Here is a 72,089-nt window from a genome sequence, read left to right as displayed (position 1 = left end):
CACACTCATCTCGGTTTTCAGCCCGACATGGCCGTCGTAAATTATGCACAACATCAGAATATAGCCTCTCTTCATCATCGATGTATTCAGGCTCCACTTCTCTTGGGACCCTACTGCCGGTGCCCATGTTTGATGAGCCACCACGTCGCCGTGCACTAACTGAAGCTCCCCTAACTGAACTGTTCTGGCTAGAGCTTCCATTACGACGACATGAATCTGTCCGAGAAGTTCCAACTGCCGGCACAACCACATCATTTTGCAGCCTCACATGAAATTGCTCTTTCTCCTTATGCTTAGCAAACAAGGTAGCGAGCTCTTCATCATTACTAACTTTCACCCAATCAATTCCCCCATCGTAGTATTTGAATTCCACTTCATCATGCATACCCCAAGGATATGGGCCGCAAATTACCTCGCCAAATTGTCTAAAACTCCAATTACAATCCATTGGCAACCGATAATCAAACCCTCCTTGGAATTTCTTTTGATCCTTTGCATCCACAATGAATCGCTCCCTTCTAATGTTCACCAAGAAAGCAAACCGCAATTCCATCCTAATCAACCAAAAACAGAGAGGCAATGAGCACACCAAAACCAAAATCAAACGCAATGAGCACTCTATGTCAAATCGACTATTGCACTACACAAGAAAGCTCAATAGGAACAAGGCTTACCCCTCGGGAACCCAGTCGTGGATGCGGCGGGTCTCCGGCCCCACGCCTGCCTCGCCAAGGTCGTCGCCGCCACTAGCCATTGCATCGAGCAGGTGGAGGGCGCAGTGGCGGAACGAGCGACTACGTCGCAAGGGGGTGGGGGCAGAGCAGGTGCTCCTGGAGGCGGTGGAGAAGGTGTCCACGCGGGACGGCCGCGCGGCGGCGCAGGTGGTGGCGTCGCAGGTCGTGGCGGCGCAGGTGGTGGCGTCGCAGGTCGTGGCGGCGCAGGTGGTGCCGGCAGGGGCGCGGATCGGTGTGTTGCTCTGTGGCGGGAGCAGGGGTAGTTCGGTCTTCACCTATTTGTCATTGCGCGGTCCTACCTGTAAGATCTGGCCCCACTTTCAGTAACGGCAAGAGACGGAAACGTTTGAAGCCTGGCCGTTTGGCCTCGACAGAGCAGCTGCGCCAGAAGCGGTGGCAAAACTGAGCACCATTCTGCTCTAGTGGCAAAACTGAGTCATGCGCGGGCTGTAGTGGCAAACCAATAATTAACCCTTAACCAAACTTCCTCATAGTTGAAATAGCCACACTCTCGAGAGACCTCTATCAAGATAATTGTTTTACCATACACATTAAAACTCTATGCCAATTTGAAAGATCCTATAGCAAACATGAACTCGTATATTAACTAATTAAGTAGCTATCAATTTCGCAGAAAAACTTAGTAATTATCTTACACTACAAAAAAAAATTGCCGTGGTTGTTGATGCCTCATCCCGACGATTTTTGCTCTTTCCGTGGTACATCGCAAAACCTTTTTTTCCTCGTATTAGGTACTGTCGAAGGGTAATGGAAGAATTTCCTTAGTCTTTCGCAAGTCCTCTCTTCTGCTCCCGCATGTTTCTGGTTCTCGTGTTTTAAATTTTTCATGTATGTTCTTGCGGCATATTTGTTTGGGATAAAATGTTATTCAGTGGTGCATGTGTGATAGTATGTATTTTATATCAAAATCATACAAATCAATAACATGCATGAGTATTAAAGAACCTGCACAACTAAATAATTAATATGAATTAGGGTAGTCATTCACCCCAATAACATCCGTCGTCATTCACCCCAATAACATCCGTCGTCATTCACTCCCCCACCTATCTCACTTAGTTTAGGAGTGGATGCGGATATGAATTAGGGTAGTCATTATTAAGAAAAAACAGTATCTATTTTAACACTACTACCAACTTGGCATCTCTCTCCACAGTAATTTGGTAATTCCAATGCTATTACCCAAGAGCCTTCATAGAGAAAAAAAATAAGATAGGATTTAAATCCTCCCAAATTAGTATGACAATCATCCAAAGGACATGAACCCAATAGACATCCAAATTATTGCGAATTATCAGCACATGATCACATTATTTAGCTCTATAAGCTACACCGTGAATCATGTTTTCATTTCTTGCAGGAATATAAAAAGAATAATTACCAAATCACAATACATGTCTACTCATCGGCGTCTATCAACCACTTAAAAATGAGAATACCAACGAATTACTGGTTTCGACATGTTAATACCACGAGCACAAAGGTATAATATATACACACAACACGGTTTGCAATTCTGATTTGAACAGGAATCAAACAACAACTGAAACTTCCCAACTGCCTGGAGCACATAAAACTTTCAGCTCAAATAGAGAAACGCGAGAATCTGTTCCATTTTCAAGACATTTTTCCATGTCGGTAGTTTTCATTCAAAGTTCTTCATAATGCATGAAATATAATGAAGAAACCAAAAACAAACACTACGAACCCAACACACCAAATTCTGAATTGCAAGTACTCCATACTTTCAATCGAACACGACTAGCTTCTCGTACTCTGGCCCAGAGATTGCCTTCTCCATGACGTCCCTCGGCGTTGGGATGTTTGGTATAGCCTCCTCTTCGCACGGGATGTCTGGGATGGCCTCCTCCTCGCCGCCGAGGAATATCTTCAGCATATTCTTGGAGAAGCCACTGACCAGCGCCACCTCCTTCTGTTCCGTTGTCACTAGCGTGGAGCGCGAGCACCGCATATTCCATAAGACAATCTGCGGCGCGTCTCGGTACCTGGCCTCGGAATACTTCCTTGTGATTGCCTCATAGTCGGTCTCCCACGGCCTTGACGAAGCCTGGTCGAATTCCATGTCGCTGAAAACGAACACCTTCTTCACCATGCACTCCAGAAGCAGGTTGACGATCCCGTTAAGCTCAAGATGATGGCGGACTTGCTGAGGTGCGGCGGTCATGAAGCGTGTGCCGTAGTTGTCGCCGAAGTGGGGCTAAAGTGGGAAGAAAACAAGGAGAGGAGTCGCTGCTTGGATCGATAGGGTGGGTCATTGGAGAACCGATTGGCACAATTCCTCGGTTGATTTGCGGTGGGGGAGTGCAGTCGCCAAGGAAGAGAAGGAGTGGGGTGAATGACGACGGATGAGATTTGTTCGACGATGGAACACCTTCCTAGTTTTTTAATAGTATAGAGATAAAGATATTTTGAAAGTGGGAGTGGAAGTTTGAAACTCACTAAAGAACCTGCACAACTAAATAATTCTACCCAAAAATAGAAACACGGTAGTTGATTCATCTAGTAACTAGCCATGAAAACAAAAAAATCGTAAGTTCTTAAAAGCCACAAAAATTTCAACAAATATAATCATAACACCAAACCAATCTAAAATTCATCTTGATTCACAGCAGCTGAGTTGCAAAGATGTCATTATAATCCCAAGTATGGACTCCCATTACACGAGACCCCAGCCTCCCTAAACTATATCCTCTTACGACAAGGATTTTGGTTTGCGGGCAGAGACTAAGAATAGTGGAAATATGTAGGAATATGACAGAAACACATATGCAAAATGATTATTTTTTAACACATGGATTCGTTCTTCGTGCATAGGAGTTTTACATGATTTCAAAGCACATGTATGTTAGAAGAAGTGTTTTGGATTGTTGGTCACACAGAGAAACACATGTTGAATGATGCACGGAAAATGTACATATGAAATTTACAGGATTAGGGACAAAAACTAGACAAAAATCTCGTGACTGCACTGGAGTTCTTAAAGGAAAAAAAGTGGGGAAATAGGTTTTGAGCTAATGATGAAATTAATTCCTACAGACTGTAATGCCGCGCATAGGAAACCATAGTAATTTGGTAATTCCCATCCTATGACCCAAGATTCCAAGAACCTTCATAGGAAAAACAATGATATGATTTAAATCGTCCAAATTAGCATGAAACCCCCAATATCCAAAGGAGATGAACAGAAGAGACACCTAAATTATTGCAAATTACCAGCGCATATGATCAAGCTACACCATGAATCGTGTTTTTATTTCTTGCAGGCATATCCAAAAAAAATGTGACCAAATCACAATACATGTCTACACGATCTGCGTCTATCAATCAATCAATTAAAAATGAGAATACCAACGAATTAGTAATGGTTTCCACATGTTAATACCACGAGCACAAAGGTACACAACACGATTTGAACAGGAACCAAGCAACAACTGAAACTTGCTATCTGCATAGAGCACATAAAAGAATTAAGCTCAAATATAGAAACACGAGAATCTGTTCCATTTTCATAACATTCGTCCATGACGATAGGATTCATTCGATAGCTGTAAGTTCTTCAGAAGGCAGGAATTATAATGAAGAGAAATAAAAAGCGAACACTACGACCCGACTGACCTAAATTCTTTCAGTCGAACACGACGAGCTTCTGGTACTCTGGCCCGGAGATTGCCTTCTCCATGACGTCCCTGGGCGTTAGGATGCTTGGTATGGCCGCCTTCTTGCCTTGGATAGCCTCCTCCTCGCCTGGGATGGCCTCCTGCTCCTCCTCCTCTGGGATGGCCTCCTCCTCGCCACCGAGGAATATCTTGAGCATGTTCTTGGAGAAGCCGCTGACCAGCGCCACCCCCTTCTGCTCCGCTGTCACCGGCACGGAACGCGAGTCCCGGAGGTTCCAGAAGACAATCTGCGGCACGGCTTCTCCGTACCCGGCCTCGGTGTACTTCCTCATGATCGCCTCGTAGTCTGTCTCCCACGGCCTCGAGGACGCCTGGTCGAACTCCATGTCGCTGAACACAAACACCTTCTTCACCATGCGGTCCGGAGGCAGGTTGCCGGCGACCGCTACTTGTAGGAGCTTGTCGAACACGGCCTGGAAGTCGGTATTCATGTTCCAGTCCATACGTTGGATAAACAGGCACTTGTCCCGGAGGGTCTCTCCCTGGATGTGGTGCAGCTGTGGCCGGTTGCTGAAGGTGATGACGCGGTGGCGCCACGGTTCGTCGCAGAGCTCCGAGAGCAGGAGGCCGAGCGCGACGCAGACGTCCATGGGCTCCCCCCACATGCTGCCCGACACGTCGCACACGGCGAGGCAGTTTTTCAGATCTCCCAAGGCCAGCAGATCATCCACCGTGCGCTGCCACTGCAGCTCTGCTACTTCGTTGTCAAACTGGGCAGAGGCCAGGATCTCGTGCGGCAGCAGGCCGCCCGCCGCAATCTTCACCTTGCCGGACTTGACGTCGGTAAGGTATTGGTAGAAGCGAGCGTGGTCGTGCTTGACGAAGAGGTCCTGGTAGTTCTTCATGGCGATGGAGGCCACGCGCGTGTACACCACTTTCCCCCATTCGCGCGCCGAGATGAAGACCTCGGGGAGCCTGAGGGCGTGGCGCAGCGGCACGTAAGCCTCCTTGCGGAGAAGTTCGCGCGCGCGGTAGGTGTAGTGCTCGTCTGGCAAGTCCTCCGGGAGCTGGGCCATCGAGCCCTTGGGGAAGAGGCGGCGCGCAATGGCCTCGCAGAGCAGCGTGGAGTAGTCGTAGCAGGTGTCGACCGACGGGCACCACTTGGAGGCGAGCGAGAGATCGAGGTTGCCTTCCGAGAGCTTCTTCATGTCCTCAGCGAGGAGGTCGGCGAAAACATCCGCCGTCATGTCGTGCAGGAGGCGGTAGTTGGGGTCCCGGGCGTACCTCTCGACGGCTCTGGCCGCGGCGTCCGCGCGCTTCTTGTGGCGCTCGACGGCGGCCTGGGCGGACATCTCCTGGTCGCGCTTATTGCTCGCGGCGACGCGCGCCTCCATCGTGCTCGCGGGGTGGATCGACTTCTTCCAGCGGTGCGGTGTAGGTGGTGGTGGGTTGCGGTTGCGGTTGCGGTTGCGGAAGCGGAAGCCAGCGACCATCCCACCTTTCTGGGCGACCTTTTTGGCTCTGGTCCTGGTGGAGACGCCGCCGTGAATAATGCGGTGGAGGAGCTCGGGGAGGTCCTTGAGGTATCCAAATTCGGCGACGGGGCGCGCGTTGAGGGCGAGCGTGGCCGGATGGCAGTTGTGCATCCAGAGCGCGGCGGCGTAGAATCCCTCCTTGTCGGACTTGCCGGTGCCTCCGACGCCGCGGAGGTTGCAGGCGAGGCGGAGCGCCGTGGTCGGCTCTTTGGCCCAGGCGTCAGCGAGGAGAGACGACACGGAATCGGCCGGGGTGCCGGGGACGACTTGAAAGAAGAAGTCCAGGCAGGGGTCGCCCGAGGTGGCGAACGTCGGGGAGCTGTTCTCCGTGCGCGTCTTCGCCGGGGGAGCCGGCGGCGGCTTGTTGAAGTTGGCGTCCAGCAGGTCCAAGAACTGGTCGCCGGTGCTTGCGGGCGCAGCCACCTTCACCGCCGCCGCAGCCGCGCGGAGGCTCTCGGCCGGCGGGCCGAGGAGGGTGTAAGAGACGGCCCTGCGGCACGCCGCTCCTGCTGTTGCCGCCGCCATGACTGATCGGCTTGGGTGAGGGTTTTGGCCCTGGGTTGGGTTTTAATCGTGAAACCGAATGATTTGAGCAGTTAATTAAGACGGATTTTGCGGGCAGGTAGTATAATGCGGGCGATGGCGTGAAGCGCAAGCCGAGGCGGTGAACTGAATTATGGTTCGTGCCATTTCTTATGGAAGGTTTTGCTACTGTAACAAAATCCTTATCTTCGGAAGGTTTAGTACCAGCTAATTTATCGAGGGTTCCGTTTTTTATGCAGCGATGCATTTCTTATTCAACATGAAGCCAATACATTTTTTTTTCTCTCAAGTGAGTCTTTTTAGACTTTGAGAGTAATATTACAAAGGCTCCACTTACATCTAAGTCTATCTCTTTTGTTCAATCAATATGATGATTTCATTTTAATTGCTTGGATTTATTTGGATTACAGCATTGGAAGTACTCCATACATGATATTTTCCACAAAAAATGCTAATAATTGTTCCAAAAATTAAAAGTACAAGTTTCACAACTTTCTTCAAGTATGATTCGAATCATTGAAATATCACAAGTTCATCGAAATATGAGTAAAATTACTGAAATTCATATTTGTTGACTTTTTAAAATTCATGGAAATATGAATGAAAAACAAAAAAAATATATGATTGCAATTACTGAAATATGACCGGAGCGATTGTATTTATTTGAAATTTAGTTGACTGCTTCCGAAATTTATTTTAATATGAATTAAATTTCTGAAACCCGTGTGAAATGTCTAGTGAATATTTCTTAAATTAACTATTTGAATTTTTGAACATGCTTTTGCAAACTATTTGTACTTTCTAAAACTTCCAATTATTTTGGATTTTTTGGAAAATATTTGTAAATCAACGAGATATTATTTTCGGTAGTTATCGGGTGTGGTCTAGTCTTTGAATTCTTTTGGATTTGGCTTCTTGTCTTCTAGATTTCTAGTCTTTGAATTCTTTTGGATTTGGCTTCTAGACTTCTTCTTGACTTCTATTTAGATCATAGTTTAAAATAGCCGTCTATACAATTTGTATTCGTTTCAACAGACCTCTAAACAAAATATTTTTGACGAAAAGGCAGCCTGGCCTGCTTTTCATTGATTAGAAGGAGAGTATAAGATGTACAAAGTCGAAGAAAAAACGAACAAGAAAGGAAGGAAAAGAAAAGCTAGTGAAAGCTCGAGTAGCTAGCAACCAGGACGCTCAAAGTTTCAGAAGACAGTGCTTCTAGGTGCTGTGAATCGCTGAGGCAAGAATTTCGTCAGAAGATTGAATAACAAGAGCAAGCAGTCACATTCAGGCACGAGTGCCTACTCTTCAGTCGAACACGACGAGCTTCTCGTACTCCCGCCCTGAAATGGCCTTCTCCATGACGGCCCTCGGCGTCATGGCGTCGGCGCCGTCGAGGAACAGCTTCAACATGTTCTTCGAGAAGCCGCTGACCAGCGCCACCCCGTTCTGCTCCGCCATGACCGGCACGGACCTCGAATCCCGCAGGTTCCAGAAGACAATCTGCGGCACCGCGCCGCCGTACCCGGCATCCCAGTACTTCCTCGTGATCGCCTCGTAGTCGGTCTCCCACGGCCTCGAAGACGCCTCGTCGAACTCCATGTCGCTGAACACAAACACCTTCTTCACCATGCGCTCCGGCGGGACGTTGCCGTCGACCGCCACACGCAGGAGCTGGTCGAACACCGCCTGGAAGTCGGTGTTCATGTCCCAATGCATGTCGCGGATGAACTGGGTCTTCTCCCACAGAGTCGCCCCCTTGACATGGTGCAGCTGCGGCCACTGGCTGAAGGTGATGACGCGGTGGCGCCACGGCTCGTCGCAGAGCTCGGAGAGGAGGAGGCCGAGCGCGACGCAGACGTCCATGGGGAGCCCGGTCATGCTGCCGGACACGTCGCACACGGCGAGGCAGTTGTTGAGCTTGCCGAGCGCCAGCAGGTCGTCCACCGTGCGCTGCCACTGCAGGTCCGCGACGTCCTCGCCGTCGGTGCCGACGGACGCCAGGATCTCGTGCGGGAGCAGCGCGCCCGCCGCGATCTTGGCCTTGCCGGCCCTGACGCTCTCGAGGTACTGGCAGAAGCGCTCGGCGTCGTGCTCGAGGAAGAGGTCCCTGTAGTTCCTCATGGCGACGGAGGCGACGCGCGGGTACACCACCTCCCCCCACGCGCGCGCCGCGACGAAGACCTCCGGCAGCTCGAGCGCGCGGCGGAGCGGCACGAGCGCCGCCTTGCGGAGGCACGCGCGCGCCCGGCTCGCGTAGTTCGACTCCGGCAGGTCCTCGGAGAGCTCGGGCGCGGAGCCCTTGGGGAAGAGGCGGCGCGCGATGGCCTCGCAGAGCAGCGTCGAGCGGTCGTACCGGCTCTTCAGCGAGGGGCACCATTTCCCGGCGAGCGAGATCTCGGGCAGCTTGCCGTCCGCGAGCCTCCGCATGTCCTCGGCGAGCATGCCAGCGAAGAGGTCGGCCGTGCAGTCGTGCAGGAAGCGGTACCTCGGGTCCCCGTGGTACCTCTCCACGGCCCTCATGGCGGCCACAATGCGGAGCCGCCTGAGCTCCAGGGCCTCGTCCGGTGACATCTCCCGGCGCGGCTTGCGCGCGTGGAACCGGCCGAGGCGGCGGTCGTCGTTGACGATGCGGTGGAGGATCTCGGGGAGGTCCTTGAGGTAGCCGACGTCGGCGATGGGGCCAGCGTTGAGGGCGAGCGTGGCCGGGTGGTGCTCGTGCATCCACAGCGCGGCCGCGTAGAAGCCTTCACGGTCGGCCTTGCCGGTGCCGCGCACGCCGCGGAGGTTGCAGGCGAGGCGGAGCGCGGTGAGCGGCTCGGCCGCCCAGGCCTTGGCGAGGAGGGAGGACACGGACGCGGCCGGGGTGCCCGGGACGACGTGGAAGAAGAAGTCCAGGCAGGGGTCCCCCGAGGTGCCGAAAGTCGGGGAGTTGTTCTCCGTGCGGGTCTTGGCCGGCGGCGGCTTCACGGCAGGCTTGTTGAAGTTGGCGTCGAGCTGGTTTACGAACGAATCGCCGGTGGATGCCGGCGGCACCTTCACTGCGGCCGCGCGGATGGGAGCTATCGGTGGGCCGAGGAGAGTGCGGACGACGGCTCTCCGGCACGCCGCCGTGGCCATTGATTCTCGCGGTACTAGGGTTTATGGTTTCCAATCAACAAAAGGGGGTTATGGTGCTAACTGCTAGGCGCAAATAACGGAAGAAATGGCGTGCAGCCCTGCAAAACTGACATGAATTGCGTGTGCCTGCAAGGAAAGTTTGTGGGATAGCCTTTTATGTTCAGGCCCGGTAAATACTCTCTCTCAAGCCTTCGGGCGCTGGTCGTTCAGCAAAATTAATAGTCCCACCTCGGAACATTACAAGCGTTACTACCGATTTATATAGCGAAATTTGGAAAGAGCGTTCGCCGAGTTCGGTGGCGCGAACTTGTAACCCAGATGTTGAGGGGGCAAACTGCTGGGCCCGGTCGTGTCGGCCCTTTACCCAATTACAAGAGGGGAGCAGTACAGCAGCTGGCGTCTGGGCTCGGTCGTGTCAGCCCTTCACCCAATTACAAGTGGGGAGATGCAGCTGTCTTGCTTTTTTTTCTCAACATCAAGGAAATGAAAGGTGAACATGTACATTTCTTTATCGACAACATATCTCTTCTTTATCATGTCAAAAACATCTATGGACCTCATATACACTTTTCCCGTTTCTGTTCGGCACCAGAATTCTACACATTATTGTTACAGGGTGATGGTGCACGCATACAACCATCGGCTACAAAAATCCTAAAAGAACAAAAGAAGTATAGACAATGAAATTTAAGTTCAAACTGTCAGTCTATATAATCAGCATATTCAGCAAGACTCAAGACTATGACTATTCTGCCGCTGATAAATTGGCATGCTACAATTTACCTTCTTGGAGTGTCATGGTAGCCGGTGCCTGGACTGAACTTCACATCTTGGTAAATCATGCATCAACCAAAACTCATCAGCATGAACTACTTGAGGCTTGTTCACGTCACAGGCTTCTTGCAACCATTTGTCATGGTTCTCAGCCTTAAGAGTCCAGCGAGCCGATTTGCTGATTCCCAAAAAACTTGTTTCTTCTGTTCCCAGTGAGTCACAAGGCTGAGCTGCAATGGCATGCTGCTGTAGTTGCTTATTATGCCAATGATCTTGTAACACCCAACTTCTGGGCCCAACAGCCCTCCTCTCTGCTGGACCAAGCTAAATGCCAAAGACCATGCTGTGAACAGTGATCTGGCAATTTAGCTATCCAACCACGCCAAGCTCATTGACATGTTAAGCATAACTCTCCCAGTAAGCTTAGTTGAAGAAATATGTCGACGTAAGAACTTCTCTCACATTGAAATTCCCTTGTGGCGGACAGGGAGGAAACTGTACTGTCGGGAATAGCGTCTGAAACTCTTCCAATAACTGGATTCAAGATGAGAATATAAAGAGCATTAGGGAATAAGTGATCATCAATGATACAGTTGAAGAACAAAGTATTGCTTAAAGACACTGGATAGAGGAGTTCTGGCAGCATACATTTTCAAGAATTGGCATGCTGTACAGCTCCACGAATTGCTCTCTCAAGATCTGATTCATTTTATCGACATCACATGCATGCACCCAAAATGAGTCGTGCACCCCTACAGCCAAAGCACATTGACGAAAGGCAACATAAATTGCCTATGGACAAGCATCATAATCAAAACAAGTAACGAAAGCACAAAACTTTTGAAGTCAACATCCAAAATGAACTTAATTTGAATTATGTATTTGTTGTTTGATACATCAAAGAGATCGTGATGACGTGATCAGATTCTTTCACGCTAGAAATATATCATATGTTCGTAGAAAGCTTAGATTCTAGATAACTTGTCATTTGTGGGCCCTAAGAGGACACTTATTCTTGTTCTGGCATAAATAATATAGGTAAAAAAGTGTGCATTAGGAATGTGGTCCCTTTGCAAATACTGAGTATTTAGCACTAATGACACAACACCTAAAGCGAATGACTAGCTAGTACTCTGTAAATCTTAGCACAATACCAAGAAACAGCACCTGCCATTCATGATTCACCAGAAACTTTGTTTTACATCGACCTTATTCTTATCTAATACTCTCTCCGTGCTAAAATAAATGTCTTTACTTTGTCTATTTTCGAACGGAGGGAGTATTTATGAATAGAACACATTGTCTCAACAGCGATGCACAGAATGGTAAAACAATGCAAAGAAGAAGGTGCTGCCTGAATGCACACCCACACCACAGTAGCAGGTATAACATTTTTATTCAGGGCTGGTAAAGGTCAACATGGACATGACATATATATATGAAGTTTAATTTCAGCAAAGTGTAGTAGATCATATGCATTAATGCAGATTGTTTTACTTCCATTGGAATGACAACAAGTTGGTCAGTACTAGGAGGAGGTTTGCCTAAATATTTATGCTAGCAATGGAATCAGAAATGAGAACATACCTGCAAAATGAAGACCCGCCTCTTTACAAGCAATTGCCGTCATCATCATATGTGAACTATCAAGAGAGTGCACAAAATTTGGTGGAAACGCTGCTTTCTGCCGTTGGACTGCAATCTGAAATTTGACGACAGAAAAATTAACCATGATAATAGAATAGGCAAGGAACCAATGAATAAAGTATTACTCACTGCATCGCCTTCCTTTCGTAAAGCCAGGCATTGCAAGGAAGTTCGTATCTGCATGATAGTGAAACAGATAACACAAATGGAGTTTACAAAATCGTAATGAAGGCAAAATATAGTAGCAGTGTCTGGAAGCAACTAAATTTTTTAACTTGAATGTGTCTCAACCATTCCTATAAATGCCCCTTCCACAAGTTGGACATACTGTTGCGAAAGGATTATACAAAAATAGGAACATATATGATTTAGAACCAATTAAAATAACTGTACATAATAATTATGTTCAAGTGGCAGTCCAGTGATGTTTCAAAAGGTGCATAACCAACACGACATTTACACAGATGAGCAAGAATGTTCCCTCAAGAAAACAAAGTAAAATGCACAACGAACACATATCAAGAATCCAGGTATAGTGCTTGCTTAGTATAGATATACAAAAAAGAACAATCTGCACATATATTGCAACAGATAATAAGTAGCTCACCATATAGTTTTTATATTTCTTGTAGGGCTGAACAACTGGAAGACCAACAGCACTTGTCCATCTGACTGGTTGATTTTTTGAAGCAATCATCTATGAGGAATTGAAACACAGTCAAAAACTGTTGATATCTCAAGTCAGCTACCAAAGGAGAATGTATAGATGGAAGTGTAGTGCAACAATTTAAAACTGGATGCCTGTCAACTTTTATATCAGTGGAAAAATCATGTTTCAACACACAATATGATTGTATACCTTTGCACAGTCACCAAGCCATGCCATTATACCACGGGCAGATTGGAACATTTGTCCTAGTGCATCCAAAGTTACCTTCATCATAGATTCAACAGTCACAGCTTGTCCTTGTCTCCAACACAATCAATACGGAATCACAATAAACACCAGTCTGTCAGATGCAAGTAAAGCACTTACCCTGGTAGCATAGCACGACACATCATAGAGCAATTTGTCATCTGTAATGTGCCCTTTCTCTTGAAGTCTCTTCATAATCTGCTGGCGAGCACCGATAAATGTGACACCATAAACTGACGTCATCACAGTCTGCTTGACCAGCTTCCTATCCACCTGTAAGCTACCAATGTCCAGATCTTCAACTGTTTTGTAAAGAAAGTACATAACGAAGAATATATTTCTTTAGTTTAGGCAGAGGGGGGAGGGAGAAGGCTAACCTGGTCAACTAAAACCTTTGCTAATGGAACATTTGGGTCAGTAGCAGGATCCTTCATCGAGTCCTCTCGTACAACATCCAGTACCCTTCAGTCATGTTTAAGCCAAAGCATTATCAAACTATATCCTGAGTGCCACTCAGCACTAGAGAAATGCATTGCGAAATCAATAATCTAGGAACTGAGTTAACTGTCAGATGCCACACTGGCTAAGTATTATAATCTACTAAGGCGACACACAAACTAAATGCTACAATGTATTAACGTAATTTAATGATTGCACAAAAGGAGAACTGGGCATCGCTCAGTGGCTAGACTGTGGGGCACCTGGCAGCTATTTCTGAGTAGATATCTGCAGGTTTCGCTCCAGGAACCAAGTTAACAGCTGCCGCGCCCATCTGTACAAAACAAGTGCCAAGTGTTCATATATGGATAGTTCCAGTGCAGAATCTCATGCAAAAAGCATGCAAACAAACAAGGATGTTTTGTGACCTCGTCAGTTACTGATAAATTGCAGGCAGTAAGAAATTTATGTTGAGATAGAAAATATTGACTGTACACTTGACCACAGAATTACATATAAGCACCACCAGTTCTATTTTACCATAGAGAAAAACTTACGTAGTCTCTTCCAAGAGCGGCATAGTGCTGTAAGCCATTGCATGAACCATCCTGATAGATGAAAATGTGACCAACAATTAGTAATGCTGGTTGGGCACAGATATGTCAAATCAATTCCTTCCATAACTAAATACTAGAGCACCATACAATTACTATGTTGAGAAGTTCCCGTTGTTCCGTATAGTTAAACAATGTTCCATTCTCATCTAGGCTTAACATAATTACAACTTTTCTTATTAGATTCAGTGCTTATGGATTTACGGGGGAGGAATAGGACTCTATGCCCAATGCCCAAAACACAAGCTTCACAAGGACATATAACTTAGATTTGGAATATAGCCTTCCTAAAAAACGTAAGAAAAATAAACATTGCCAGCTGCATAAGGAGACAAAACTTAGATTAGAAACATGTCCTTCCTCTAAAACGTAAGAAAAATAAACATTGTCAGCTGTGCATGTGCATAGACTTTATACCAAAGCCAGCACAGCCAGATTAGAAGTTACAAAATACTTAAAAACTGCTCCCTCCATTCACTAATGTAATACCTTTTAGATATTTTAGTGGACTAGATACATACCAAAACGAGTGAACCTACACACCGAAGTGTGTCTAGATACATGCATTTACAAAAGAAGCTAAAAAGTCTTACATTAATGAACAAAGGGAGTAACAAGAATAAGTTGGTGTGCTCTCCAAACTAAAAGCAGTAATAGTGACAAAAGCTGCCTGTGGGAGCTATATCATTTGATCAAGAGGCAAATTTGACTTATAATAAGATAAAAGCAACAAAAATACTCCCATTTGATTAACTGAATTTTCAAAGTGAAATTTATTGTGTATATGTTGACACTTCCTCTAGCAAAAGCATGACTCATTGACTGATGCCCTTGACACACATAATATCAAGCTTTTACCTCGATTAATGAATGCACCTACAACTAGGATATAGAGCTTATATTTGTCTACATACGGGTGATGATTTAAGTAATGTTGAAACCTGCACAAGTGTGCGGTGTGCCTCATTCTCAACTAAGGCAATACCTGATGAATGGGTAGGTGAGAGACAGCACGATGAGGTGATGAACTTTTTAAGGCATCAGAAAGATCCATGCATGCAGCTAAACATTGAAAAGGATCCTCGGCATTAATCCACCAATGGTTCCCATCAACAGGATTTGCTGCTGAATCAAATATATCAGGCAATTGATTCTCCACAAACGCTAGTTTGCTCTCATGAGAAAGCTTTTCTATGCCTCCACCATATTTGTTAGCCAAATGTATCTTCAACCAGCGCAAACCAGATTTTCCGAGTGGCCGCCCTTCAGCATACTCTAGAACACCCCGGCATAGATCTGAACTTAGGTGACTCAGATGTGGATGCATAGGGTATGCACGACCACGAAAATCCAGATTATGAGGATAATAGAAGCCATCCTCCTCTCTCATTTTACGAGCAACCTAGTCAGGAAGGTGGAGAAATGTATAGCTTCAGTAATACCATAACATATTAGAAAATGTGATCACAGTATCGAAGTAAGAAGAACGCCTCTTTATAATACATACAGAGAGTTTTAGTTCTGTATCGCATCGCTCAGCATGCAGTTCGCGGTTAGTTTTATTTGTTTTCTTTAAACTCCACTTCCACTTCTGGATTTCATCTGGGTCCTCTGTTTCAGGTCGTTCAGGTAGAGGAATCTATAGAGCACAAACAAGTAGTTAAAAACACATGTGGCCACTAGCGCATATTATGAAAGACTGAAAGGAGCAAAGTATTCACGATGCCTAATTAACCATGTGCAGTTGACTCACATTTCCCTTATCAACGAGTCCTGCAATCCCCCCGCCACGACTCCAAATAGTCTCAACAACATCATGTACTCTTCTATTCACCCTCCATTTAGTACTCCCAAGGATATCTAAGGCCTGCCAACATGACAATACTATATAGTTCAGACTGCTTTCAGTCAATAAATAATAAGCAAGCACAGACAAATAAACATCAATGAAATAATCATAAAGAGAATGATGAATGTTTGAATCATGCTGTTACGAAACTAACACTCATTATAGCAAGAGAGAACTTGTAGAAATAGTTGATGATGTGGCCCTATCTCAACATAAACATGTTCAGAAATATAAACATAGACTGTGTCGAATATGGGTGGCCAGCACACCTCAAATACTTTTCGCAGCTGTTTTCTTGGAACTCTCTTAATGGCTTCCTTCTGGTCCTTCGCACCATGTGTCCGCATAACATATGAAGGCAGAAAAAGGTGTCCACCTTTATCATAGCTGAAACAATAATGGTTGGAAAATGATCACCAGATAAAAGATGCAATTACTTATGTCATCTACATAAAACATACTCCCTCCGTTCAGAAATAAGTGTTACAGATTTGTCTAGATTCACATGTATCTAAAGTTCTAAACGCGTCTAGATAAATGCGAATCTAGACAAATCTGAGACACTTATTTCCAAATGGAGGAAGTATATAGCTAATTTGATTCTTGATGAACTTGAATAATGAATACCCAACATAATAACTAACTGAAAAGGACAAATGCATGAACCACTAGCATTGTAGCATACCCCTTCCATTTTGTAGGAGGTACCAACATAGGAAGATAGGGTATCTCCACATGTCTAGCCTGCAAAAAAAATTGAACTTTCAAAAACTTGAGAAGCATTTCTATTGAACAGGTAAAAACAGTACCCCAAACAGAAATAAAAAAATCTGCAATGACGAGAGCATTGTAAGTAAATGTATGATAAAACCCAATCTTTTAACACTAGAGAAAATTTAGATAATAAGAAAAGGGAAAGGGAAAGAATTGTATAGTGTTTGTTTTTGGTAAGTCAAGCATCTATATCCAGCAAGAAAAGAACAGCATAGCAGTGCAAAACAAACTTACTGTGCTTTCAAACCCCTCATGCACAAGTGGATCACACTCTATCACGAAGTGCTTCTTCTTTAGTCTCCTGCGCTTTGAACAGAACTGTCAGAACATCGAACGAATATAAGCAAGCACATGATACGGACACAAGGTCATGTCAGTGCGAATACACAGCACACAACAAAAGAAAACAGTGGACAGAAGTGTGTGGCCCTACCCATTTTCTACAATAGGCTTCCGCAGTACATGCTTAAATGCAGGTCGAAAATCGGGAGAACTGTCTGGTGTTTGGTCAGCGGGTGACTGCACGAACGCTGAATCCAATAACAATTCGATCAGGCGAGTTCCTAACTGCAGTCACAAAAGGAGGATCATGTTCTCGAAACATGCGAGAGAAAAATATATAGTTTTAGGTACACCGTCCTAGTAACAAACCTTCACTTGGGCTTCTGTGCCCCATTCCTCCAATTCAATTTCCTGTTGCACAAGCTTCTGCGCTTCAGTCAATTTTCGCCTCCTCACCAAACTCTTAACAAGTTTCCGGCATTTGGCCTGCTCCTTGTCTAACGCTGGATCATTTTTGCTCCTGGACTTTTTCCTAGTCTTCTGAAAGAAAGCCTGGACTTTGAACTGCAGAACAAAAACTAGCATATTCAGCGCACGTAGAAATCAACTCCCCCTAGAGGAAACATTGCGCAATCAAAACTGAAGTGGAGAAGTGACGAATAGCATTGAGTTTATCCTAATGAACGTGATCAAACCACAGTCCTTCAAAACATATACAAATCTAGTGCACAAGAAGAATAGCTGAGGCTCAAGCTAAAGGAACGTGATCAAACCACAGTCCTTCAAAACATATACAAATCTAGTGCACAAGAAGAATAGCTAAGGCTCAAGCTAAAGGAAGATGAATGCGTAACCCAAGCTTTATCCATACATATTATACATCACAGACATGATTTCCAATCTGGCAATCCACCATCATATTCACTGCCAGAAACCTATCGCCAAACGGAGTAACATTGCGGTGTCATGTCCACTTGATGATCAACACACGCTATGACTACGGGATCTTAATAATAGATTAAGTAGGCCAAATAAGTTCATTCAGGTACCACATCACCACACAATTAGGAGATAAAAAATTCTAACTCGTAACACATTCACCAAATGCATAAGGTCCTCCGATTTGTTGAATTCATGCATTGCCAAACTTGTGATTTGACATGGCAATTTCAAGCCAAATTATTGCCATTGAGATGTACAGACTGGCATAAAACATCGCAGTCCATCTACCTTGATAATTACACTAAGATCACACATCACTAAGCCTACATTGTTGTCAACGAGATATATGTGAATTCAAAGGAAGTATCAAAGCAGTCTAGGTTGACCCTAAGCATAGGAAGTACCTCTCGCTCGACGGCCTCGCCGATGGAGTGCGCAGCCTGCACGACGCGGACGCTGCCGCATCCGTCCTTGCTGGACATGAGTAGCCCCATCATCCTGTGCATGACGATGACGGCGAGCTTGTCGGCGGGTAGCAGTAGCAGGTACTTGGCGTAGACGTGCTTGACCCGCTTGCGTCGCTGCAGGTCCTGGTCCCTGGCGACGGCGTCCCGCAGCGGCTCGAACCAGCCGAGGAAGAGCGACTTGACGTAGGGCAGCGAGGGCGCGAGGTTGCGGTCGAGCATCTCGCGCTCGAGCGCGCGGTACTCCTCGGCGGCGCGCGCCCAGGCCTCCGTCTCCGCCTTGACCTGCCGCTGCCGCAGCCGCCGGTGCTCCGCCAGACTCGCCCGCCCGCGCTCCACCACCCGCTCCAGTTCCTCCACCACCCGCGCCTCCAGCTCCGCCTCCGTCTCCGGGTGGGGGATCTGGTGGGGGGCGGCGGGGGAGCTGAGGAACGCGAAGAGGTCGAGCCAGTCGAGGGTGGCGGGGGGAGGGGCTGGGAGAGGCGGGGGGCCGATGGAGAGGAGCGTGGCGGGGCGAGGCGGGGGCGCCACGGCCACCATGGGCGGCGGCGGGGAGAGGCGGCGCAGGCGCGGCCGCGGCGGGGGCGCGCAGGTGGAGATGGGGGAGAGGAGGAGCGGCATGCGCGGGGTTGGGCTGCGCTCCGGCGGCCGGAGTTTGGTGGGAGCAGCTGAGGAGGGGGAGAAACCTCGGTAGAACCTTGGACTTGAGGGAGGGAGGAGACGATAAGGAAGGAAGGAAGAAGGGGAAATATCGCTGGCGGGGAGTGCTCGCGTGGCCGTTGGATCGCCTCGCGATTTTGTCCGACGGCGGCGATGCGTGCCAACTTCGCGACTCGAATTGTATAAACGTGGAGGAGTGTGGCTGGCCATGGATAAGGCTGTGTTGTTCTTGGTAAGTTTTCTGCCGGTTTAGGACAGCTCTATCCCAACTTAATTCTCTGATTCAGAGAGGGGAAGAAGGAGTACATGATCTTCTATCTGTCTACCCTAGTTCTCATTGTGCTTCATGTACTGCTATGCCAAATTGGGGATTCAATGTATCCCAGTTTATAAGACATAAATTTCGTAGACACCATGTTCTGCGCACATGCAGGGTATGGAATAGACTACATGGATAGCTTGTTTATAAAACTAGGCGTGTAATTAGAGCGTCTCAAGCACGACTCGTACCAAAAAAAAAAATCATTCCGCATTCTAGAGTTCTTACTAGTCCACCGGGAGAAATCATCAATCATCCTAGAAGTGAAAGAAACGCATTTTCGTCATTTTGGCTTTCACTGTGAAATTCATTAACTAAAAATATATGACGTAATTTAGTATATTGAAGAAAGTATATATATTTTATACTGTAATTTTTATTTGAGTTCGTTTTGAATAATGAATACTGTGAAAACTTTTGCTTTTTTTGTTATTTCTTTTATTTGCAAAATGTTATCAAACAAACAAAAAATATTGTCACATTGGTATCCAAACAAATAAATTGTTTCTACAAATAAATTTTTGTTGCTGCATTTTTCTTATAGAAAGATCCAATGGACCTGTTATAATCAGTATCTTTATTGAATGCTCCTTCTTTACAAAATTAATCAAGGAACTCTTAGCAATTGTTGATTTGCATGTCGAGCTTCGCTTGGTCATCAAATTCTCGCTGGGCCTATCCATTTATACTAAACAATTTTACTTCTTCTTAATTCTTTTGTCACTAAATATATATAGTTTGTCTTGATATACATTTATTGACATACTATCTTGAATAATAATTTTATTTTCATTAGGAATGCATACACGCTAATTATATAAGGTACATGTTAGTCATGCTAAGAAATTTGTCGAATCATTTTTGGCACTAAACATGAACTCTATAGTTGAAAAGAAACTTTTTCCTATTATCTTTGGGATGTATGTCGTTATAATGGATTCCACTATGAATATAAGGAAACTTGTATCATCATATTGCTTTATGTATCTTCTTGCAAAGTATTACTAAATATAATAAAAACTTGGGGAATGCTCTAGAGTGTGTGAATATTACATACAACTCGAGAAAGATTTCTCGGGTACAAGAATATCAAGTTTTATATGAAATCGGTAGATAATTCTAGGTTGTATAAAGTATCAACTAGTAGTTTGTCCTTGAACCTCGTCTTCTCTCTTGTTAAGAGAGACGGTCAATAGCTAGCATCAACATATATGTGCTTTATATTTAATATCAAGAGGGTTCATAATATCAAAGGGTAGTAAGAGTACATAATAGAGTTGTTCACCTGATTTTCCAATGATTTATCTCTAGAAAATAAGAAGTGTAAACCTGCTTAAATTGTTTATCTAATTCTGTGATCTCGGGTTCTCTCCAATTCATTTGAAACCAATCCAATCCTCCCAAACAAAACCAAAGTAATTTGCTAATATTTGTGTATTCATGTGATAGTTTTCAAAAGCATATGCTTCTATCGTACCCCTTGTTCATGTGCCCTTACATGTGTGTAGGCTGACCCCCTTGGATATAGGGGTTTGGGTAAGCACCACTATTGCTCTTGAGCATACACCTGACAGTCATTGCCATGTTATGTCTTCTTCTCATTGTTCGATTATAATGAAAGAATTCATATTGGTTATAACCGCATGAACAAGTGTTTTCCTTTCATCATTAAAGGTTGATGACTTTTTCCACTTTGATGGCATCCTGGAGGGGCTCGAACCAGCCGAGGAAGAGGGACTTGATGTAGGGCAGCGCGGGGGCGAGGTTCCATTCGAGCATCTCCCGCTCGAGCAGGCGGTACTCCTCGACGGCACGCGCCTAGGCCTCCATCTCGACCTTGACCTGCCACTGCAGCCGGTGCTCCGCCCTCCTCGCCCGCCCCCACTCCACAACTCTCTATAGCTCCTCCACCACCCGTGCTTCCAGCTCCTCCTCCACCCGCGCAGCATCTAGCTCCTCGCTCTAGGGGATCTGGTAGGAGTCCGCGGGGGAGCTGAGGAACGCGAAGAGGTTGAGCCAGTCGAGCCTTTGGTGGTGGGGGTGGGAGCGGCGGGGCTCCCCTGGAGAGGGAGGGGAGGAGCATGATAGGGCGAACCGGGGGCGCGATGGCAGGGATAGGCGGGGGAGGTGGGGGCGCGCATGTGGAGATGGCGGAGAGGAGGAGCGGCAAGCAGGATTGGGCTCAGGATTGCACTCCGGCGGTTAGCATTTGGTGGGATCGAGCAGCTGAGGAGGAGGAGGGGGGACCTCAATAGAACCTTGGAGGGAGGAGACGGCGGGGAGGTGATAAGAGCATCTCTAGCAGAGCCCGTAAACATGTTAACTGAAAATTCAGAGTTCAGTTCACCGAACTCGTGTTTACGGGTCGGAAAAACGTTGTCACAGAGCAGAACCCGTAAAACACAAACTGAAAAAGTACATTTGAAATATCGCGGAGAAATTGGTCAATGATCATATATATAGATGGATTTGATGCTCCGATTGAGCATCATAAGTTACATAATTTGATAAGATAACCTAAATTACTTAGTACACCGGCAGATGGTAACTAGTTTTGATCAAAATGCGGCCAAATTGGCCTCTGCGCGTCGGTGCCGGTGGTGGCGGAGCGTCGAGGCGGACGGCAGCATCGACGCTGTTGAGGAGCTTCACTCCTCGGCGTCAAGCTCGACTATCTCGAGCTTGACGCGGTGGACGCGCTCCTCCCGGCGCGCCGCCTCGTACTCGTGCACTTGGCGCACGGCGTCCACCTCGTCGTCCACCGAGAACATCGGCGAACGCGCGGGGATGAGCTCGTCGTCGTCGGAGCTGTCGTCAACGGGGGGTCGTGGTGCGTGACTCGAGCCGCCAGAAGATGACCCCTCGCCGCTGTTGGCGTACCTCGCCAGCTTCCTGGGGGCGTGAGCCCCCAGTTCGTCCACCGGCGGGCGTTGCGCTTGCGCGCGCCCTCCAACCGGTTCCACTTCCGGCGTTCCGCGTCGGTGCGGAACATGGGGGGACGTGGCGGCGAGTCCCCGTCGCCCAATCCCGCGCCTTGCTGAGCCACCACGGGAGGTCATCGCGCCGCGGAGGAGGGGGGAGGGGTGGCTGCTGCGAGCTGGATTGCTCGCCGGAATCCAAGCAGGCGGCGGCGGAGGGAGTGGAAGCGGCGGAGGGGAGTAGGGTTTGGAAACCGAACTCCCTCCGCGACCCCTTTTAATACGGGGCGGCCACCGAGTTTCTCGGGCCCCCGAACTCGTTATACGGGCCAGGCCGCGAGTTCGGGCTCCGTTCTGGCATAGTTTCGGCCTGAACCCGTATTTTCGCCGGAGTTTTTCGGTTTCGGCCAGTTTTACAGGGACTGCTAGAGATGCTCTGAGAAAGAAGGGGAAAAATCGCGGGGTAGGAGGAGAGTGTTGGCGTGGCCGTTGGATCGCCTCGTGCTTGTGTCCAACGGCGCCGATGCATGCCAACTTCGTGGCTCGAATTGTAAACGTGGAGGAGTGTGGCTAGCCATGCATAAGGCTCTTGCCTTGGTAAGTTTCTTCTCTTTTAGGGAAAGAAGGCTTGATCTTCGATCTATCTAAGCCAAGCTCTGATTGTTCCTCGGACACCATGTTCTGCACAAATGCCGGGGAACGGAATCGACCACATGTGACATGTATAGCTTGTTTTGCTCGTTGTTGCAAACAAAAAAAAAAGATGGCTTATCATGTGTGCCACGCAATCACATGTATGATGGATAACTTGTGTTATAAACTAGTGAAGCATCAACAGTCAATTTTCTTTCCTGCCTCGTGTCGATTAAAATCGAACGGATAGAGTAACTAGAACCAAAAACATGATTTCATCTACCAAGTTGGTGACAGGGTGTTTGTTCATTTGGCCTACGTGGTTCTAGAGTTTTATTAACTGTCCACGCAGGAGAGACCATTAACCATTATGGAAGTGAAAGAAGAACATTTTGCTCATTTTGGTCTTCACCGTGGAATTCATTAACTAGATAGGGTATGACTTCCTTGAGAAGATGAGATATTTTAAAAAAAAATATTTTTTTCTCCTTGAGTTAGCTTTGAATATTGGACATTCTCTACATTTTTGTTATTTACTTCATTTGCAATACACTGCTAAAAAATCGCTTAAAATGTTGTTCCACAACCATATCAGTAAAAAGTACATATATTAATAAAAAATAGTATTTTTCTTGCATGGTTGGTTACGAAAATATAATATGGACCGGTTTTAGCCAGTTGTTGTGGTGCTATTTCTCCCTAAGATTGGTCATCCAATCCAGGCCTACTGACATGACAATGCAGAGTTGCGTAGAGAGGTGAGATATATCGTTGCAATATCTACTTCAGCATGGCCTACTACTTTGAGCACACCCTAGAGCAGCACGACAGTACCGACGATGGACCATACGAATGTATGTCTTTCTAATCTATTATTCTAACTAGTACCAAATTAACTAACTAATGATTGCCTAATTTTGTTTCGTTGGATTGGTTCCTAGGCGCGGCAGTGAGCCTACGTTCTCTGCGCATCCCCACTTTGTGGGACTACTTTCCCGTATAGTACTATCGGTAGTAGACACTTGATTGACAATGCCCGATGATCATCCGGTAGAAATTGTTGATTTATATCACATGTTTGGGCTAGTCATCAATTAGGCCGAACCAATCCATTTATACTAAACAATTTTATTTCTTCATAGTTGTTTTTCATTAAAGATATACTATCTTGATATACATTATTTAACATAGTATCTTGAATAATACGTTTATTTTCCGATGCATACAAGCTAATTATATTAAGGTACATGTTTTTTTAGAGAAAGGTACATGTTAGTTGTGCCAAGAAATTCACCGTTAAGGAATCATTTTTACACTAAACTGGAAGTTTGTAGTTTGAAGGAAAAACTTTTTGGTATTTTCTTTGGGAAGTTTAAGAAAGTATGTTGTTATAATAGATTCCACTATGAATCTAAGAAATCGTATTGCTTTTTGTATCTTCTTACAAAGTATTATTAAATATAAGAAAAACTTGGGAACGTTCTAGAGTGTGTGAATATTAAGTTTTCTCGAGTACAAGAATACCAAGTTTATGTGAAATTGGTAGACAATTCTAAACTGTATGAAGTATCAACTAGTAGTTTGTCCTTTAATCTTGTCCTTGCTATTGTTAAGAGAGAGGGTCAAGAGTTAGCATCAGCATATGTGTGCTTTATAATTAATATATCAAAATCACACTATTTATAATATCAAAGGGTAGTTACAATACATAATAGGGTTATTCACTTGATTTCCCAATGATTAATCTCTAGAAAATAACAATTGTAACATGGTTAAATTGTGTATCTGATCTCGGGTTCTCTCCAATTCATTTGAAACCAATCCAATCCTTAAAACAAAGCCAACCCAATTTGGTAATATTTGTGTATTCGTGTTTTAGTTTCCAAAATCATATTCTTCTATGGTACCCCTTGTTCATGTGCCCTTGGATGTGTGTAGGTTGACCCCGTAGATAAAGGGGTTTGGGTAAGCATCGTTATTGATCTTGAGCATACACCTGCGAGCCATTGTCATGTTCTGCCTTCTTCTCACTGTTTTGTTATAATGGAAGAATTCATAATAATGGTTATAACCGCATGACCAAAAGTTGAATTCCTTTCATTCACTACAAAGGAAAACATTTTTTTTGACAAATCACTTTCGTCATGTTAAGGCCAATTTTCGTCAAGGATTACTTCGCGGTGACAAAATTTGATCGTCATGGGGTTCGTCAAGGAAGCTCCGTCATAAAATATCGGGGGTGACGGTATGCATTTTTTCGTCAACGTCAAATGTTTGATGGTGACGACCCGCAAATTCGTCAACATCAAAGGTTCATTGTTGACAGACAGGTTTGTCACGAAAAATTGCAACTTTCGTCAATATCTAAATCTTGGGAAGCTTCGATTGGTCCAAAAAAAGCATACGTGGCCTTACATGTGGGTCCATTTGGCTTCGACAACATGGGTCCGACTGCGTCGACATGGATATCTGGTGGGACCCACAAAATATTATGACAAGCTGGACCCACAATATTCGACCGGTGGGATCCACAAAATTCAGACAAGTGGGACCAGGTTGTTGCCGACATATGGGTCCCAATAATGCCGATCGGTGGGACCCACAAATTCCGACAAGTGGGACCAGAAATTGGTGTCACGTGGTTTCATTTAATAGTGACGTTGTGACATTTTCCGTCACCTTTTGAATTTGACAAAATTTGAGAGCATTTGAATTATTTGCGAAATTTGGGAAACAAAAAATCGGCGAAATATCAAAAAGTAGACAATAAATATCATACTTAAATGGTGGCACAAGAAGTATATATGTCTCTCACGAATCGAAAGATTCATAAGAAAATTACAATTGGAACACAAAGAAATTAAAAGACCTATGATTAATAATGTTGTAGGACGGTGGTGCAATAGATTAGTTGCCCCGGGATTGAGACATGGATGGTGGCTGGGATGTCCTCAAGAGCAAATTAAGCACGGCATCCATTTCGTCGACCTCTTTTCATAAGCCGAGTCTTTTCTTCTTGGGCTTTCTTCACGGCCTTCAAGTTCTTCCTCCTGCTTCTTCCTGATCTCTTCAAATTTTTCATCTTGTTCTTGCAGTCTTGCCTGCATGTCACTGTGGTACGTTTCAGCTACTCGTATGGAGTTCCGCTCTTGATCTCGCCGGTCTTTGTTGTAGCTCTCGGATGCGTGTAGCTGAGACGAGAAGACTTCCCGGAACTTGTTGCGACGCCCAATCTTGGTAGGAATGTCTTGTCGCAGGTGGTGGATGGGCTTTTCTCGCTCGTAACTAGCTGAACAATTTGCAAATCAGTCAAATCAGGTTCATCTTCATTGCGTGGCGCCGCTTTTTTGCCACCATTTGATCCTGCATAAAGATTACAATCATTGCATGGACAACATACAAAACTGGATTATATTATATTGTGCTAATAAGAAATATTTCTTACATATGCATTTTTGCTTCAGCACTCATAATGTTATCCTTGTTAGTGTGTGTGATTCTAAAAAATTCAATTGGAGAGGTTTCTTCTTCCTGCTGCTTAGCCTTCTGCTTGAAAAAATGTAGAATGCACATTACCATTGTACACTGTGTATGACTGTATTGGGAAATTCAGAACACTTACTAGATGTTCCCAGTGAGCAACATAGCTTCGAGATCCAGTGGTATGGAACCGTTTCACGACTTCTCTGTTCTTTCCATTTATTACACACAGTCCCTATGTTCAGTACATGCATTTTATTTATCCAGATCAGATAAATGTAAGAATTCAATAGCTGTTATTGAAAGGAATAACGTTTATGTACCTGGTACTTCTCATCAAACCATCTTTTCACCGAGTTCTTTCCAGCTTTTCTCTTCTACATGACCTGGCTTCTTGAGATATGCTTGCTCCAGAGTGTGAGATTTTTAATTTTCGGCCAATACTCCTTTTTAAGCCTATATCGGAACCGCGAATGCTAACTTGCAGCATATCGAGTGCACACATCTTGAGCCACCTCATCATTTTTGTCCATATTAAACTTTCCCTTCAAAATAGTGATGCATTAATCAGTAGATTCTTAGATAGTTGATCATGTAGCATACTAATTAGGTTAAACCAAGATTGTACAGGACTCACCGCTACTGTACTTATAGCATGAGGAATGACATGTTTGAGAGTGTCATCTTTCTTGTACTGTGTCCAGTGTGTTGCAAGCGGCATTTTTTCACGGATGTGAATACCAACCTCATTGCTCAGCTTTGCTGACTGGACATAATCCTTGGGTCTCCTGACACCAGCGAGTGAATTCAATTGGCATCTTATTGCCACCATTTCTTCTTGTGTACTCATGTAGTCCATGGCCCATGGTACGTCCGCGTCCACCTCTCTTTCTCTTACTACCGCCGGATGTTGTCAATGTCTCCGAAATAAGAGATATGAAATGATTCTCTTTTATATGAAAATATGCGGTACGGTGTTTAGTTTTTACAAACTTTCATACCTTGCCGCTCAAAGTTTACAATTTGATTGTCCTCGGGAGATGAGGTGCTGCCTCCGAGATGTCATGATCCGGTTAGGTGAGGGTGCTCCTTCGGTGTTCGGACCAAGCAGTGGCCGTCGGCTCATCGGATGACCCAGCTTCGAGTTCGGTTGTTGCCATTGATCTTGTTGCAATGTTGGATGGTGCAACTTCGGGTATGGATCGCTTCTTACGTGCAACTATTGCGGAAGAAGCAACTATCTGCAAGCAAAGTAGAGGCTACATTAGTAGGAAACATTTAGCATGTACGTATTTCCTATCATAGTTCGGACATAGTTCCACGGATCCGAGCTGAAGTTTTGCGCAGACGGTGCGCCGATCCTCATCCGAATGAAGATCATCATCGGCAGTAGCTATCTCTTCTGGATTCGGTTCATACGAAGGGTCCTCTTCGACCTCCATCTCTTCGCAGTCTGTGTCCTTTAGATTGTTACTAGTTCCTATTTGTACCCCACCATACACTAATGTACGTGCAAAACCAGAGAAATCTTTCTGAAATTTGTGGGCAGGTCCATATTTTTCAGCGAATTTTTTTTCCATGCGTACTACATTTTCTTGCATTTGTTTCTCCTTGGCAAGCTCATATGCCGGCTTGACGGGGTTTTGTGTCTCCGCTGAAATAATCGGAAGAGCGGAGCGTGAACAAAACATAAGAGGGGGCCAATTCCATAGAAAACGACAAATAATTGTCTTTGCAAAATATTGTACAGCGACAAATGATTTAAAACATAAGAGTCTACGTATGATGTCGGCGAACAAAACATAAGAGGGGGCATATGCCAGGCTAAGGGACATCATGTGCTTTTAGATATCTACTCGTAACAAATAATTGACACATAATGAGGTATCGGTAGTTCAGTCCTATACCGATAGAAGTTCAGATATGTGCTGATAGAAGTTCAGATATGTGCTGAAATTTGATTTTTGACTTTTGAAAGACATAGATAAACAAAAATTGTGGAAATAAATAGACTGATGAAACAAAGTACATGATTAAAAAACTTCATTACATTGTTAAGACGTGCATTGCACGTGCAAACTAACTAGTTCCATAGAAAACAGCCAAACAATTGTTCTAGATCAAACTCGCTTCCCTCCGAGACCGAGGAATAAAAGTACGAAGCAATGTCGTTGTTCACCGTAGCTCGTCGAGCTGTTTTCGGCAACGGCTGGAATTAGTTCGATTAAGTGTTTCGGCAAACAATTGTCTATGCAAAAGATTGTACGAGCAGCGAGATGGCAAAGATTGTATAGCACGGCATGATTGTCTCCGCAATAAAAACGATAAACCCTATACGTATGATGTCGGGATTGGATCTATCAAATATGCAAGATCTAGATATAGGTCAAACGGGCGTGGTAGACATGTAAAACCGATCTCTCGATCTAACCATCCGAAAAACACAACAACAAGCCGATCACCGACAGATTTACCTTGGCGTTTCTTCGAGCCGGGCGCCTTCTTCGGCGTGTGTGTGCGATTTTCCTTCACCCCGACGTTTCGACGACTGCCGGCCATGGCGACCACCAGCCGGGGAGATAGATGCGAGATGGATGAACGTCCGGCGAAGACACCGGATCGGGGTGAGCACGAGAGGATGAGGTCGGGTGGGTGGGTAGTTAAGATGCTCGTAAATCATGGGGTAGAGGCACGACGTATATAAGGGAGGGCGAAATATTTGATAGGTGGGGTGCGCGGGAGGAGTGGAGGGAACAAAAAATTTGGGTGTTTTGGCAGCCGGCGTACTACAATTTGGAGGGAACAAGTTTTTGCCGTGAAAGAAAAAATATTACTCTGAAAATGGAACTGTACATGTATATTTTAATTAAGAAATGACAGAAAACGAGTAAAACTCATAATAAATGCTAAATTCAAAGTAAAATCATCAGTAACTAGTGGGACTGAGTAAATGTTGTGACATTCATGTGCAAAATTCAAATTTAAATTTTTCATGAGGTTTGGTGTAGTTTGATGTGAATTTACACAAGTGAGGGCATTTTCGGCATAACGGTCGAATCGTCGACCCGGAAGTTGTAAAGCCTTTTGCATGTGAGGTATATGTGAGAACACATCCCACATATACATGTTATTGTTCACACATGTGAGATTTTGTCTGAAAACTCTTGTGGAACCTCATGTTGGTTGGGTCGATCCATGTGTGGACCCACATCGATCATGTCGGTGAAGGGCTCTTTTTCAAGCAAGTGCACTTCAAATACTCGGATTGAGCTGCAAATTTTTGTGAGTGGTCATGAAGGGTAGGTATGTGTGCCTAAGGAGTTTCAGATTTTTCTGACAATTTTAGGTGTTTGTTGATTTTTTTATTAAAAAATGACAAAAAAACGAGTAAAACTCATAATAAATGCTAAATTCAATGTAAAATCATCAGTAACTAGTGGGACTGAGTAAATGTTGTGACATTCATGTGGAAAATTCAAATTTAAATTTTTCATGAGGTTTGGTGTAGTTTGATGTGTTGAAGTGATGCCTACTTTGGTATAATTGTGCACTTCGTCCACAAATGAGCATTTGTTTTTTATGTATGTTGAAAAAATGACTAACATGCCATAATTGTTGACCTAACCTATAGTCCGAACAAAGGCATGTAGTCAACATTTTGTTGTACATTTGAAGTTGTAAATCATATGGTTTTAAATAATTTTGAAGTGCAACTTTATGATTCAATGTATTTTTGCATGAGATACTTTGTGTTTGACTTTTGAACTTACGGGATAGCAACCACCATCTACCCCACGGCCTCATTAAATAGCGGTTGTAGGCAGTTACTACTACTTATTGTATTTATAATGCCCCTGGTTGGTTTTGCCTTCTGCCCTCCCTTGTTCATGCGGTGAAGCAAGTCTCCTTCATCTTCTTTCTCTCTCTCTTTTGTGCTGAAAAACTCTTTTCTCTCTGAAGATTTTAGTTTGTTTTGAGAGGTAGGAAAATATGTTTTTACATGTCACTACTTCACCTCACCTCCTTTTTCTCTGTTTGTTGAAAATCCTTTTGTCCTCTCGAATAATCTTGTTTGTTCAGATCTATGGATATATGTGTGTATGGTTTCAGATCTATGGATAGATTTCTATGAATATGCCCTACCTACCTGTATTTTTTACTAGCTTTGGTAATTGCTAAATATACACAGGATGAACTGTGTTGTTTGTGGTTCGATGGGCAATCATTGTCGGCAGAGGCGGGAGACTCTCAGTTCATTTCGTTGTTATCTTGGAAGCAGATTTGATGACTTTATGGTATATATCCTTTTTTAGAATGTATCTTTTTTGTTGACGCATTCTAGACTATATCCTTATTTTCACGCATTTTTGTTCTACTCGTTTTTTCGTGATCGTTCCTTGTTTTGTGAGGAGGCAGTTCCACAACCTTGTTGGTAATATCTTCTTTGTCGTTACATCGGATGAAGTGAAGTACAAATTTCATGTTAAGAAAGGCGGTTCGAAGACACGTGTTTTTGGTACTTGGATACCAAAAATTTCTTCATGACTACGACATGAAAGTTGGTGACCGTATCATGTTTGGGTTTGATAGTGCTCCTCGAACTCGTTTGGGATTTTTGCGATAGGTCCCGATGGCACTGAAAAGCATCGTGTCGATGGTAATTCTGTTTTATCTTTTACCATGTGTTGCCCATTTTTTTAATATAAATGATGTTATATCTCCTCTTTTTTTATTCTTTTATTAATTTTAAATTTGTATGCAGAAATTCCAACTGTAGTTGTCCACACTAAAGGTGTTATGCTTACTACTGCTCAAACATTGAAGAAGGAACAACTTCTCCGTGAGCGTGGTCTTGGTCTTGGTGTTGTTTTTGTGCACACCTTGACGAATACCGATTTGAAGGGCAATGGACTGGTATAATTCTCGTTTTCTTTATGTAATCTTAGTTATCCTTTATATCCTTCCCATATATAATTTAATTTTTATTATTCAGAGTGTATACCGAAGGAAGTTGTTAGGTCCTTGAATATCTCTCGAAAGCGGGGAGGCATGTTTTTTTGTTGATGACTATGGCTACCACCCTCGTGGTGCATACTACACTACTACCGATGGAAGGATGAAGTTCGATTCCCGCTGGTCGGAGTTTACTAAGGAGTATAACTTTGAATCCGGGAATGTTGTTCTCATTCTTTTCAACCAGGGCGGCCGTGGTGGTATTGAAGTTTCAGCTTGATATCCTATGATATAATCTTTATCATATGATATAATTGTTTTTGTCTACAATTTGTGTGTGCCCATTGTGTGTTTATGTCATATCGCTACCCCGGCCGCTCTTGTGTGAAGGGATTGTATAGTGGGATTATGTAGGGGGTAAACTTTACGATTGACTATTTGGTCCTGCCTTTTTCTACTCGCCAGTTCAATTTTCACTCGATTTTAATTGTTCATTTTTTGCAAATTAATATGTACTTCCCCGGGCCTTGGGAAAACGAGAACAAGCCCACTAGGTCTGGAAGTTAAACAATCTGGGTATGATTGCCCGGGTTCCAAATAACAAAAGTAGAACATAGTCTTTGAAACATGACATAGTTTAACCATGAACCTCCGGGGGAACAACTAAACGAGAAACTAAATTTAGTGGAGAACATGAGGGCCAACAGCTGGACCGACGAGCGGGATGAGGCCGGTCCCGACGTAGTCCCGAGGAACTTGCCAAAGGCAGCGTGCTTCGCCTTGCTAGCAGGATTGTGCTTACGCTTGCTACCTTTTCCAACTCCCGTCGCGTGCTCGGATCGGACACACGAGATCGTTCGGGAAAACCCTGCCGCAGAATGGGCAATGTGGCTTTCCGTTACGACGGAAAGGGATCCGGCTCGATCTTCGCCTTCTTCGAACGAAGCGGCTCTTCCGGTCCCGGTCCTCCTTGTCGCTGTCAACGTCCTCGAGTCTTCCTGCGATTTTGAAAGTAAAGAAGAAGTGAGAGAAGGAAATTAACTCGAAATACAATTGAAGCATTAAATATTTTTGTATGAACATTATTAAGAATTAATCATGTAGAATCAACATTTATGATCCAGTATCCAACCATACATAATTACTTCACTAATATAAATAACCACCAATTTAAACTGTTGTCACAACTTGTTCATAGGTAGTCCAATCATTATTTCAGTATTATAAGTAAGCACCAATTTAAGAGAAAATGGTGATTATAAATTTCATGGATCAGGGATCAATGAATTGTTCCCTGAAGATGTACTGATTCATAAAACAATATGGATTCATGACGTCAATAAGCAGGAATTGAACAAAAATTATGGTCATAAATTACATGCAACTGATAATTCACTTGTTCCCCAAATTAAAATGATGTACACACTATGCTTTCATCGTATAAATAAGCACCAGTTTAAGACAAATGGTGATTATAAAATCCATGTATCAGATCAATTAATAGTACATATAATATAATTCTTGTAATCATAATCACTCTGGTATGATTCATATTCGGATGAATTTAAGTTTGAAATGCAAGTGAGCGTTACACTAAGCAGGTATCATTCATCACACAAAAGGAATCATTACAGCTTGAATCAAGATGTGCATCAAATATTATAGATCTAGTAACTACAAACCATAAATCGGATGAGCAAGAACCCCGGAATCATCAATTTGTACAAGAAGTCGCGACATGGCAAATCAATCTACCCTATGAGCAAACCCTATGGTGAACGAGTAAGATCAAGAAAAACAGGGGATCGATCGGAATAGTAGAGTACCTCGCCGCAGGTTGCTCGGAGGCCTCCTCTTCGAACTCGTCGCACTCTCTAGGGCCATATAGCTCGCGGTACCTGCCCGGAGTGGCGGTAGAACGGGTCATTCGGATCGAAGCCCTGGTCATCCGCTTGTGCCGCGGGAGCGAGGACGTCTCCCGTGGCCTCATCGGCCGACGGCGACCACGGCCGGTTGGGCGGAGCCCTCCACGGTCATGGCGCGGCGAAGAGCGGCTCCAGCTCCGGAAGAAGATCCCGCCTCCGCGACGTCGACTACTACCGGACCCTCGCCGTCGCCTCTGTCGACGTTGACGACCGCACTCGCCTCCGGCTCGTCTCCGCGAACACGCTTCATCTTCGGGATCTTCGGTGGAAGGGGAGGTCGGTGTTGCGCTGGTGGAGGTGCAAGCAGGGTTTTCGCCAGAGATTGGGGAATAGAAGTTTCGGGTGGGAGAGACGATGGGGCCGATGGATATACGATAGGTGCTGCCATTTGGGTTCCTCTCGTCCGACGCGTGGGTGTGAAAACGTGGATTGCCGCATGTAGTCAGTCCACTTTCCCATTACTTTGACATGGGTCCCACGCATGACGGATGGGCTGGCACAGAATTTTCAGTATGGGTATTAAAAACTCTAAAATATTTGAAATACAAATTAGTGATCACACATAGCCTCTTCTTGAGTTTAGGGGATGAATTTTTAAAAAATTTCAAACCAAACTGCCAAGATAGCATGCTAGCGTCATTACCCACATGTTGATGCACCCTTATGCCAAAAAAATTTCTAGTTTGTTATTTTCCATGGAAAGTGTTAGCCACACATTGGCCAATACACAAGGTTTGGAAAGATTTCAACAAATTTTCAATTTTATATGAAAGTTTGAGTGTTTGGTGAAACCTAGGTTGACCTAATTGCACTAAGAGGTTGTCAAACCTTTTTCCAAGTGAAACTTCTGTTGTAGGGTAATGTGGTGACGTTAAATGCCCCAAATCCAAGGTGGTTTGGTCAGGTTTTGGCGATTTCCCCCTCTTTTCGTCCGAAAACCCCTCGTTCGACACATGTCCACCATGGGGACACCAAGCCACCAACTCCAAAAAATCAAAACCCATAACAAGCAAGGTGTCATATCACAATGTGCACAAGTGTGCCAAATCATGCCCCAAATCCATGGTGGTTTGGTCAGCTTTTGGCGATTTCCCCCTCTTTTCGTCCGAAAACCCCTCGTTCGACACATGTCCACCATGGGGACACCATGCCACCAACTCCAAAAAATCAAAACCCATAGCAAGCAAGGTGTCATATCACAATGTGCACAAGGGTGCCAAATCATGCCCCAAAGCCATGGTGGTTTGGTCAGTTTTTGGCGATTTCCCCCTCTTTTCGTCCGAAAACCCCTCGTTCGACACATGTCCACCATGGGGACACCAAGCCACCAACTCCAAAAAATCAAAACCCATAGCAAGCAAGGTGTCATATCACAATGTGCACAAGTGTGCCAAATCATGCCCCAAATCCATGGTGGTTTGGTGAGTTTTTGGCGATTTCCCCCTCTTTTCATCCGAAAATCCCTCGTTCGACACATGTCCACCATGGGGACACCATATTATGTTATTGTTCACCACTTTGAGATTTTTTCGATGAAAAATTTCAGATAAATGAGTAAAAGTCATAAAGAAAATTTTAATCACAATTTTTGGTGATTTTTACGTCTGGTATGTTTTGATTTTTAAGAACTCTACTGCTCTGAACATTTAGTTTCAAAAGAACAATTGTTAACATAAAATTGAAACCTCCCAAGACAATTGTTAACATATCATGGCAAAATATTTACAGTTTCAAAAGAACGGACTACTAGCCAAAAAGCACCTCACGCGAGGAGGGAGACCAAACCAAAAGATCGTGGGGTCATGCGACGAGAAGAGATGATCAATCCACCATCGCCAGGGACTTCTGTCGACCACGATCTTGCGGTAGAGCTCGTACGAGACCCAAGCATCAATGGCTGCATACTCGATGTTCATATTTGGAAGTGGGAAGTCCCCCTACGGCACGTGCCGATGGTGGTGGAACTTCTTCTTCATATCACCGAACCATGAATCAATGAGTCTTGCTCGCCATGGTAGCCATGCCAAGCTCCTCGCATGACCAGGTGTACTTGAAGTACTCGTCCCGGAGATCGACGTAGTACTCGAAGGAATCTCCATGTGCCATGTCCTCACGATGAACTCTCTTGTCACCACGGATGTCAACACTCGCAAACGTAGCGCCTTCTCGAAAGAAATCGCAGATTGCCTGGAGACTCCCACCAGTTAGCACCGGCAATAAACAAAGTAATGTACTAGTCACGGATCGATTCATAAATATGCAAGAACCTACGGAGAGGAGACGAAGATGAAACAAATTAATAAATCGGGAATAATGTGTAGCAGATTTAGATCGGGAATGTAGCTCTTACGGAACAATGTGTAGCAGATTTAGATCGGGAATGTACTGATTTTCGGGAACAATGTCTAACGAAAATCAAAGAGAGACAGAACGGCGGCAAGTAAAAAACCCCAATCGAAAAGATTAAAAAAGAGGGGATTAGTTCTTACGCTGCGTAGTGGAACACCGGCACATGTCGACGCATGCGAGAGTTGAACCACGGCGATCTTCTTCTCGTCCTCGAGCTCGATGGTTGGTGTACTCGAAGTCGAGGCCGACGAACTTGTGCTCGTCCTCCATGAGCCACTCCGTGTACATGTCGAGGGCAGCGGCGCACTTCCCAGGGGTCGTTGGTGTAGACCACCTCCAGGTCCTCCTCGTCGTGGAGTGTGGACCGCAGCGCTTGCTGAGTCCAGCTTGTAGATTTGCTCGCTCATCCATGTCCATGGCGACGAGCGGCGGGAGACGAAGATGATGAGGGAGAGGAGACGACGAAGTGTGGAAAGTGGAAACCGGGATGCGGTGCGAATATTGAGACCGGTAGGGGAGGGGGAAGGGGATAAATATTGACACGGCGAGACGAAGAGAAAGCCGAGCGGGTCTAGTCCAAGCTGACGCGCATTCGACCGTGTTGTCACGTCTAAACCCAGCACACAGCCCATTTGCACTCCTATTGACCTACCGAAATTTACTCCACGATATAACTTGCCATCATATCATCGACCTCCTTCGGCCCGCCGCGAGATCTCGCCACGTCTCTCGCCGCGCGATCTCGCCCACGCCTCTCGCCGCCACAGCTTCGCCATGTCTCTCGCCGGCGAGACTTGTAAGACTCCCGCTCGCGTCGAGACCAAGGATGGCGCCTACTAGTGGAGTACGTAAATAACATGTACGTCTCTGCGATCGATCGTTGTTTCGATTTGTAATCTTTCTTCATATTTTTGCAAAGGTGTCCAGGTTGCTTTGACAAGAAGGGGATGTGCGGCGGAGGGGAGTCGCGTTAGGTTTTTTCGTGCAAACACTACAAGAGGGTTTTGAGGAGAAGACGGTACATGCACTTATAAGTTTAGAATTCATTCGAGATGTTTCATTAATTCGCCGCCACATCAAAGTTTAACACGTGATCCTAGTAGTTATTGCTAGTTTAGTACTATTATTCGGATGTGTGTAATAATTGTTGGTCACCATATGTATTAACACGCTTATTTATGGTTGAGTTTTACGATAGTTGTGATAACTTTTTACGTTCATACCGGCTTTACGATAGTTCTAGCCGTTAGAGATAGAGGTATCGGTAGTTCAGTCCTATACCGATAGAAGTTCAGATATGTGCTTGATAGAAGTTCAGATATGTGCTGATAGAAGTCCAAGATCTGAGACTCGGTGATTATCCGAGTAGACGCATATTTAACTTACTTTTGTATTAACTCCCTATTGAATTTAGGTCATCCCTTGCTACTATAGACACGTATTTCCTTAAGAAGTATGGTGTCCGAGACCTCCCACGGGACAATTTTTGAAGCTGCACTCAAAACCAAAGATGGCCATGCATTTGTTGTTAATGTTACCAACGGTAAGCCGTGGAACCTATATCAACGGAAGATTTTGGAACGAATTTGCTAGAGTGTACAATTTTAAGGTTGGCATGGAGTTAATTTTCAGAGTTAACTCTATACAGTCGGGATACTCTTGTAATAAGCCGGAGCTCGAACCACTAATCCATCCAGTGTAATTTTCCACCTTTGGACACAATGATTGATCATATTAATTATTCCATCTTATGTCGGTTATTTTAATTATGCGACTTACTACCAAGTTGTCCGTACTGAAGCGTGACATTGTTGACTCGCTCGGTAGATGCTGATGGAACAATGATAAATTGGAGGATGATGCATACAGTCATTCTTCGGGTGGACAACTTGGACTACCTTGTTGGAGTTACCACAATGCTTGGAGATTATGATCAAGGAGCACTACTTGTCCCAATGCTGCATACTACGAATTGGACAAGCGGCGAAAATTACAACAAACACGTGGTAAGCGATAGATCATATCATTTCATTAAGTTTGCGACCTACATTACGTACAAGTGTTAACTAAACTATGTCCCTACTTGTTGGAATAGAAAATCCCTAGCCGTTTGGTTCCTAAAGATATGGAACAATATGGTGCAATCGAGCATTGTGTGCCATCCCGAGTTACTTTGGTGCATGCGTCCTACGCAATTTCTTTAGGCGATGGTCGTCTCAGCGGTCGGTGGGTGGAAGGAGTTCATGGACAAGGAAAAGCACCTTCGGATGGGTGACAAGATGCTTGTTCTTGCTTTACACGGGAAATGCGAGGGTTTACTTGTTTGCTACCCATGTGCTGAAGTCGATCCGGAGTAGCTAGTCCGGTGATTCATGGTGCCCGTGTGTCCAACTATGCAGCCCCTTTAGGTTTAAATTAAGTTGTAAGACTCTTTATGCGATTGTCGATTTTGCTTGTGTTAAAACAATAGTTAGTCATATCGTGCTCTGCTTTGGTTGTAATCGTGTCAAGTGTCGATTAATTAAAACCATTGTCAAAGTTATGTTACCGACATGTTGGCTTTCTTATATTTGTCCATATTTTTGCTTATATTAATTTGCTCTTAAACCCATATCGGATAATTCAATGACAAGTTCGAGATCGTAAACATCTAAATAAGAACATTTCAAATGTTTGGAACAAAACATATAGTTGTATGCATTACATGTTTCTATCAATCTAAATCACTATCTTCTTCCCGAATTTTTTCCCTCGTCATCATGTATGTTCTCTTCCAAAATGAGACTATCTTCCTGATTCTCTAGTTTATCTTCGCTCATATCCATGTCAACATTGAGACTATCTTCCGCATTCTCTAGTTCACGGATTGTACGAGCATCATGAATACGTACAACTTCGACGACGACGATGATCATCCTCCTCTACTTCCACATCTCGCTTCCTCGTCTAGGTCGACAACATCATGAAATGTATGGTCGACCGAACCTTCATCCTCCCGGTATGCGTCTTCATTCCGTACAAATGCATCATCGTTACCATCTTCTAATTCCGGAACGTCGTACACATGTCTATGGCTGAACTTCTGCACCACTTTCCACGGATCACCAAACTTTGTATCCTCCAAATAGAAGCATGTTTCAGCTTGACTGGCCAATATGAATGGTGAATTCTTGAACCATAGGATAGAAGTGTTAACGCTTTTAAAAAAACCATCATCTTTTATCTTCGAACCCTTGCTCGCAAGGTCGAACCAACCGCAACGAAACAAGTACACGGACTCGTCACCGTGTTTGTTAGTCCCGCATCTTGCAGTTCAAGAACTTCTTGTAGAACACCATAGTAGTCGGTCTCATCTGCATCACCAAAAGATCCCTTAGTCGCTACGCCCGAATTTTGAGTCTTCAGGTCTTTATCCCGAGTAAGCGTGCGAAACCTCACACCCTTTACGTTGCAACCAGCGTATACACTACTACACGCCGGTCTAGCCCAGCAGCCAGAGACTTCAAATCTTCTGATGCATTGTCCAACTGTCTCACATGGTTTGCAAACCAACCTGCAAACTCTCTCTGAACCGTCTCCTCGATGTCACGCACACCCCTACCTCCCAATTCTTGTCGGAATTCACTGAAACATAGAAAAAACACATATGAAATACAGGACAATTATGTCTGCAACATTGAGAAGTAGTTATTAAAGTGAAGCTAACTACTTACTTGATATAATGTTCTACATCGTCACAGTTGTTCAGCACATACCAAACCATTTTGTCAAATTCCTTGTCAAAATGTTTCAAAATGGATTTCCCAAGACCTTTAGCTCCAACTGAAAATACTTCCATCTCGTCAGGATCAGGTTTTCTCCGAATGTCTTGGTTCCTACCATCTTTGTTAAATCTTGTTTTTGTGCCATCCTTGAAAAATCTAGAGCAAAAAATCAAACACTCATCAACAATGTAGCTCTCTGCGATAGAACCTTCTGGCCTTGCTTTGTTACGGGCCGTAGACTTTAGATAACCTAATCTTCTCTCAACTGGATACATCCAACCATAATGAACAGGACCCCTCAAAAGAGCCTCCTCGAGAAGATGAATAGCTAAGTGCACCATTACATCAAAAAGTCTGGGGGAAGAGCTTCTCAAGTTTGCATAGGATCACAACAATTTCAACCTTCAATCGATTCAGCACATCAACTTTCGTGGTTTTGGCACACAGCTCCCTAAAAAATCTTCCTAGCTCGCAATAGCCACATACATTTCCTTAGATGCAATTCCCTTGAGCCCAGCCCGGCAACACTCGCTGCGAAGTATGTGGCAATCATGCGTCTTCATACCGGTAACCTTACAACCATCAATATTCACACATCTTCCCCAGACTTGCGCAATAACCATCTCGGGAACCTAGTGTTTGCCAAATACCTACACAAATGTCTCTTCTGTTCATTCGAAAGCGTCCATGGTGCAGGGGGCTTCGCATAATTAGTTACTGCTGCATCATCATCATCCTTCACAATTTTCTCCAACCAATACTTCTTCCACATTTTGAATTTCCTCAAATCAATTCTAGCACTAACAGTGTCCTTATTCTTGCCCTCAAGTTCAAGTAGTGTACCAACAATATTGTCACATATGTTCTTCTCAATATGCATCACATCTAAGTTGTGAGCTATCTTAAGTTCCGGCGAGCACGGTAGATGATGTAAGCTGACTTTCGGGTGCCATGTTAGTTCACCGGGTACAGCTTGCACGCTTCCGCTTTCTACTTATTGGATTTTTCCCATGTTCAAAATCCTTAACCATTTCTACCTTCAGCAGCTACCTCTTTGGGTGTGTACTTCCTTGGTGGATCTCTAGTCTCGGCTTGTACCATTGAAAAGTCTCGCTTCTCCCGTATGGGTGATTTTTATCAAGAAATCGCCGATGCTCAATATATCCAATTTTGTTTTTCAAAGGTTCAGTCGCAAGGATTCTCATCGCAATGCACACACGCATGAAATCCTCTTGTGCTTCGGCTCGACATAGTGGCATATCCAGGATAATCATGAATAGACCAAAGAAACGCAGCATGCAATGGGAAATATTCCTCTGTGCATGCATCAAATGTCTTCACACCACTCCATAGCCGCATCATATCTTTTATCGCTGGCTGCATAAATACATGAAAATCTTTCCCCGGGGAATACTTTCCGGGATTAGCAATGCCATCATGTAATTCGATTGATCCATGCACATCCATGGTGGGAAGTTGTAAGGAATCACAAAAACAGGCCACATACCGTAAGGATTACTCATACTTCCAAAAGGACCGAAGCCGTCTCGTGGCAAAACCTAGTCTTATGTTACGAGGATCTTTAGCAAACCAATCAAACCTGCCATCAAAGTGCTTCCATGCCTCACCATCAGCAGGGTGCCTCAGCACATTGGGCTCAACAACCCTCTTCTCTTTGTGCCATCTAGTATGTGTCGACATTTCCTTTTTAACAAATAGTCTCCGCAACCTTTTAATTATAGGAAAGTACCTTAACACCTTGTGAGGGATTTTCTTTTTCCAGAGAGGGTCTCTATATCTTGATAATCCACAAACATGGCAGTTCGTATCGTCCTTGTGATCTCCCCAAAATAAAGAACAATCAAACTTGCATGCATGAATTGTCTCATAACCAAGCCCAACATCGTAAAGAACACTCTTAGCATCAGCATATGATTTGGGAAAGTCCACATCCGGCAAAGCCGTACGTAAAAGCTGAAGTAAGAGATCAAATCCTCTCGTTTGTTATCCTATCTGTATGATTTGACATGAAGGAGCTTAATGATGAACGACAACCTAGTGAAAGAGGTGCATCCCTCATAAAGTTCTTTTTTCGCTGACTCAATTAGATTAGCATACAGATTTGGCAGTGTCGGACCTTTATTTCCAGTACTTCGCAGCTCATCGATCATACTAGACGAATCATCAACATAACAATCACCATTGTCTTCCTCTTCATCGTTGTCACTATCATACGCACCATCATCGTTTCTATCCCGCCCTTCATCATCACTAAAATCTTCCCCATGTCTAGTCCATCTTGTATACGTCATGGACATACCTGAACAATTGCATTGATCCTCGACTGTTTTTATATCCTGACGTATCAGATTTAGGCAGTCCTTGCAAGGGCACAAGATTGGTTCATCTGTATTGTCCAAGTGTTCTCGCGCAAACTTGATGAAATCCCTAACACCCGCCATGTACTTTGTTGTGAACTTCTTGGTGCCATCGGTTATCCAACTTCGATCCATTGCCTACAGCTTCGCTTAAGAACATGCCAACGTTCTTCGAACAGATCTTGACAACCGATTAAAAAATCTAGACCTAACGAACAATCAGGAGAACTCACCGATGATGCGTCTCGCCGCCACCACAATGGAGCCTACACGGAATTCTTCTCACCTCGACGAGAACCCTAGTCGATTCGATCGTTAGCAAGAGCACCTATATAGGCCGTGTACCGCTAGCGGCGCGACTTAAACGAGGCACCCTCGTCCGACATAAATATTAATAAGGGAATTATTATGTCGTAACATCTAGATCACACCATTGAAATAAATATGTAGAATAGACTACTTACGGATCCGGATCAAAATTCCATATCTACCTTAGCGGTAAGACTCCGCGTCGGTCACGCTCGAAGCCCTTGTTCGATTCTTCCAAACCACAATTTTTACTTAATTAAATATGTTCCCGACAAGTGGGTCACGCATGATATATAAAACTAATAACATTTAATAAAGTAACTTAGTAATATTTCGTCACCTCGATCTTTGATTTCGTCACCTATTAACGGACACGATGGAAGCCCTTCCCGCTTGGGTAATGGGTGACGATTTTTTCTTGACGAGAAATCATACCGTCAAGCATTACCTTAAATGCTTGACGAAAGATGAATTCTTCACCTATAAGGACACATCCATGACGGTATGCATTTTTGTCACCAGGGTTTTCGTCAACAAATCCCCCATCTCTTGTAGTGATTATTAAATAAAGGTCAGTGATGTTTTTCACTTGGATGGGTCAGGCCAGCACAAATTCAAGTTAATTGTATGTATCTTTTTATAACTTGGACGAAGACTAACACTAATGGTTTGAATGTACTAAGAGGAGTGTTACAATGGTTTGTAATTTATTAGGGTAATAGTGATAGTTCCCATTTAACTTCACGTTTTTCCCGCTCGAAACTCTATCCAAAGCCGGAAAGCCTGCTCAAGCTCGAGTATGGATTCATGATGCCTCTAGGAGACGCTAGTGTCATAAGATGATATATTGCTTGTGATGTGGTTACAGACTTGACAAGGGCAACTATACTTGCAGTGGTGAAATTTTTGCCTTGACCAATTTATAACTTGCTTGCCATTTTGTCCACAATAAATTGGAATTCTACATTTACAAGATGATACACCAAAAGTGGTAGGCTCAAGAAGTTACACCCCACCCCCTTGCCAGTATGATTGCCGACATGAGGCATGATCGATGCCTGAATTCAGAGAACAGAGAAAGAGAGCAGCAGAGAGAGAGGTAGCAAGGAGAGTTGGTTATGTTCCTTTCTTCAGACTTCTTCGATACCCTCGCATCGCAGCCACAACTTGCTTCTTATCATCGTCACGCCACATGTCAAGCACATTGCAGTCAGCCCACAACCCATGTCCATTGGGCCTAGAGTATATCATATAATGGCGAGCATGATAGATAGGGAAGTCAATCTTAAAGCGGGGAGGCCATGAACAATGGTGTGATGATCTCTGTTGGAACATCTAGTTGGCACCACCTTGGTGACAAGACCAGTGACTTGGCCAAATCCATGAGGAATATGCGAAAGGGCGTTGATGCCTTCTTTAACGGGCTCAATAATTGGCACTACAATTCATAGATTCAACTCAACTCGGTAAAATAAAATGCTGCCTAGGTTGATTCGAGGTGCCAACACAAACCAAGGTGAAACTCACTCACTGCATTACTTATTTTTTCAGCAACTAGCTCGAGAGCCGGTAGCGGATTTACGTTCCAAAGAACCAACATCCGAACCAATTACGAGCCACGATGCAATTGCCATCCACCAATCCAATTGAGAACGAACAACACAAGTGCAACCACGGCTACACCAAGAATTTCCTCAAATCATTAGCTTTATGTATTGCTAGTTTATTTTCAATATTTTCTTTAAATTGATTTAAAATTGTATGATCTATGCATTTACTTACTTTTGTTACTGGTGTTATCATGTAATACTTTATTTACCAAAAAAATATCGAAGATTGTTCCACGCCAATCTATGTATAATTCATTTTATTTTACAAACTAATTATTTTTTATTTATCACGCAAATTGTTTTTGTTTTGTTTGGGATGCTTACCAAACTCTCTTAGTACAATGGATTACACATCATATCTAATCACACCAATACTATCACATATGTATTTTAAGTTGGATCACAAAGTATCATTTGTCTATCATACCACGCTTTGTCAATCTTTATCCTAACATCAAGAAAAAATACTTGAATGTTTGATCATATTTTTGTCTAACCAACCTATTTGTACGAAATATTTTTACTCTCTTGGAACCCATCTTTTCGATAACGATGTGTTGTTTTTCTTGATATATATTTTTCAACATACTATCTTGGATACCAATTTAGGTATGATTAGCATAATTAATTATGTATACACCCATATGTGTATTAAGGTACATACTAGTGGTATTCTTGTAATATTTATCACGCGGACCGTCTTCGTCTGGTTTGGGATGCTTACCAAACTCTTTTGCTACCATGAATACCACCGCATAACTAATCACACCAATACTATCACATCAAACATTTGTATGTATTAATTTTCATAGTATCCTTTAATATCAACAAAACTTTGGAAAAACAACTTGGCTGAGGTTTCTGGAGTACAAGACTATGAAGCTTAGGTGAAACTCTTAAAAAAATTATAGATTGCACCAGGTGTGAACTAATAATTTGCCCTTCACCACTTTCACTCTCGAGTCACCACTCTGCCAAGAATAAGCCATGTATTTCTGGAAGGGGTGGTCAATCTTTTCATCAAGAGTTGGAATGTACTCTCTGCAAAAAAGTACGTTTACTCGGTATTGGGTGTTGTCCGTGTTGCCTTTAAGTAGGGTCAAAATATTGGACTCTCGCTAGAGTTAACTGATTCAGTCACTATATTATTTCATTTCATTTTACCAACCCAGTCACTAGATTAACTTAATTCACGTCATCTCAGGCAAAACACAACAAATTTTCACACCCCATCCATTGCAAACTGTAGTAGCAGTTTCCAACATGGACAGCGCTAATCTGTGGCTCACGAGCCAGCAGCAACAAGATTCTTTCCTCAAAGAAGAACAGCCCAAACAGCAAGTTTATGGCATAGTTCTAATCCAAACAATCAAGAACAGAGGAGGTATAATAAGTGTCGCTAGGGATTACTATCTAGCCATATTTTGATTGTTATTGAAGTATGCATCCTTTGCAAGCTACTGGTGACACTACCAGCGCTCTACCACATCCATGTGACCATATGAGACGACTTTTTTTCTTCCAGAATACAAATGAGACGACTTTAGACCACAAATTTTAGGGGAGAAAAAAAACAGTCCATACACACGTCTCTGGAACCGGCAACGTAGCACAATTTCTAACACAGAAATTCCATCGGCACCATGCTCTGAACACACAAAATGCAGGGTGGTGGAATCGACCACATGGATAGCATTTTCTTATCTGATGTTATCTTTAACCGCGTATTTAGAAGCTTTGAGGCAGCACTCGCTTCAGGCAATAGAAGCATCCTATCCCACCTACGCAGTTCATTACAGTACTACTCACGGAGATAGTACGTACTACCTCCGGTCTGAATTAATTGACGCCAACACTAACAGGCTGCTGTGTTTTTGTGCGTGCGTCTGCGTCGATTAAAACAGAACGGAGGAGGTATTTGTTCAGTCTGAGGTCAACTGCGTGGTTCAGCCAGTGCAAACAAGCACTAGTTCAGACATGGATCTGAAGATTCACATAGATCTCTGTAACATCACTTCCTTGGTCACCTCCCTCCTTCCTGACAGTGCAACTGTAGGTTACAACCGTGAACTGTCCGAATGAAACTGCCCGGTGCAGCTGAATCTATTTCTGTATTTTTCTCAACTATGTCTAAACGTACTACTCTGCAGCACAAAAGGTCCACAACACTGCTTAGCCATTAATCCAAGCAGTAATAGTCAGTGATACAGTTAATCGCTGTTACTCAGCGTCGGATACGCAGTGCATCCATTGACATACACTACTTGTCCGGATCACCTTCACCTCTGGTCAGTATCCAGAACTGTCGTCAGAGTTCATCGATTCAACTCAACTCGGGAAAAGAAAATACGTCCCAGATTGATTGGAGAAGCGAGCACAGACCATGGTGGAGATCTGTCACTGCATTACTTATTTTTTCAACAGCTGGCTCGGGAGCGGGCAGCGGGTTTATATAAATCCTAGAGAACCGACAGCCTAACCAATTATGCACCAAGCACCATGCCATTGCCATGCCACCAATCCTGAGAATCGAGAACGAATAGCACAAGTACAACCACCGCTACGCCAAGAATCTCCTCAAACCACTAAGCTAGCTACGCACAACTTAATTAGAGGCCAAGAAAGGAGACTGACTACAGGTACAACCACCGGCCGCTACGCCAAGAATTGGGAGGAATTCCCTCAAAGCACTAGCTACGCACAGCTTACAAGTCATCCCCAACCAAACCAATGGCGACACATATAGTGGTATACAGAAAGCTACGCTACAGCAGTATGTACAAATATGGACGAAGGAGATCCTCAGGCGAGGATGTAGTAGGGCCGGTCGCCGTCGATGCCGGGCAGCTCCGGCGCCGTCTTGAGGATGACGTAGACGGAGTAGACTATGCCGGGGACGTAGCCGAGCATGGTCAGCAGCAGGGAGATGAAGAACTGCGACTGCGCACGCGCGCAGAGGCCGAGCCGTCAGAAGTCAGAACTCAGAAGATAGTTCAGCAAATCACTACTACGGCTAATGTAGAGCTGAATAAGGAAGGAGTAGTGGTCGGTTTGCTTACGCTGCAGCAGCCGTAGCGGAAGAAGACGCCGAGCGGCGGGAGCACGGCGGCGAAGATGATCTCCAGGCACGTCGAGCAGCCGCCGGAGCTCATCCTGCCCCCGGCTCTAACTAGCAGACAGAATGGTTGTCGGACGGGAGGCGGCTCAGGCTTTAAACCGGATGAGGAGTCAGCCGCCAGCAGGCAAAAGCTCGCTGGGATCGGAGGAATTATGCGGAATCGGGCGGCGGCTGCCGGGAGAAGATGCCGAACGCCCACGAGCCCTTTTGGTGTCGCTGACTCGACGCCGCTGTCAGATTATTAGTTGGATCATCATTTTGCGTTGCGGCGTAGGGTAGACAACTAACTATGCGAATTTCCGGCTCAGAATATTCCGCGTGTCCGGTACAGAACTACAGATGCGATCGATCCGCGAGATCCGTCCGGTCAGCCTCAACGAACGATCGCCCCTTAAATTAATCGCGCGCGCGGCTCTCGCACGCAAACAGTTTCTTTCACGTTTCGACCTAGCCTCGCTCCTCCTCTGACTCTGACACAAGAACTTAAACAGTGAAGTAGATACGGCGTCTCCCTCTCACGCGAGATCAGGGCGTGTTAGGCCACGATCACGAACTCCAGGGCATCAACCATGGTGGTAATTTAGAATTTCTCTGTACGACAGCTTCAGAGATGCAGAGATCTCGAGCTGGACATACGTCCTCCATGCGTGCTGCCTGCCATCCATGAGACCTTGATCCATGTGAAGTGTAAGTGTTGGTCCGTGTAGTGTAGGGGCCAGGAATAAACATGTGGGTTTGGCGAGCCGTTCAGTTTGCACTGTGATTAGTTCAGATCCCAAAGTGTTGATTCTGTCTTAGTACCCAAGTGTCAAGTTTCTTGCGCTCCTCGTGTATTTATAACTTTTTTTTGTGTGCTCCTCGTGTTATTCATTGTAATAGTCGTCTGGGCCTTCAAGGTTCATAGAACTCTGTTTTGTGGGGGCCTAGCACAAGCCCAGCACATGCATGATGCTGGCAGGTTGGGCTAGGCTGGCGTGCATGAATGGGTAGGAAACAAGATTAGAGGCATTGTGGGCCATGAGAATATTGAGGGATAAGGACGACAGAAACACGCATTGGGCTAGACCTAAATCAGATCATTAGTTTTTTTAGGGGAAAATCAGCTCATTAGTGAGATGGCTCTTGTATTTTTGGGCTATAGCTAGAAACATGACCATTCTATATGTGTGTTTGACCTAGCAACCACGGCCACACTACCACATCTTGAAAACATCGATAGTTGTTGCTAGAGCACATGCAAAACACCCCTATGTGACACAACTTTCTAATGACGGATCTAACAACTAGGGTAGGGTGCTCGCACCACGATTGAGGCACGTAGTGCGCAATAACTCACGACATATGCTCCTCCACCCGCGGCATACTACAGGATTTTAACAAGGCTAAATAACACACAGTTGAGTAGCCTCCCACTCCTTTAGATGCACGTGTGTTGTGAATATTGTGTCTTCCATCATGTTGTCTAGACGGTGGTGTCCCGCTCTTCTCAGGGTACCCAACCAATAAGAGAACATGACTAAACCATAGGCATGATAAATAGTGCAACCATTATAGGTCCTTTAGGTGCAAATGTATATATATGCCCAACCAAATCATACCTAGGTGATACTCGAATAGATTGATTTGACCTTCTACATACCACACTTTGCAAAAGGTACACATGAGCTCATATTTCATATCTATTCTTACTTCAGTTGAGGTGAGGGAAACAAGAGCTGTCATACTCACTCACTTATTTAACATCTTTTTACTTCTTTATAAACAAATATGATTACTATTCTAGAATAAAGATTTTATTTTATCAAACTAAGATGTCTACATAAACTACTATGCAGAGTTACAAAAGCGGGATCCGCTTTGTCCCGCAAAACACATGAACTTGTGCAAATTACATTATGTAAGGCTCTTCAAAACTTTGTAACCAAATCCATCTCGTAAACTTTAAGTCTACTATAGTTTGTGATAAAATAATTGGTGTTGGCAATGTTTCTACTCCTAGTGCAAAGCGTGCAAAACTGCCTGAAACTGCTGAAACTGTTTGTGATAAAAGTGCTGAAATTTTTCAGAATATTGGAAACAATGATCCCATTGCTTTAGATCATAATGGTTTAGATTTTGATAATTGTCATATCTCTGAAGTTATTAAGTTCTTACAAAAACTTGCTAGAAGTCCTAATGCTAGTGCTATAAATTTGGCCTTTACAAAACATATTACAAATGCTCTCATTAAAGCTAGAGAAGAGAAATTAAAACTTGAAACTTCTATTCCTAGGAAGTTGGAAGATGGTTGGGAGCCCATCATTAAAATGAGGGTCAATGATTTTGATTGTAATGCTTTATGTGATCTTGGTGCAAGTATTTCTGTTATGACTAAGAAACTCTATGATATGCTTGACTTGCCACCATTGAAAGATTGTTATTTGGATGTTAATCTTGCTGATAATTCTATAAAGAAACCTTTGGGGAGGATTGATAATGTTCACATTACGGTTAACAATAACCTTGTCCCCGTTGATTTTGTTGTCTTGGATATTGAATGCAATGCATCTTGTCCTATTATCTTGGGAAGACCCTTTTTCGAACTGTTGGTGCTATTATTGATATGAAAGAAGGAAATATTAAATATCAATTCCCGCTCAAGAAAGGTATGGAACACTTCCCTAGAAAGAGAATGAAGTTACCTTTTGATTCTATTATTAGAACAAATTATGATGTTAATGCTTCTTCTCTTGATAATACTTGAGTTACACTTTCTGCGCCTAGCTGAAAGGCGTTAAAGAAAAGCGCTTATGGGAGACAACCCATTGTTTTATTTCTGAAATTTTTGTTTTATATTTGTGTCTAGGAAGTTGTTACTACTGTAGCAACCTCTCCTTATCTTTATTTTATTGCATTGTTGTGCCAAGTAAAGTCTTTGGTAGTAAGGTTGATACTAGATTTGGATTTCTGCGCAGAAACAGATTTCTAGCTGTCACGAATTTGAGTAGAACTCTCTGTAGGAAACTCGGAAAAATCTGCGAAAATTCATGAGTGATCCTCAGATATGTACGCAACTTTCATTCAATTTGAGATTCTTCATCTGAGCATGTTAAGTGCCTCTAAAAAATTCGTCTTTACGGACTGTTCTGTTTTGACAGATTCTGCCTTTTATTTCACATTGCCTCTTTTACTGTGTTGAATGGATTTCTTTGTTCCATTAACTTTCAGTAACTTTGAGGAATGTCCAGAAGTGTTAAGAATGATTGTGTCCTCTCTGAACATGTGAATTTTTGATTATGCACTAACCCTCTAATGAGTTTGTTTTGAGTTTGGTGTGGAGGAAGTTTTCAAGGGTCAAGAGAGGAGGATGATATAATATGATCAAGAAGAGTGAAAAGTCTAAGCTTGGGGATGCCCCCGTGGTTCATCCCTGCATATTTCAAGAAGACTCAAGCATCTAAGCTTGGGGATGCCCAAGGCATCCCCTTCTTCATCGACAACTTATCAGGTCACCTCTAGTGAAACTATATTTTTATTCCGTCACATCTTATATGCTTTAGTTGGAGCGTCTGTATGTTTTTTTTTGTTTTTTTTTAATAAATTCGGATCCTAGCATTCCTTGTGTGGGAGAAAGACACGCTCCGCTGTTTCATATGAACACTGGTGTTCTTAGCTTTACTTTTAATGTTCATGGCGAAGGTTGAAAACCGCTTCGTTCATTGCTATTTGGTTGGAAACAGAAAATGCTCCATGTGGTAATTGGTATATGGTCTTGAATAATTTGATACTTGGCAATTGTTTTGAACTCTCAAATAGATCATGTTTAAGCTCTTGCATCATGTAGTTTAAACCTATTAGTGAAGAACTACCATAGAGCTTGTTGAAATTTGGTTTGCATGATTGGTCTCTCTAAAAGTCTAGATATTTTCTGGTAAAAGTGTTTGAACAACAAGGAGACGAGTGTAGAGTCTTATAATGCTTGCAATATGTTCTTATGTAAGTTTTGCTGTACCGGTTCATACTTGTGTTTGCTTCAAACAACCTTGCTAGCCAAAGCCTTGTACTGAGAGGGAATGCTTCTCGTGCATCCAAAACCTTGAGCCAAAACCCATGCCATTTGTGTCCACCATAACTACCTACTATGTGGTATTTTTCTACCATTCCAAGTAAATTGCTTGCGTGCTACCTTTAAAATTTCATTCTTTGTCTTTGCAATACATAGCTCATGGGAAAATAGCTTAAAAACTATTGTGGTATTGAATATGTACTTATGCACTTTATCTCTTATTAAGTTGCTTGTTGAGCGGTAACCATGTTTCGGGGACGCCATCAACTATTACACCTTTGTTGAATATCATGTGAGATGCTATGCATGTTCGTCTTGTCTGAAGTAAGGGTGATTTATCATGATTAAATGGGTTGAGTATGCATATTGTTAGAGAAGAACATTGGGCCGCCAACCAAAGCCATGTATCATGGTGGAAGTTTCAGTTTGGACATTAATCCTCAATCTCTTGTGAGAATATTATCTGTTGTTGAATGCTTAAGCATTAAAGAGGAGTCCATTATCTGTTTTCTATGTTGTCCCGGTACGGATGTCCTCAAGTTGAGATTTATCAAAAACGAGAAATCAAATGCGATCGATCTCCTTGGACCTTTGTACATGTGACATAGAGGTACCCCTTTATGACAATTGGTTGAAACATATGTAATGCAATGATAATCCATGTAAATCCGAGCTAATTAGGACAAGGTGCGAGCACTATTGGTACTCGATGCATGAGGCTTGCAACTTATAGGATGTTTTATGCATAACACATATGAATTATTACTACCGTTGACAAAATTATTTTCATGTTTTCAAAATAAAAAGCTCTAGCACAAGAGTAATCCCTGCTTCCCTCTGCGAAGGGCCTTTCTTTTAGTTTATGTTGAGTCAGTTTACCTACTTCTTTCTAATTTAGAAGCAAACACTTGTGTTAACTGAGTGCATTGATTCTCACATACTTGCTTATTTGCATTCATCATATTACTTTGTATTGACAATTATCCATGAGATATACATGTTGAAGTTGAAAGCAACTGCTGAAACTTATATCTTCCTTTGTGTTGCTTCAAAACCTTCTATTAAGAATCTATTGCTTTATGAGTTAACTCTTATGCAAGACTTATTGATGCTTGTCTTGAAAGTACTATTCATGAAAAGTCTTTGCTATATGATTCAGTTGTTTAGTCATGATTTTTACCATTGCTTTGAATCACTTGATTCATCTCATATGCTTTACAATAGTATTGATCAAGATTATGATAGCAGCACGTCACTTCAGAAATTATCCTTGTTATCGTTTACCTACTCGAGGGCGAGTAGGAACTAAGCTTGGGGATGCTTGATACGTCTCAAACTTATCTATAATTTCTTATGTTCCATGCTAGTTATATGACAATACTCACATGTTTTATATACACTTTATATCATTTTGATGCATTTTACGGCACTAACCTATTAACAAGATGCCGAAGCGCCAGTTCCTGTTTTCTGCTGTTTTTGGTTTCAGAAATCTTACATAGGAAATATTCTCGGAATTGGACGAAACAAAAGCCCACGGTCTTATTTTGCACAGAGCCTTCCAGAACACCGAAGGAGAGACGGAGAGGGGCCAAGGTGGCCCCACACCCTAGGGTCGCGCGGCCAGGAGGGGTCGCGCCGGCCTGTGGGGTGGGCCCCTCGGGCGCCCTCCGACTCTGCCCCTTCACCTATTTATTCTCTCCGTCGCGAAAGCCCTAGTACCGAGAGCCACGATACGAGAAAAGTTCCAGAGACGCCGCCGCCGCCAATCCCACCTCGGGGGATTCAGGAGATCGCCTCCGGCACCCTGTCGGAGAGGGGAATCATCACCGGAGGACTCCACATCTTCATGCCCGCCTCCGGATTGATGCGTGAGTAGTTCATCCTTGGACTATGGGTCCATAGCAGTAACTAGATGGTTGTCTTCTCCTCTTGTGCTATCATGTTTAGATCTTGTGAGCTGCCTATCATGATCAAGATCGTCTATTTGTAATGATACATGTTGTGTTTGTTGGGATCCGATGAATATGGAATACTATGTCAAGTTGATTAATTGATCTATCATATATGTGTTGTTTATGATCTTGCATGCTCTCCGTTGCTAGTAGAGGCTCGGGCCAAGTTGATACTTGTGACTCCAAGAGGGAGTATTTATGCTCGATAGTGGGTTCATGCCTCCATTGAATGCGGGACAGTGACAAAAAGTTCTAAGGTTATGGATGTGTTGTTGCCACTAGGGATAAAACATCAATGCTTTGTCTAAGGATATTTGTGTTGATTACATTACGCACCATACTTAATGCAATTGTCTGTTGTTTGCAACTTAATACTGGAAGGGGTGCGGATGCTAACCCGAAGGTGGACTTTTTAGGCATAGATGCATGTTGGATAGCGGTCTATGTACTTTGTCGTAATGCCCTAAGTAAATCTCATAGTAGTCATCATGATATGTATGTGCATTGTTATGCCCTCTCTATTTGTCAATTGCCCAACTGTAATTTGTTCACCCAACATGCTATTTATATTATTGGAGAGATACCACTAGTGAACTATGGACCCCCGGTCCATTCTTTTACATCTGAAATACAATCTACTGCAAACTCTATTCTCTGCTGTTCTTCGCAAACAAACATCATTCTCCACACCATACGTTTAATCTTTTGTTTACAGCAAGCCGGTGAGATTGACAACCTCACTGTTAAGTTGGGGCAAAGTATTTTGATTGTGTTGTGCAGGTTCCACGTTGGCGCCGGAATCCCTGGTGTTGCGCCGCACTACACTCCTTCACCAACAACCTTCACGTGGCCTTCATCTCCTACTGGTTCGATAACCTTGGTTTCTTACTGGGGAAAACTTGCTGCTGTACGCATCACACCTTTCTCTTGGGGTTCCCAACGGACGTGTGCTTCACGCGTTATCAGATATCTTTGACTTCTACCTCCCTGAGTTTGATAAACATTGGGTGATTCACTTAAGGGAAACTTGCTGCTGTTCTACGAACCTCTGCTCTTGGAGGCCCAACACTGTCTACAGGAATAGAAGCGCGAGTAGACATCACCCCTTCCAGTATTAAGTTGCAAGCAGCAGATTATCGCATTAAACAATATGTGTAAATTAAACAATAGAATTACCCTTGGATAAAACATTGTTGTTTTCTCCCTAGTAGCAATAACACATCTACAATCTTAGAAGTTATTGTCACTCTTCTAGAAAACCAGAGGCATGAACCCACCATCGAGCATAAATACTCCATCTTGGAGTCACAAGCATTTACTTGGCCAGAGTATCTACTAGCAACGGAAAGCATGCAAGATCACAAATAACATATGAATAGTATATATAATCGTTCTCAACATAGTATTCAATATTTATCATATCCCAGCAAACATTACCTGTAGCATTACATAATGATGATCTTGATCATGATAGGCAGCTCACAAGATGAACTACTAGCTACTGCTACGGACCCATAGTCCAGGGATGAACTACTCACGCATCACTTCGGAGGTGGGCATGGCGATGTAGAGGCCTTCGGTGACGATCTCCCCTCCGGCAGGGTGCCGGGAAGAGCTTCAGAACCCTCCCGAGCTATGATGTCTACGGGAGCTTCTATTCTTGTAGACAGTGTTGGGCCTCCAAGAGCAGAGGTTTGTAGAACAGCAGCAAGTTTCCCTTAAGTGGATCACCCAAGGTTTATCGATCTCAGGGAGGAAGAGGTCAAAGATATCCCTCTCATGCAACCACTGCAACCACAAAGCAAGAAGTCTCTTGTGTCCCCAACACACCTAATAGGTGCACTAGTTCGGCGAAGAGATAGTGAAATACAGGTGGTATGAATAAGTAGTAGCAACGGCACCGGAAAAGTGCTTTGCCCGGGACGATAAACAAGCGGTAGTAACGCAGCAGTAGTAACGCGATAAAACGATAAACAAGCGGCGATAGCGATATTTAGGAACAAGGCCTAGGGAATAGACTTTCACTAGTGGACACTCTCAACATTGATCACATAACAAAATAGATAAATGCATACTCTACACTCTTGTTGGATGATGAACACATTGCGTAGGATTACACGAACCCTCAATGCCGGAGTTAACAAGCTCCACAATAATGCTCATATTTTAGTAACCTTTAGTGTAAGATAGATCAAAAGACTAAACCAAGTACTAGCATAGCATGCACACTTGTCACCTTCATGCATATGTAGGAGGAATAGATCACATCAATATTATCATAGCAATAGTTAACTTCGCAATCTACAAGAGATCATGATCATAGCATAAACCAAGTACTAACACGGTGCACACACTTGTCACCTTTGCACACGTGCAGGAGGAATAAACTACTTTAATAACACATCACTAGAGTAGCACATAGATAAAGTGTGATACAAAACACATTGCAATCATAAAGAGATATAAATAAGCACCTCACTATGCCATTCAACAGTGAATAAGTATTCTGTGAAATATAGCCTAAGAGACCCACACGGTGCACACACTGTCACCTTTACACACGTGGGACAAGGAGTCTCCGGAGATCACATAAGTAAAACTCACTTGACTAGCATAATGACATCTAGATTACAAGCATCATCATATGAATCTCAATCATGTAAGGCAGCTCATGAGATTATTGTATTGAAGCACATAGGAGAGAGATGAACCACATAGCTACCGGTACAGCCCCGAGCCTCGATGGAGAACTACTCCCTCCTCATGGGAGCAGCAGCGGTGATGAAGATGGCGGTGGAGATGGCAGCGGTGTCGATGGAGAAGCCTTCGGGGGCACTTCCCCGCTCCGGCAGGGTGCCGGAACGGAGACTCTGTCCCCCGGATCTTGGCTTCGCGATGGCGGCGGCTCTGGAAGGTTTTCCGTATCGTAGTTTTTCGCCTCAGGGGTTTCGCGACGGAGGCTTTATATAGGCGAAGAGGCGGCGCAGGAGGGTCGAAGGGGGGGCAACACCATATGGCGGCGCGGCCAGGGCCTGGGCCGCGCCGGCCTATGGTCTGGGGGCCCAGTGCCCCCTCTCGGTCCTTCTCGGGTGTTCCGGATGCTTCCGGTGAAAATATGAACCTGGGTCTTCGTTTCGTCCAATTCGAGAATATTTCGTTACTAGGATTTACGAAACCAAAAACAGCGAGAAAACAGGAACTTGCACTTCGGCATCTTGTTAATAGGTTAGTTCCGGAAAATGCACGAATATGACATAAAGTGTGCATAAAACATGTAGGTATCATCAATAATATGGCATAGAACATAAGAAATTATCGATACGTCGGAGACGTATCAAGCATCCCCAAGCTTAGTTACGCTCGTCCCGAGCAGGTAAAACGATAACAAAGATAATTTCGAAGTGATATGCCATCATAACCTTGATCATACTATTTGTAAACATATGTAGTGGATGCAGCGATCAAAACAATGGTAATGACATGAGTAAACAAGTGAATCATAAAGCAAAGACTTTTCATGAATAGTACTTCAAGACAAGTATTAATAAGTCTTGCATAAGAGTTAACTCATAAAGCAATAAATCAAAGTAAAGGTATTGAAGCAACACAAAGGAAGATTAAGTTTCAGCGGTTGCTTTCAACTTATAACATGTATATCTCATGGATAATAGTCAACATAGAGTAATATAACAGGTACAATATGCAAGTATGTAGGAATCAATGCACTGATTCACACAAGTGTTTGCTTCTTGAGGTGGAGAGAGATAGGTGAGCTGACTCAACATAAAAGTAAAAAGAATGGTCCTTCAAAGAGGAAAGCATCGATTGCTATATTTGTGCTAGAGCTTTTATTTTGAAAACATGAAACAATTTTGTCAACGGTAGTAATAAAGCATATGAGTTATGTACATTATATCTTACAAGTTGCAAGTCTCATGCATAGTATACTAATAGTGCCCGCACCTTGTCCTAATTAACTTGGACTACCGGATCTTTGCAATGCACATGTTTTGACCAAGTGTCACAATGTGGTACCTCCATGCCGCCTGTACAAAGGTCTAAGGAGAAAGCTCGCATTTTGGATTTCTCGCTTTTGATTATTCTCAACTTAGACATCCATACCGGGACAACATGGACAACAGATAATGGACTCCTCTTTAATGCATAAGCATGTGGCAACAATTATTATTCTCATATGAGATTGAGGATATATGTCCAAAACTGAAACTTCCACCATGAATCATGGCTTAAGTTAGCGGCCCAATGCTCTTCTCTAACAATATGCATGCTCCAACCATTAAGGTGGTAGATCTCTCTTACTTCAGACAAGACGGACATGCATAGCAACTCACATGATATTCAACAAAGAATAGTTGATGGCGTCCCCAGAAGCATGATTATCGCACAACAAGCAACTTAATAAGAGATAAAGTGCATAAGTACATATTCAATACCACAATAGTTTTTAAGCTATTTGTCCCATCAGCTATATATTGCAAAGGTGAATGATGGAATTTTAAAGGTAGCACTCAAGCAATTTACTTTGGAATGGCGGATAAATACCATGTAGTAGGTAGGTATGGTGGACACAAATGGCATAGTGGTTGGCTCAAGTATTTTGGATGCATGAGAAGTATTCCCTCTCGATACAAGGTTTAGGCTAGCAAGGTTATTTGAAACAAACACAAAGATGAACGGTACAGCAAAACTCACATAAAAGACATATTGTAAACATTATAAGACTCCATACCGTCTTCCTTGTTGTTCAAAACTCAATACTAGATGTTATCTAGACTCTAGAGAAACCAAATATGCAAACCAAATTAGCAAGCTCTAAGTATTTCTTCATTAATGGGTGCAAAGTATATGATGCAAGAGCTTAAACATGAGCACAACAATTGCCAAGTATCAAATTGTCCAAGACATTTTAGAGTTACTACATGTAGCATTTTCCAATTCCAACCATATAACAATTTAACGAAGAAGAAACTTCGCCATGAATACTATGAGTAGAGCCTAAGGACATATTTGTCCATATGCTACAGCGGAGCGTGTCTCTCTCCCATAAAGTGAATGCTAGGATCCATTTTATTCAAACAAAACAAAAACAAAAACAAACCGACGCTCCAAGCAAAGTGCATAAGATGTGACGGAATAAAAATATAGTTTCGGGGGAGGAACCTGATAATGTTGTCGATGAAGAAGGGGATGCCTTGGGCATCCCCAAGCTTAGACGCTTGAGTCTTCTTAGAATATGCAGGGGTGAACCACCGGGGCATCCCCAAGCTTAGAGCTTTCACTCTCCTTGATCATATTGCATCATACTCCTCTCTTGATCCTTGAAAACTTCCTCCACACCAAACTCGAAACAACTCATTAGAGGGTTAGTGCATAATAAAAATTCACATGTTCAGAGGTGACACAATCATTCTTAACACTTCTGGACATTGCATAAAGCTACTGGACATTAATGGATCAAAGAAATACATCCAATATAGCAAAAGAGGCAATGCGAAATAAAAGACAGAATCTGTCAAAACAGAACAGTCCGTAAAGATTGATTTTATTAGGCCACCAGACTTGCTCAAACGAAAATGCTCAAATTGAATGAAAGTTGCGTACATATCTGAGGATCACTCACGTAAATTGGCTTAATTTTCTGAGTTACCTACAGAGAATTAGACCCAGATTCGTGACAGCAAAGAAATCTGGAACTGCGCAGTAATCCAAATCTAGTACTTACTTTACTATCAAAGACTTTACTTGGCACAACAAAACACAAAACTAAGATAAAGAGAGGTTGCTACAGTAGTAAACAACTTCCAAGACACAAATATAAAACAAAGTACTGTAGCAAAATAACACATGGGTTATCTCCCAAGAAGTTCTTTCTTTATAGCCATTAAGATGGGCTCAGCAGTTTTAATGACGCACTCGCAAGAAATAGTATTTGAGGCAAAAGAGAGCATCAAGAGGCAAATTCAAAACAAATTTAAGTCTAACATGCTTCCTATGCATAGGAGTCTTGTAAATAAACAAGTTCATGAAGAGCAAAGTAACAAGCATAGGAAGACAAAACAAGTATAGCTTCAAAAATTTCAGCACATAGAGAGGTGTTTTAGTAACATGAAAATTTATACAACCATATTTTCCTCTCTCATAATAACTTTCAGTAGTATCATGAGCAAACTCAACAATATAACTATCACATAAAGCATTCTTATCATGAGTCTCATGCATAAAATTATTACTCTCCACATAGGCATAATCAATTTTATTAGTTGTAGTGGGAGCAAATTCAACAAAGTAGCTATCATTATTATTCTCATCATCAAATATAGGAGGCATAATATCATCATAATAAACTTTATCCTCCATAGTAGGCGGCACCAAAAGACCACTATCATTATAATCATCATAAATGGGAGGCATATCATAGTCAACATAAACTTTCTCCTCAATACCCGGAGGGCTAAAGAGATCATTTTCATCAAAACCGACCTCCCCAAGCTTAGAATTTTCTATATCATTAGCAACAATGGTATTCAAAGCGTTCATACTAATATTACTACCGAGCATGCAAATAAGATTCCATAGGTTTTTTAATTTTCGCATCAAACAATCCATGTTTTAAATCAGGAAATAGAATAAGAAGCTCATTGTTGTCCATTATGCCAAACTAGTGTAAACAAGAAACAAAAAGATGCAATTGCAGGATCTAAAGGAAATAGCTTCGAGCACAAACACAATGGCGCCGAAAAAGTACTCGTTACCTGGAACCGGAGTATGAGTGCCTTTTTACCTTTCCTCCCCGGCAACGGCGCCGTAAAAGTGCTTGATGTCTACGGGAGCTTCTATTCTTGTAGACAGGTGTTGGGCCTCCAAGAGCGAGAGGTTTGTAGAACAGCAGCAAGTTTCCCTTAAGTGGATCACCCAAGGTTTATCGATCTCGGGGAGGAAGAGGTCAAAGATATCCCTCTCATGCAACCCTCGCAACCACAAAGCAAGAAGTCTCTTGTGTCCCCAACACACCTAATAGGTGCACTAGTTCGGCGAAGAGATAGTGAAATACGGGTGGTATGAATAAGTAGTAGCAACGGCACCGGAAAAGTGCTTTGCCCAGGACAGTAAACAAGCAGTAGTAACGCAGCAGTAGTAACGCAAAGAAACAGTAAACAAGCAGCGATAGCAGTATTTAGGAACAAGGCCTAGGGAATAGACTTTCACTAGTGGACACTCTCAATATTGATCACATAACAAAATAGATAAATGCATACTCTACACTCTTGTTGGATGATGAACACATTGCGTAGGATTACACGAACCCTCAATGCCGGAGTTAACAAGCTCCACAATAATGCTCATATTTTAGTAACCTTTAGTGTAAGATAGATCAAAAGACTAAACCAAGTACTAGCATAGCATGCACACTGTCACCTTCATGCATATGTAGGAGGAATAGATCACATCAATATTATCATAGCAATAGTTAACTTCGCAATCTACAAGAGATCATGATCATAGCATAAACCAAGTACTAACACGGTGCACACACTGTCACCTTTGCACACGTGCAGGAGGAATAAACTACTTTAATAACACATCACTAGAGTAGCACATAGATAAAGTGTGATACAAAACACATTGCAATCATAAAGAGATATAAATAAGCACCTCACTATGCCATTCAACGAGTGAATAAGTATTCTGTGAAATATAGCCTAAGAGACCCACACGGTGCACACACTCGTCACCTTTACACACGTGGGACAAGGAGTCTCCGGAGATCACATAAGTAAAACTCACTTGACTAGCATAATGACATCTAGATTACAAGCATCATCATATGAATCTCAATCATGTAAGGCAGCTCATGAGATTATTGTATTGAAGCACATAGGAGAGAGATGAACCACATAGCTACCGGTACAGCCCCGAGCCTCGATGGAGAACTACTCCCTCCTCATGGGAGCAGCAGCGGTGATGAAGATGGCGGTGGAGATGGCAGCGGTGTCGATGGAGAAGCCTTCCGGGGGCACTTCCCCGCTCCGGCAGGGTGCCGGAACAGAGACTCCTGTCCCCCAGATCTTGGCTTCGCGATGGCGGCGGCTCTGGAAGGTTTTCCGTATCGTAGTTTTTCGCCTCAGGGGTTTCGCGACGGAGGCTTTATATAGGCGAAGAGGCGGCGCAGGAGGGTCGAAGGGGGGGCCACACCATATGGCGGCGCGGCCAGGGCCCGGGCCGCGCCGGCCTATGGTCCGGGGGCCCGATGCCCCCCTCCGGTCCTTCCCGGGTGTTCTGGATGCTTCCGGTGAAAATAGGAACCTGGGTCTTCGTTTCGTCCAATTCCGAGAATATTTCGTTACTAGGATTTCTGAAACCAAAAACAGCAGAAAACAGGAACCGGCACTTCGGCATCTTGTTAATAGGTTAGTTCCAGAAAATGCACGAATATGACATAAAGTGTGCATAAAACATGTAGGTATCATCAATAATATGGCATAGAACATAAGAAATTATCGATACGTCGGAGACGTATCAAGCTACGGTCTACAATGGCGGCCACGACAGAACTTTTTATGGATGGAGGCTCAGGTATTTTGGTTTTTCCCGAGATCGTGAATAAATAGGCGGAAGGGTGAGGTCGGTGGCTACCTGGGGGGCACACCACCCCTAGGCACGGGCCCACCCTTGGCCGCGCCATGGGGTGGCCTGACCGCCCTGTGGCGCCTCCTCATCCCCCCTTCAGACTTCGTCTTCGTTACGGTAAAATATTGACTTCGCCTTTTGTTTCGTATAATTCCGAGAATATTTCCTGTACAACTTTTCTGAAATACAAAAACAGCAGAAAACAGGGAACTGGCACTGTGGCATCTTGTTAATAGGTTAGTGCTGAAAAATGTATAAAAGCGCAACGAAGTGTAAGCAAAATATAGATGAATTGGTGTAAAACAAGCATGACACATCAAAAATTATAGATATGTTTGCGACATATCAAGCATCCCCAAGCTTAACTCCTGCTCGTCCTCGCGTAGGTAAGTGATAAAAAAATATTTGAGCTGACATGAAGCCAACACAATCTTGATCAAGTTATTATAAAAGCATTGTGAGCTGGGATCAAAGTACTCTAAACATAGACATGATAAATATAATTCTAATAAATAGAACTTAGCAACTATGTTATAACATGAAAAGTTACTCAAAAGATCATGCGTATAACTAAAATATGTCTATATACCTATCAAGATAAAGTTGAGAAGATTTTTTAGAGATGAAAGGAGTAGTATAATGTACAAAATTACTAGCCCCGTTTCGATGAATAAGGTACACTTGTATTTAAGATGAACTTTGGCAGCAAACATTGAGCAACAAAATTTTGAATATATTACAATCGCTTTCTATTCTAAGGGAGTTTCAACCAGTACGGGCATGGATGAGTTACAAAGGCGATCGTGAGGCATCTTTGACACACATATAGTGTTTTGTCCCTCTCGCTGACGACGTTGCCGGTCCGTTCCGTCCTGGTGGCCTTGGGGCCTCGGAGGCGTGGCGGACCGCGACCTATCGCCGGTAGGAAAATTTCAGTTCTTCGTGTAGTTTGTTTTCAGTGTATTATTCAGGATGGTGAGGCGACGGCTATCCTGAAGTCAGAATAATATCCTCTCCGTCATATTCTCGCTCTGGTGGTGTGTCTAGCGCCAGCGGAGGGCAGGTGGAGTCGTGTGTCCAGCAGATTTTTGGGATCCGGTTGGTTTTCGTGTTCGATCGGTGTGGTTTCAGTCTAGTCTCTTCTAATCTACAGTTGTCATAATTGGTGATGGTTGCTGCTCTGGTACACTGGACTTTTGGGGCCTTAGCACGACGACATCCCGTTTTTCTAGTACAATAAATTCTAGTACGACAAGCATTGACCGGCTCCAGTGTTGGAGGGGCGAGGACGGCGGCACTCTTTCAGCTCGGCTAGTGTCTGTAGTCGTCGCTAGGTGGTCCAATAACCTATTTGTAATTATTTTTTTACTTTTTGACCTATTTGTACTGTTGTTGATGATTATTAATAGATTAGTGAAATTTTCGCAAACACAAATTGTATATATTATACGTAATTAGTATCATTGGATTTGTATTAAGAAACACTTTTTATTGATGCTAATTTTATAGCAACAATCTTCACGTATTTCAATTAATTTTTACTCAAAGAAAAAATACGAAAAATGAGATGGAGTATTGGCATAACAAGATAGGTTCTCGAAGCTGCATGTTAGGAGACAGAGCTTTAACGAGTGTCGCTCCGTATGTTACACGATAATTACACGGGACGACGACGAGTAACGTTGGATGAAACGCATCGTGGTTAAATTAAAGCCCCACCATCAACTAGTTGCTCTGTACGTTTCGCCACAAGATTAAACCTGGAGTTACCAATTAGTACCAGCAACGGGTGACAGACACAGTTCCACTATGAATTTAACTCGGCAGCACGTTACTTCGCGTTGGATGTTTCGCACTGCATATCAATGCATTCCTTGGAGTATAAATAAACGACCTTCACCGCGTGATTCACAGTGTGCACTGCAGCTCGATCATTCTCATCGACCAAACTGCTACCGATCAACTCCCAAGCATCGACCGATCCAATGGCGCCATCCACTAGCACCGCCACGATGCTCCTCCTGCTCTCCTTCATCGTCGCCACCACGACCTCGCCGTCCCGGCAAACCGCGCACGCAGCTCGCGTCGTCCTTCAGGAGGCAGAAGCGCCAGCACCAGGCGTTCCTGGTCGTGAAGATGGAGCCCCGGGGGCCGCTCCGGCTGAGGCTGAGACACCATTCACTAGTAGAAAATCTCTCATGCGTACCGGTTCCAGAGGGGCATTCGTACCGGTTTTGCAACCGGTACAAATTATTCGGCACTAAAGCCCCCCCCCCTTTCGTACCGGTTGCTTACGAACCGGTATAAAACGGGCCTCCACGTGGGACACCAGGAGAGCTCAGGGCTAAGGATCTTTGGTACCGGTTGGTAATACGAACCGGTACCAAAGGTTCCCCCCGCGGCAGGGAATTTGCCCAAATCTCTGCCACGGCAGAGAATTGGCTTTTTAGGGTTTTGGAGAGGTTTAGGGATATCGGTTTGTTTCATATCGCGTCGATGCACCAGTAAACGCGTTTGGGTTTAGGTAGTACATGAAGATCAAGATGATGCATAGCAAGTTGGTGCATATAATATAACACACATGTTATTGCATAAGATCGCAAATTAAGTAGCTATGCATGAAGATCGATCTTCATGCATAGTGGTGCTCTCCGAGGCGTACTCTATATATGTCTATTACATGTAGCATAGTGGTACTCTTCGAGTCAACTATATATGTAACATGTACATCTTCATTCATAGTGGTGCTCTGCGAGTTGTGGTATGACGTCCCGAAGGAAAAATCCCGCCAATTCCTCGCCTATTGCTATGAAGCGGTCATCGATTGAGAGCTTGTTCCGCTTTCTTGCCAACTATAAAAGAATAAGATACAAATGAATACATGAAACAACTATTACTGAAACTCAGCACAACTTATGATAACAAAACAAATTTGTGAAGATTGTTTTTGTACCTCTTTATTTCTTTCATTATTCGTTCTCTCGTTGACAATTCTGCGGATGTACTCGCAAACGAAGAATCCACAGAGATCGGTCCCCGGAGGTTGTTGCGGGCATTTCTTTACAAGAATATAATTCAATCAAACAATAGTCAAGTATGATAATTGAAAGGTGTGTGGACCTAGGTAGTACTACTTACTTTCGCACGCCATCGCAGCTTCGGTGGCCATTCACGGGACGTATCTTCCTTGATGAAAGTTTGCCATACGCTGCTCGACAAAAGAAAATGCATAAAAGAGTCATCAATTAGTTCAAAGCAGGAAATTAACGAAACAAACCGATAAGAATTAAAATTACCTTCGAGCATTAAAAAACAAGACACGTATAGATCCTTTTCTTTGCTTAGTGAGTCCAAGACTTCAACTTCTCCAATTTCCAAATTGATGACGAGAAGAATAAAGTGAAACCTACGCACGTTTCAATATGTAGTCATTAGTTAAAATTTTGACATACGGTGAGCAAAATATAATGTGTTATAAGACAAGTAAGACTCACTCGAAGTTGTAAGGCCAAAGTATTAGCTTTTTGTCACGTTGTCGCTTCAAAAACCTTAGCAAAGTCTGCGGTGTATCCTTGTTATAGAGGGGATTGTCTATGGTTTTGACATGCATTGTGTTCGGGTCAATGAACCCAATGTCTGTGATATCGTCCCTTTTGCATTCGAGCATCTTCGATCTACATAATATAGCGCACAAAAGATTATAATCTGCAGACAATGAACGACTTCTCAAATTAAATAAATAAATCACTTACGTGACAATAGCAACCGATGATTGATTTGTCGAGGGCCCGGAGATTGTATAACCGAAAGAGTTCGGCGAAGTCAACGTTCACACAAGTACTCCCGGAAGTAGTGCTCTTCCCTAACTCGCACCATGATAGTCTCGATCCCTTCCTTTGAGGCCTTAAGGTACCACGAATGCAAGTTACGCATACTTGTTGGTACCTTCCCGACATTCTCGACCAAATCTTTCCCTTGAACAAACTGATATGCTCGTTCAGCTAAGGCGTAATCAGTTCCGTCTTGTCGAGAACTTTGAACGGTCTTCCCGTCAAACACCTTGAGAGGGTCGACCGATTGAACGGGTTGTTGTCCGAGCTGGTAGACTTGGTGTATCCCTTTTATCTCCCCGATACCCGATTGAACGGGTTTTGTCGCCTCGATCATCTTGTCATACGACCTTTCAATAGAACGCACATAGTCGGATGGCGGCGATGGTACAGGGTCATATAGATTGTCAACGGTACGCACAACTTTCTCCCGATCTAGTGTCTTCTCGAAAGGTATCTCCGGCACTTTCGGTGCAAAAATTTCTTCACCTCGGCCTGAACGGCCTCCGCGTTTTCCTCTCGGAGTTTTTTCCCAAGGTAACTTCTCGCAGGCGGCAGTTTTTTCTCCTTTCTAGCTTTCTTCCTAGGCGGCGTACCGTTCCGCTTAACGGACGCTCGTCTTACGCGGAGGATCTCGAGATGGTGGACTCACGCCGGGGTCCCTCTCGGTAGGTGTGGACTTGGCTGCTCACCAGGACTCGCCACCAGGAGGAGTCGATGGCATTTGCTGCTCATGTGTAGGAGTCGGTGGCCTTTGCAAAAGGACGACGTACTTCTTCGGCCATAGGGCGAAACCGTGCTTGACATCGGCCGGTGTCCTCTCATCTTCACCTCTAGGAATATCAAGCTCCACTTTTTCAAAACCCGAAACAACTTCATCCACCCCGACACGAACACAACCAGGTGGAATGGGCATATGATGGTGCATTGCTCCATCTTCACTTGGGTACACATAGCCGACCGCCACCTTAACCGTACGCGGTCCCGATTAACATATGTAGCTCGCAATCTGTCTTCTCCGTGACATAATCCACGGGGTAGCTTCCTCCACATCCGTCAAGATGCGAGGAACCGACACCGGCTTCTTCGCCGAGATGGGGCAGCATCGGCTTGTGGATCCCGTAGAAACAGCGGCTGATCGGGTGCCCTCTCGATTTCTCTCAAGAGCCTCCACCCTAGATAACAACTCCGTTACAATGTCGGCGTCCTTCTTCTTCTTTCGCGAACGGCTTCTATAAGTGTCGGCGCTGTCCGGCCACGCTTCCTTCATGGTGAGACCTGGGCAAGCTCGTACCCGTCCAACATGTTCAGTGGTTCCCAGCAGCGAGTGTCAGCTCGTCATTCTCTCGATCGGGAATGTACTCTCCCTTTCGACCTTGTCAATTGCATCTACAAGCTTCGGTACAATTGCCTCAATTTTTTCCTTCCATTTTCCCTTCGCAATGATCAACCCTCGTCTTTGGGTCCAACCCTGCCCCATGAGCGAACAACCATAACTTGGACCGTTCGGGCCAGTCCCATGTCCGTGGAGTGATTCCATGATCCATCAGCTTTATTCTCAAACGCTGTCCACTTCGGAATGGCACTCTTGTAGCCACCGACCCCAAATGATGCGGAAGTTTCTTCTTTGCAGCATTTTCGGTATTTTTCTTCGATCGGGACACAAAAGTAGACGATTGCTTATACTCCTTAAATGCGGCCCGGTGATCTTTTATCTTCACTAGATTATCATCGAATACTCGGATCTTCATTCTTATATTTGTCCCATAAATTTTTCTTGAAGGTCCGGAATTGTATGGCCATCTTCTTCCATGTCCATTCCTTGACTTTATTCTTCCGGCCTTCCGTCATGTCTTCCGGTAGGCTGAACTTTGTCATGAGCGTGTCCCAAAGAAATTTTTTCATCGCGTCGTTGACATAACTAGCACCACTCTCCGGGTTCTTCGGCTTATGCCACTCTTGAATGCTGATCGGTACATGGTCCCTAACAATAACTCCGGATTGACTTGTAAATTTGCGGCAAAACTCCTTGGGCTCCACCGGTTCACCATTAGCCTTGAATGCCGTGAGGGCTAACCTGCCCTCGCACTTTAGCACCCGCGTCGGGCCTCGTTTTGTTCTAACAGTACTTGCTCGATGATCCGAAGGCTAAAAGAAAAAATTATTCGTTAATAAGTGCAATACAAATAAATGAATGCATCTAGGGATGAACACGGACTAATTGATACATAGATATACACCTCGCCGGAGTTTGTGATGGACACTTCATTGTCTTTTCTAACTTGTTCAGACTCAAGTCCCTCGCCGAATCATTCGGAAAGTCGGGGTACTCGTTGTCATCTCCATCGTCGGGTTCCGGACCACGGGCACTCTCATAGATCAATCGCTGCACCGCTTCTTCCCCTCCTCATCTCGGACGAAGGTGCCGTCCTCCATACCTCAATGTCATCTGCGAAATTAAGAAAGCAATTGTATTTCATTCATCATGTCATGATCATATAACAGATTGCTAGATGGATAACAATTGAAATGAAGAAAGCAAAAAAACCCTAACGGACCGAAACCCTCTCACTTTGCAAGTTTTATTTTGGATAATTCAGAGATGATGCCAATGATGCATGAGAATGCAAGATTTGAAATCCTCTCACTTTTCTGGTGAGAATAGACATAAAGTTTGTAGCATTTGGAATTGTAGAATTGAAGTTATGAATTATGCCATATTACTCAAATTAATTCAGATTTTAATTTTGTTCAAATTTTAGTTAATCAAAACCCAAAACTAAGTTCGTAGTTGGATAGAGCATGAAAAGCTGATCAATTTGGATATATCATATGTCAGATTTGGAATTCATAAAGTTGGTTTTTAAATCAAAATAAAAAGGTGTTGTAAGTAAAACACTACAATAGTAAAGGATAAAGGAATTTTCCAAAAAGGTGGTTTAGTGCGCCGGCCAGGATTTGAACTCGTGATGTGCTGTGCAATGAAAGGAACAAAACCAGAGTCGTGCGGTGCAGAATTTGATAAGGTATGGACTTCGGACAAAGTAAGCTATGCAGCGCAGTTAACTGAATTAGACACTGAAATCTGAAAAACGTGACAGCTGCGGATTCCTGTAGATGCATTCCTGCACGAAATTTAAAGCGACGATGGCGACGAATCTGGGCAGAGTTACGAGGGTATCTCGACGATTTGAGCAAGAAGAACATGCCGAGATTGTAAAGGAAGGGGAAAGGATGGATTTGGTGCACTGTGGAGGCGATGGCGCTCGTCGGAAGTCGGACCCGTGTGACAGCGACGAACAGCAGAAACTGAAAAAGGTTTCTGGTCCCAACTTCGAGCGACGATCGGGCGGCGTCTGTCCATCACCACACCACCCTCCCCACCACACCACCCTCCCCACCGCGGCTCCTATCGCAGGCGGAGAGCTGCTCAAGGGAGAGAGTCCCGACGAGAGGGCCGGCCCCATGAACGCCGACGCGGAGCTCGGGAACGGCTGCCTCACGATGCTCGGCATCGTCGCACTCGCTGCCACGGAGTACCACTCCACCTGCCCGCTCCACCTGCCCGCTCTGCCGCAGGAGCCTCCTCGCCCCCGGCGAACTCTCGCCGACCTGCAGCCCCGCGTCGTCCGACAGCTCCAGCGACATGGCCGTGCCCGCGACGCGTGCCGCGGCAGACGCCGAGCCGAGCGGCATGGCCGTCCGCGTCCCTGGAGCCGAGCGGCATTTCGTCGAATACGTGGTGCGCGGCCGCGGTTGAGAGGGCGCCGGCACGCGCCATGCCCGCGCGACGCGCGCGTCCTCCGTTGCCGCGTGGCGTAGGCGGCGGTTGAAGCCCAGGGAGGCGAGGCGGCGGTTGCTGCGGCGAAGGCGGCGGCAGCCGCAGCCGGCGGGAGGCACTACCGCGAGGAGGGGAGGGAGGCGATGTCGAGGAGGAGAGGGAGGAGGCGGGAGACGTACCGCTGGTTGCCGGCGTAGGGGGAGCGGCCGGTGACGGCGACGGCGTGGTGCGGCTTGGCGGTCACGAAGGACGGCGGCGACGGCGTGGTGCGCGACGGCGACGGACGGCGCGCGCGTGTGCGTCTGAAGAAATGCGGGCGATTTGGGGATTTTTGGCCCGCGCGCTAAGTGTAAACGAGGAGAAGACCCTTGGTACCGGGTTGGTACCACCAACCGGTACGAAAGACCTTTCGTACCGGTTGGTGGTACCAACCGGTACCAAATTTTTTTTTTTGTTTTCTTTTTTCTTTTACTGTTTTCTTTTCTTTTGCTGTTTCTTTTCTATTTCTTTTTTATTTTCTGTTTTTTCTTTCTTTTCTGTTTCCTTTTCTTTTCTTTTGTGTTTCTTTTCTTTTTATTTTCTATTTCTTTTCTTTTCTATTTGTTTTCTATTTCTTTTTCTATTTCCGTTTGTTTTCTTTTCTATTTCTTTTCTATATCCTTTTTTATATTTCTTTTATATTTCTTTTATATTTCTTTTCTATTTATTTTGTTTTCTGTTTCTTCTTTCTTTTCTTTTCTGTTTTTTTTCTTTTCTTTTGTGTTTCTTTTCTTTTCTTTTTATTTTCTGTTTCTTTTCTTCTCTATTTCTTTTCTATTTCTTTTTCTATTTCCGTTTGTTTTCTTTTCTATTTGTTTTCTATATCCTTTTTTATATTTCTTTTCTATATATTTTCTAATTCTTTTCTATATATTATCTATTTCTATTCTTTACTCTTGCCACGACGCCGTCCGCGCGGAAACTTTCCCGCCACGTACGACGGAAAAAGGCGGGAAAGAAAGGGCGGGAATAAAATTTTATTACGATTGAACTCGAATTAAAATACATAGCTTAACTGAAAATTAAAGATACATGGCCAAATTCTACTGTTGGAGTCATTCAGTCATACTCGTGCCTAGCCCCTGTAGTAGTCGCCACCGTAGTCGTCGTAGTCGCCGTCATCATCGTCGCCGGCATCGGGGTCGCGGTACTCTCCGGTCGGCGGGTGAGCACGCGTGGGCCGGGACCGAGGGTAGCGCAGGCGGGGGCCACGGTAGGCCATGACGCCTCGGGAGAGTCCGGCCGCGCCACCACAGCCCGACGGCCGGCCTCGTTGAAGTTCGAAGGAGGCGGACCGCCCTCCTCATGCTCGGAAAGCGCCCTCTCACGCCGATTGATGAAGAAGCTTTCCCAAGTCGGGCTGTAGTCGGGATGCCACCGGGGATTCCTCCGCCGGCTCCGGCGTGAGCTCGAAGTAGTAGTGGTTCGTGATGGCCATCTCGCGCGCCACACCTAGAGGGACTGGAGGGACCGGTACGCCTCCGACGCTTAGCAACCAGCCGGTCGGGACGATAGCCCGGCGGGCAGGGGTAGTTCGAGGCGCAAAGCGCCTCCGCCTCCCGGGGGGTTAGAGATGCGATGGAAGCCATGGGAGAGAATGAAGAGGTTTGCAGATATGAGTCTAGATGTGATATGTAAATGGTGGCCAAGCCTACATATATATAGTGAAAAAATGGCGGGAAGACAAAGGCGGGAACCGGTGAAAAGCGTGGGAAGAAAATAGGCGGGAAGACAGAGGCAAACCTTTAGTACCGGCTGGTGGGTGCAACCGGTACTAAAGCTGCTCGGCAGGATAAGGACGCCCCGCTCGATGAGATAAAGTATGTAGCGCACGACGCCCCGTCGGTGGGATAAGGACGCGTGGGTAACCTTTAGTACCGGTTGGTGGGTGCAACCGGTACTAAAGCCGTCGGCAGGATAAGGACGCCCCGCTCGATGAGATAAAGTATGTAGCGCACGACGCCCTGTCGGGTGGGATAAGGACGCGTGGGTAACCTTTAGTACCGGTTGGTGGCATCTTCGGAAGTTCCGCCTCGGAATTTTTTTCCTGCAAGCCCGTGGAAGACTCCATCTCCTCTAACAATGTTGCGGAAAGGGTTGGGAAATCTCCGTGGCGGAACTTCTCGAATATGCCCTTGGTGCACATGCCCTATATATGGCATATTCGGAAGTTCCGCCTCGAAAAATTTTCCCGCAAGCCCGTGACTTAACTAGTAAAACAAGCCAACCATCTCCATTGTTAATATCTTACATACAAGTAACATCATTACACAAAAGTGATTTCCATATTGAGATACACAAGTTATGATCCCTATATGTAGCTAGCTAGTCTTCCGAGTTTTCTTCGCTCGTTTCCCTTTCTTCTTATCGCGACGCAACCATGGACAATCTTCATTGTTTAAGATGATGCTTGGGTCAATTTTTACCTTGAAGGGTGGAATATCGTCAAACTTATTATAATCTTCTCGACATGTCCGTCTTGTCCTCTACTCCCACGATGTTTCTTTTTCCCGAAAGAACTATGTGCCGCTTTGGCTCATCGTATGATGTGTCCTCTTGCCTTTCTTTTCTTTTTTTCGGTTTGCTAGACATATCCTTCACATAAAAAACCTGAGCCACTTCACCGGCTAGGACGAATGGTTCGGTGTCGTACCCAAGATTCTTGAAATCCACCGTAGTCATTCCGCATCGCGGGTCTACCTGTACCCCGTCTTTCAGAGTTGAACCATTTACACCGGAACAAAGGGACCTTGAAATTAGGTCCATAGTCAAGTTCCCATATCTCCTCTATGTACCCATAATATGTGACCTTGTTCCCATTGCCATCTTCTCGCATCAAAGCGGACACCACTCGTTTTGGTTGGTGCTCTTTTTGTCTTGGGCGAAAGTGTAAAATGTGTTCCCATTAATCTCGTACCCTTGAAAAGTCGATATAGTAGAAGATGGTTGCTTGGCCAACAAGTACAGCTGCTCGTCATCGGTGACATTCATGAGACGTGTTTGCAACCAACCGCCGAAAGTCTTCATGTGTTCTCCATCAATCCAATCTTCACGTTGCTCCGGTATTTAGAGCGTAAGATCTCCTT

At 44.2% G+C, this 72,089-nt stretch overlaps 4 protein-coding genes across 4 annotated transcripts; all 4 read right to left on the bottom strand.

The window, feature by feature from the left end:
* Positions 1 to 4,401: 4,401 nt before the first annotated feature.
* On the bottom strand, positions 4,402 to 6,453 carry LOC124664601. The gene is made up of 2 exons (XM_047202083.1): positions 4,563 to 6,453; positions 4,402 to 4,478 (listed from the first exon to the last, which is right to left on the bottom strand). The coding sequence occupies exons 1-2, from the start codon at positions 6,451 to 6,453 to the stop codon at positions 4,402 to 4,404; spliced, it is 1,968 nt and encodes a 655-aa protein (XP_047058039.1).
* A 1,323-nt stretch (positions 6,454 to 7,776) lies between these two features.
* LOC124664590 lies at positions 7,777 to 9,588 on the bottom strand. Its single transcript, XM_047202075.1, has one exon. The coding sequence runs from the start codon at positions 9,586 to 9,588 to the stop codon at positions 7,777 to 7,779; it is 1,812 nt and encodes a 603-aa protein (XP_047058031.1).
* A 536-nt stretch (positions 9,589 to 10,124) lies between these two features.
* On the bottom strand, positions 10,125 to 18,909 carry LOC124701320 (DNA-directed RNA polymerase 3B, chloroplastic-like). Its single transcript, XM_047233372.1, has 19 exons — positions 18,229 to 18,909; positions 17,252 to 17,446; positions 17,034 to 17,167; positions 16,835 to 16,901; positions 16,512 to 16,570; positions 16,096 to 16,213; positions 15,731 to 15,844; positions 15,485 to 15,616; positions 14,963 to 15,379; positions 13,921 to 13,971; positions 13,627 to 13,697; positions 13,303 to 13,387; positions 13,046 to 13,198; positions 12,869 to 12,943; positions 12,617 to 12,706; positions 12,139 to 12,186; positions 11,950 to 12,064; positions 11,011 to 11,114; positions 10,125 to 10,896 (listed from the first exon to the last, which is right to left on the bottom strand). The coding sequence occupies exons 1-19, from the start codon at positions 18,907 to 18,909 to the stop codon at positions 10,786 to 10,788; spliced, it is 2,820 nt and encodes a 939-aa protein (XP_047089328.1). The 3' UTR covers positions 10,125 to 10,785.
* A 27,479-nt stretch (positions 18,910 to 46,388) lies between these two features.
* LOC124684542 (low temperature-induced protein lt101.2-like) lies at positions 46,389 to 46,738 on the bottom strand. Its single transcript, XM_047218831.1, has 2 exons — positions 46,646 to 46,738; positions 46,389 to 46,526 (listed from the first exon to the last, which is right to left on the bottom strand). Exons 1-2 carry the CDS (start codon positions 46,736 to 46,738, stop codon positions 46,389 to 46,391), a joined length of 231 nt encoding a protein of 76 aa, XP_047074787.1.
* Positions 46,739 to 72,089: the final 25,351 nt, after the last annotated feature.

The sequence above is a fragment of the Lolium rigidum genome, chromosome 1, assembly GCF_022539505.1.
Source record: "Lolium rigidum isolate FL_2022 chromosome 1, APGP_CSIRO_Lrig_0.1, whole genome shotgun sequence".
Taxonomy (NCBI): domain Eukaryota; kingdom Viridiplantae; phylum Streptophyta; class Magnoliopsida; order Poales; family Poaceae; genus Lolium; species Lolium rigidum.
This window is presented reverse-complemented; position numbering and strand designations above follow the sequence as displayed.

Excerpts from the sequence above, each read along its gene's own strand:
- LOC124664601 (XM_047202083.1), bottom strand. The coding sequence starts at position 6,453 with ATGGCGGCGGCAACAGCAGGAGCGGCGTGCCGCAGGGCCGTCTCTTAC. Across the intron at positions 4,479-4,562 it reads GATATTCCTCGGTGGCGAGG|GCATCCTAACGCCCAGGGAC; the intron begins AGGAGGCCATCC and ends CGGCCATACCAA.
- LOC124664590 (XM_047202075.1), bottom strand. The coding sequence starts at position 9,588 with ATGGCCACGGCGGCGTGCCGGAGAGCCGTCGTCCGCACTCTCCTCGGC.
- LOC124701320 (XM_047233372.1), bottom strand. The coding sequence starts at position 18,909 with ATGCCGCTCCTCCTCTCCCCCATCTCCACCTGCGCGCCCCCGCCGCGG. Across the intron at positions 17,447-18,228 it reads GCGAGGCCGTCGAGCGAGAG|TTCAAAGTCCAGGCTTTCTT; the intron begins GTACTTCCTATG and ends TTTGTTCTGCAG. Across the intron at positions 17,168-17,251 it reads GCACAGAAGCCCAAGTGAAG|TTAGGAACTCGCCTGATCGA; the intron begins GTTTGTTACTAG and ends TTGTGACTGCAG.
- LOC124684542 (XM_047218831.1), bottom strand. The coding sequence starts at position 46,738 with ATGAGCTCCGGCGGCTGCTCGACGTGCCTGGAGATCATCTTCGCCGCC. Across the intron at positions 46,527-46,645 it reads TCCGCTACGGCTGCTGCAGC|TCGCAGTTCTTCATCTCCCT; the intron begins GTAAGCAAACCG and ends GCGCGTGCGCAG.